This window comes from Apium graveolens, chromosome 3 (assembly GCF_009905375.1).
Source record: "Apium graveolens cultivar Ventura chromosome 3, ASM990537v1, whole genome shotgun sequence".
NCBI lineage: Eukaryota > Viridiplantae > Streptophyta > Magnoliopsida > Apiales > Apiaceae > Apium > Apium graveolens.
Window position 1 is genome coordinate 242,668,292 of NC_133649.1, and position 72,089 is coordinate 242,740,380.

Sequence of the window (72,089 nt, forward strand, 5' to 3'; positions counted from 1 at the left end):
TCGACAACGCCAACAATCTCATCTCATTGTTTAAGACAATGCAAAAATCCTTTGTTCTTAAAACAATGCAAAAGTCAAAACCATCTGCATCTCTAACCAGTAATCGTCGCAGATATATTTTGTACGGGTCCACAGTAAAAAATATTTATTTTATATAATTTTTGCTATTAATGTAAGGACAAATATACTTAAAGTAATCATTATCTTACAATTCATTTACATAAACAAGATAAAAAAATATTTAATTTTTGAAGTCAAAATATTTATCTATCTATATTATTATATTAAATACGAAACTTTACGGTCCTTACTTCAATTACATAATTGCCCTTTCTTAAAAAAATTAATATTTTACTCAATTGTCCTTACTTAATTAATATCTAACTAATTACCTTTATAAGTAAAATACGTTGCCTTTTTTATTTTCACCAACTAAGACAACTCTTTCTCTACAAATATTTTAGACAATTCTTTTTAATATATTTTTTTTTAAGTAAAACATGTTATCTTTTTTATTTTCTCCAAATAAAATATATCTTTCTCTAAAAATATTATGAACAATTCTTTTAAATATACGCTTATTATCTATCTATCAGCCTATCTATCTTATATACTATCTATACTATACTATAATAACCAGAATGAGTTATAATTTGGTTCAACGGTTATTTCTTAATTTTGGTTATTAAAGAAAATAAATCAATAGTGTTATATATGTGCTAAACTACTAATTTGTTAACTACTAGATATAGTCTACTTATCCTACTAAAATACGACCACAACGTATCCTATTATAAAAATAAATAAATAGTGTTATACATCCGCTAAAATACTAAATTGTTAACTTATTAGACGGAGTCTACTTATTCTACTAAAATTATCCTATTATTGTTATTATAAATTTAAAATTATTATATATTTACAAAAATATTAAAAAAATTAGAATATGTCAGGATAAATAAAATTTTTAAATATTAACAAGAATCTGTATATCACACGGGATTTAAGTTAGTCTTAAGATAATGTCATAGTAGCTTATATTGTCAATATCTAGCCAAATCTTCCTATTTACTAATTTTATTTCATTCTTAGATTTCCATTGATTATCCTTGATTGGCATTTCTCACTTATTTTTATCTATTAATTCTCTTTACTTATTTTTCATATTTTACCTATTTACAACATTGCACAATATATGTAAATTAATTTTAAATTTCCTTAATAAATAAATAAAATTTAAATTGCTCCTAATTTTTAGATATTTGTGTGAGATTAATTTAGCTACATAAGTTATTATAATTAAATTTTGTAAAATGAAGATATTTGAATAACCACTACAAGTATAATAATTAATTTAATTATATCTTGTAAGTATATAATATTATTTTGATAAATATTTTGAATAATTAAAAAATTAAATTAACATATTATTCCTTTTAAATAAATAAAAAACTAAATAATCGGGCATCAGCCCGAAAAATAATCTCGTTCATATATAATATTACAAAATGGTAATATTCCGCCCGAACCCCCACGTGTGTGAAGCCATCCTCCAAATTCGGTTTGTTTTCTGAGTAGGGCTAGAGGTACCAAATTAAATACCAAAATTTGATCATAAATGACATGACAAGGATGACTTGGCAATTTGGAAAGATTTGATTGGGAGAATTTATGCGCATGCGGGGGAGTCCAGTATCCACTGTTATTAATTAAGTTGTACTCAATCAAATCATAACAAGTGACATTTGAGAACCATTTTGAATACCAATTTCGTACTCCTAGAATTATTCTTGTTTTCTAATATATTTTTTAGTTCAATCTTTTGTTCCTTTTTTTAAAAAAATGTCGTAATATATTATTATTTTTTAAATTTTTTTGAAGAATAATATGTAAAAATGACTCTTTTTAACATATCAAAGCACGTAAACAAGTGGCGCACACGCCAAACTACTGACGGCTGTAAAGAATAAGAAAACGCGGTCAACACAAAGTGGTCCGTATAGTAACAGGTAGCAGGAGATACATGAAGCTAGATTTACTGGATGTTAACCAATGTGTTTCACTGTTCTATTACAACACCAACCGTGTAATAATGTAGTAATAATAATACTAGGAGCATTACATAAGACACACAGACAACGTCACAAGTACAAGTATTCCAAACCCCCCCCCCCCATTTGTTTCTTTTTGTACACATAATAATATTTTAATGTCTGCCAACCATACACAAACATAAGCAATCCTCTTTAAATTAATACCTTATTATCCCAGATTGCCGCATTCGGCATATTTATTTTATTGAATACCGGTGTTTAGAGAGCTATGGATTCGCCCAACAGGGTGGCTGTACGGTCATCTTTGATTGATTCATTCAAGGCTTGCACACTTGCAGGAGCTCAGATTCCGAAAGAACAACTCAGGAGGAGGATTAGTATGCCCGAGTATTTACGTTTAGCTATTCGTTACGCCTGTGACAAAGAAAATATAGATGCGGCTGTGTCTCTTTTTGACAACAACGCTGCTGTACAACAAGCGCCTCAATCTCCGCTTGTTGTGTTTATTAATTCCAACAGTGGGGGACGTTTAGGTCCTCAGCTTAAACACAGGCTTCAGGACTTGATCACTCAAGAACAGGTCTATTTTCCCTTTTTTTTGTGTCTAGTTTTTTTTTCTATATATATATATATATATATGAGTACTGTGATTAGTGGCGGAACCATGATTTCAAATGACTTGAGATTCAATTAGTACTAATATTTCAAATGGGGTTTGTTAGATTTATGCTGGAGTCTAAGCTATGATAGGTGGTTTATTTTGTTGAAATGTTTTCTTATGTTTGTTTTATGTGGGGGTTCCAAGTTTTAAAACAATAAAGAGAGAGAATGAATCATAGGAAATGTGATACATATTTTACTTATAGATCTAAACTTGCCAAAAAAATATTCCTAGCAATGTGTTATGAATCTGATATCGGAATCTACTGTTACCCAATGCTTTTGTCTTGCAACACAAATCATGTACTGGTTAGGAACCTACTGACAGGAACATTTTTACTGGCTTCCATTATAATCTGCTTAAAACTTGATTATATAATATGATGCCAATCAATACGATGAAAAATAACTTATGAACTTAGCATGTCCTAAAGTTAGGCCACATCATATTGAAAAGAGCTGCCAAGGGAGATGAGATGGAAGGGAAACTCCTTCGTTTAGCCCAATTTGCTTCGCTCCCTGTTTCCACAATCCTAACAGGCTGTAAATGTCTTCGTTTTCTTTTGGAATAATCAAGTACACCTCTTAAATACATTTTGTATTTAATCTGCATTTCAGTCTTCAGTTTATACTAATTGAACTTCATGGCATATAAGAGAGCATCCTTCAGCTTTTATATTTGTTTTATGTTATCATATCTTTCTTCTGCTAAAAAGAGGACGCCTTCTTACTGAACCTTGAAATAATTTTAACTAGATTTATGTGCTTATAAAATATCAAAGCTTTTCCAACATCTCAAATTTCTAGGCTGATGGTTTGATTGTTTCGAAACAAGTGTGATTTAAGATATATAATAGCAGGATACAGGGGTTAGAGAAGTTTTGTCAGTTTGATCTCAGAGTTGTGATGCTTATATAAGCTACAGAAGTTTGTTAATCATGGATGATTTTTTTGAAGAAATATATGTTTTATACTTGAATCATACTTAAAGAACTTGCCTAGTAACTATTCATTGCACAAGTAGCTGGATTTGCTGTTATGCGTTGCTGCCATGAAGTAAATGCAAATCCAGAAGTCGGTAGTTACCCAAAATACATATCTGCAGCATTCAGCTAGTCAGGTAAGAGCTACAACAGAAATAGGGCTTGCAGTAAATTCAAGTGATCAGTTACCCGGACTTTTTGAAGCATGTCCAATTCTAGTGCTAACAAACATATAGCTATTGCTATGTTATAAAATCAAGAAGTGAATTGTAATGTCATGATAGAACTTGTAGTCCCATGAGTAGTTCTAAAACGACACCAAATGGATCTAAATTTAGCTATGTTTCAACTATCTAACCTCTAACTGCACAGTTATTTTTTTTAGTATTGCTTTAATTTTACATTTTCCTCCAATTTTCCACTCGTGTGCCTATGTGACAATTATAGCAACATCTGTACTTGGTTCTTTATTTAACACCAATTATAGCATCTTGCTATTTTTCATCCATGTTTGCGTTGCTATTATCGGATTTTTGGTTATTTGAACTCCATATTGTGATGACAAGATATGAAGATAACTAATCTTTGTTTGATTTTTATTCACTAGTAAAGTTCCTGATATTATAATATTTTTTGGCTTCCAGGTTTTCGATATTTCTGATGTGAAGCCTGATAAATTTATACAGTATGGGTTGGGTTGCCTGGAGAAGTTTGCTAGTCTTGGGGATACTTGTGCAAAAGAGACTCGTGAAAAATTGAGAATTGTGGTATGTAAAGTATTGTTTTTAAAGTTCACCGGATAAGATCCTCATTTCAATAGTAAAAGTTCACGTATTGGGAACTTATTTTAAAGTTGATATAAGTTATACTGGCTAATTATTTCTAAAAAATTTCAATAATTCTAGCACCAAAATTAACTTGCTAACCATTGACAGGTTGCTGGGGGTGATGGTTCTGTGGGCTGGGTCCTGGGCTGTCTCGGGGAGCTTTACAAACAAGGGAGAGAACCAGTTCCACCAACAGGAATTATTCCTCTTGGTACAGGAAATGACTTGTCTAGGACTTTTGGTTGGGTAGGACTTTCACATCTCAACTTCGTCAGATTTCATGATTTTTACTGAGATATACTTCGACTTTATAGGGTGGTTCATTTCCCTATAACTGGAAGTCTGCCATTAAAAGAACTCTTGACAGGGCTACCAATGGTCAAATACGTCGGCTCGATAGGTTAGTAGTTCGTCATATATGACTCCCTTTGTCAAACCACCGTTTCAAATTTCTTCCTTGCATTGGTTGGACATATTAATGAATCAATATATTATTGCACCAGAAAATATTTGCTCCTTGAACTCATCTGATAGAAATCTACAGATGCAAGCTTTTGTTTGAATTATAATTTTTAATTAGTAGATGTAATCATTCGATTTACTGTAAAGTCTATTCTGGATTCTATTACAGATGTAGAACTTGTTTTCACAAAGAGGGATTTAGCTCACTTAAAAAAAACAGGGATTTAGCTTTCTCTAATCAATATAGATGAGTTAACACATCAGGAAAATGGTGTGACAAACTGGGATTCAGAGTTTTTTTTTCTGGATAACTTATTTAGATTTCCATGTGGACTAATTTAAAGATGCCCACATCAGGACCTATTTTTTATAGTTTAATACTTTCCAGAACATCTTTTATAATAAATAATATCTTTTTGTACACAACCGGTTCGGTAAGACATTTTTTAGATAATGGTAATTAATATTTAAATCTCAACACTAGAGATTCGGGAGAACAGTATGCTTCGCTGCCCCCTTTAGGAATGAACATAAGTATTAACAATTTTGCTTTCATGTATCAAATGGTTGCTAAGCTGTTTCTAGGCGAATCCAGAAACAATTGCATAAACTAATTTCATGCATTAAATAGTTTATTCAAAATTTGAACATAGAAAATTGATTAGGAAAATAAAATTGCTTATTATTTACTTATATAAGGCAAATTAGGAATAGCAAGGATGCACAGATGTTCAACCTTGTACTATATTATTTGTAATCTCATTAAAATGCCAATTCTTTTCAGGAATCTTCAGAAAACTCAGTAAAGTTGACCCCAACAGAAAACACAATATCTGGACTAACTACTAAGCATAAAGTTCTCTTATACCACTACAACATATTAGCTGTGACAAACGTACACACCCTCTATAGGCAGTGTTCCAAGAATTTCTGTTTTATCATCTTTTTTTATGCTGTTATACTTATTGGTTCCATTTAATATGTCTTGCTCATTGGATTCAATTATAGCTTGTTTAATGTATGTGCTTCAGTTATCTGAAATCAAAGCCTGTTGGTATCAGATGTCCAAATTGCATAAGAAATCGATAATATGTCATCATTCAACAATTATTTTGAAATATCACTTTTGTATATATGCAGTTGGAATATTCGAATATTGATGCCAGCTGGAGAGGAGCTGGATGTTTCCTACTGTTTGAAACGCCAGCAACTGGAAGAGTTTTCTCATGGTCAGGTTGTGATTGTAATTCGTATTTATTTGCGTGACTAGTTAATATTCAACTTTTCCTGACTTTTCATTACCTTAATTATCATGGCAATATTACCTTGCTCCTCAATGAATAAATGGTCACCATCCAAATATTTAGTGATATTACCTTTCTCCTCCATGAATAAATTGTCACCATCCAAATATCGGACATGCAGACATGCATTCTCATACTAACTACCCATTAAATTGTTACCATTTATATATTACACACAGGCACAAACTGAAGTCTGTTTCTTCAAGATCACTTAAATGAATATGTATTTTGCGATGAAAAAGTGACACTCTGGATACAGTATACACATAATTATATTTATATTAGCTATAATTAGACATTAAAAGTAAATTATATGACTAAACAAGCCTTATCAGTTATAAGTGCAGATATTGCTTCTTAGTTCATCAAATGAACACAACATCAATGTAATTCTGTTTATTTGGTAAAACATGTTACTGCTAAGTGCTGAAATGTGCTAAATATTTTGATTTTCTTGTCTGATAATGCAATTTCAAAGAACATGTCAGTTTGTAATTAATTTTTCAGATGCATTTGCATGACATGTATTATACTAAATTTGAATGAAGCACGACATCAAGTTCATCTGTATTTTAAATTTGTTCAAACACAATGGGGATCTTGCAGGAACTAGAAGTTGGGGAGGACTTGCCTCTGAAACGTTCATGCTACGAAGGAGTCTTTTATAACTATTTTAGCGTAGGTATGCACCATGCAATTTTTTATTTTTGCTTTAATTTAATCAAAACATACTATTAATAAACTGATGGAGATATATAAATAATTATATTATCAGTGTCCTAGTAATATTTTGAAGTTTTTACTGGATTTTGTTTTATCACTTTTGGCATCTTGAAGAATAATTATTTGTTGGAGATCAGATGATATAAATATTGAACTACCCATCCTTATAGTCAGGGATCTTGGTGAGTCCATAAAATTTTCTTGTAAGCTAGTCTTTTGGACCGAACATGCACAACAACTTTAGCTTGACTAATCCTATTGGTCTTGGATCCAGTGAAACTTGAATGTCGAATATCGTCAAACTGATAATTTACCTTAAATTGAAGATACTCCTTTCCATCTGACTCCTATAGTCCTATGTCATAAACTTGGCAAAAATGTAGGGAAGGAATTTCCATCCTTGCAATGCCCTACCTTTACCAGTTTTACCAGTTGTTGCATCCAGTGTCTCCAAATTCTCATACTTTTTTACTATTATTTTTACATGGTTAATATATGAAATATCTAGATGCATGTAGCTTAAATATAAACAGGTAAATCAATATGACTCAAATCCTCTAGATTCCAGTGTAAATACCTTATGAAGCTTGGCAGTTTTTCTACTCAAAAACTGTAGCTCCAGAAACAATCTTCCATGCAAATCAAAATACTGGAAATGGGAGGCAGAAAATCAATATTTGTCAGAGAAAGTAGTTGTTGGCTACAAGCTTGTTTAATTTATATATTCATCTGATCTCTGATGATTTCAAGTCCTTTGTGCTAAATCTTTCTTTTCTTTTTGTTAAACTACAGGAATGGATGCCCGAGTTGCTTATGGGTTCCATCATTTGCGCAATGAAAAACCTTACCTTGCACAGGGTCCAGTTTCAAATAAGGTTTTGACTCCTCTCTTGTCTAGTACAAATAGTTGATCACAGAAGTGGTTTATACATATAGCAACCTTTCATCCTTGCAGTTGATATACTCAGGATACAGTTGCACACAGGGGTGGTTTTTCACGCCTTGTACATCAGATCCTAGTCTAAGGTAATTATTCTCTTTCTCTGATGATTTTTATAGGTTTAGTTTCTGGTAGCCTCAGCTTTGTTATCAGCAATCTTTCTTTCCACAAAGACTTTTGTAGGTCGTTGAACAGTTATATCTTTGTATTATTAACAAAAGTTCGTAATTATGTGATACCAAAAATGGAACACACCCTTTTATAAAAACATCTGCCTAGTAAAATAAAATTTTGTTTGTGTGCACACAAGGATACCTGTGCTTCTTTGAAAGGGTGGTATAAGAGAAAAGTTGCGCAATGCATTGAGTTGGCTACGACGAGTATAATTTATCACTTATAAGAAGGAATGTATTTAGGATTTTTTTTGACTAGTTAGGGCAAAAAAACATGTAGAATCATTTATCTAAATAAAATATTTTCTACTGTAAATTATCAATATAAATTGAATATACTCATTTCTTTCATAATTGTTCATACTGTGCATCCGTCCTGGTTGCATCAACATCTTTAGGAATTGTTTCTTTTGCAGTAATTGACCTTTCTGTAATGATTAATGTGTCCATTACTGAATATTACACCAAAACGTGTTCCTTAACACGAGTAATTTTTTTTCTTCACTTCTTATTCTTTGCAGCAATAGCACTTAAAGCTTCTATTCGATATATTTTATTTTCAGTAGTAGCACAACACATGGTGATCCGTTAATTTGTTTCGTTTCTCTTAGATTTTGGCTGTTGTTTTTTACATTTTTGTTCTTCTACTAGGTTGTACTAGTAGAGTGGCAACTACAGTAATTTTGACTCAAGTATGGAGACAAAGGTTAAAATATTAAAGAGAATACTTATTAATTATTATTAAAATATATAAATTTCAGTGAAGTGCTTAGGTATTAAAAGGGGCAAGCCCTATAGATCGGTCCTGCCTATGAGATTCTACCATGTAACTATTAAAATTTTACCTAATCGCCATAATATGGCACTAACACTGTACATTGTGCTACACGCATTAATAAGCGGGTCCTTTGACTTGCCTAATGCTATAGATCATAGCTTTTGTTTCTCTTCATTATACTATACCCAAGTTAGCGTTGCATGGATATATTTCAGTTTGATTTTTAGATATTCTTTATGTGGGATGCACACACAGATGTTTTTTATTTTACTTCCTGCCCAACATGATTTCCATTGTTTGCTCCCCTTTATATATACATACACCTCAAAAACTCTATACCTGATTGTTGAATTAACAAATTTTATCTTCAATCTCTAAGCTTACCACAGATTCACTTTTACCGATCAAGCAACCTAATGATATTGTACTTTATGTGACTTCTATCTAATTAAATTTGGATGATGCCACTTTTTACCAAACCTAGAAGGTAGAGTTTCTTATATATGTACTCCAGAAAGTATCTATAACCTATTTTTAATGACAACTTTATGGATACAGGGGACTAAATAATATTTTAAGGATGCACATTAAACGGGCCAACTGCTCAGAATGGGAGCAGATTTCTATCCCTTCCAGGTTGATAAAAATTTCAGACTTATTTTTTTCCTTGAAAGTTACATACTGCTGCTATCCTCTGTTTCAGCACTTCTTCTTCTGCTTGTTCTTTTTTTATTTTTGAGAGCAAAGTACACTTTATGTACTTACTCTTAGGCTGTTAGACCATTTGGGATACTCACATTCAAAAACTGTCAATTGAAATACCCACCCTTCAAAAAACTTGCAAAGTACCCTTTTCCGTCAAATCCGTGTAACACCGTCACTGGAGTCAGGGGCATTTCAGTCTTTTCATGGGTAAAACTCATAACCCATGAAAAGACTGAAATGCCCCTGACTCCACTGACGGTGTTACACTGATTTGACGGAAAAGGATACTTTGCAAGTTTTTTGGAGGGTAGGTATTTCAAGTGACAATTTTTGAATGTGAGTATCTCAAGTGGTCTGACAGCCTTAGTGTAAGTACACAAAGTGTATTTTGCTCTATTTTTAAATAAGGTTAATCACAAGAAATTTAAATACTTGCACACACATTTGCCTCCACTATGGCTCTATCCCTCGACCTCCGGTAACTAAGGACGATGGATATCCACTATGCTAAGCATTGTAGATCTGTTTCAGCACTTGTATGTGCAATCTGTGTATTCATTGAAGTTCTATATTCTGTTTCATCTTCTCATATACAACAGGTATCTATAAAATCATATAGTTCTGCTGGAGTGATTCTAAATTTATTGGCTGGTTGTTCTTTTGCAGTGTTAGATCCGTGGTTGCTTTAAATCTACGTAATTATGCAGGGGGAAGACATCCCTGGGGTAATCTGAAGCCAGAGTATATGGAAAAGGTAGGCATAGTTATCATCTTTGAGTATATTTGAAAGTAGGTATTCTTTTCCCCGGCCAATACTGTCTGTGAACTCTTTCCACCATGTAACTTAAAAATTGAAGTTTCTCTTGGTTGTTTAAGAGTTGATAATATGAAAATTACCAGATGAAGTTTTGAACAAGTTATTGATGATAGACAAACATGTCCCTAGCCTGTCTAGCAAGCTTTACAGCAGCAATGAAATTGGTATTTGGTTATGAAGAAGTTTTTAGGAGTAACCCAGTAGTTAATTGGCAAGGGTTTACATGATGGATTCACTTGGAGCTCCTCCATTTATTGACGTGCTTTGTAAATTGTAATTTATTTTGACCCTATACTTCCCTTGCATCGACGCAGAAGGGAAATGGAAAGGAAGATGTACAAAAAGACGAATTATACCTTGACTTATTTTATTTTTTTCCTCGGATTTTTGAGAACTAACATCACTATATGGTTAAGTAGCTTTTCATAACCCATTTATCTATTGCTCGTAAAAGTCGTAAACACTTGTCCATCACTCATTTGTCACATTCATCTTTATTCAGGTGTTTTTTGTTGGGATGTGATCTTATTGCATAGAAACTTAATCATGCAGTCACTTAAATGGCTTTCAATGTTTATTTGTGATGTGTATATATATCTGTCTTATAAAATTCATTGTTATTTCAGAGAGGTTTTGTTGAGGCCTGTCCTGATGATGGTTTGCTAGAAATTTTTGGCCTCAAACAAGGATGGCATGCATCTTTTGTCTTGGTTGAAATCATTTCAGCCAAACACCTTGCACAGGTGATTTAGAGCATATTTCTTGTGATAAGAATTCACCAAGGATGTAGATCCAAAACATATTGAGAAATAAATCTTGCTTTATTCTTGAAGTTCATAACTTAAAATTGTTCTGTATTAACGTTTGCTAATATATTCCAATTACGACTGAGTTATCCCCAGGCTGCAGCAATTCGGTTTGAATTTAGAGGTGGAGAGTGGAAAGAAGGTTTTATGCAAATTGATGGGGAGCCGTGGAAACAACCTATAAGCAAGAATTCCACAACTGTAGTGGAGATTAAGCGAGTGCCATTACAATCAACTGTGATTGACGGGGAATAATTATCATTTATCCTATTAATTTAACAAAAGCTGATTGATTTATGTACAAAGAATTGCTTAATCAGAGAGACACTGGTAAATTAGCAGGCGTTAAGTGAAAGTGTTTTTTCTGAAATTCATTATTTATAACCTAAATTTCTAGAAGTAAGATTAATGTAGTAGGGTGATGCGTGTTTAGATTCTGTGATGTACATGAACATATTTATGTAACTTGATTTATTTGAGGGGATTTTTTATATATTGGAAATGTGTTTTTAGTGGTGGGAAGTTTTTGGTTTTACGTGTAACATCTTTGATTTGGATTTTGGTTCCGAAGTAAAAGTATGCAGATTACAGTTTGATTTAATGGAGCCCAAAATGGAGGGCGCAACATGTATGAGCTTCGCAGAGAAGATCCAAAATAAAACTATAATCGAAGTGAAGTGGCTATACATGAATATTAGGTTGTAAATAATTCAGACAACCCGGGTACCTAAATTTGGAGGCAAATGATGAACATAGCATGCATCTCATTTATGTATCCAATAAACAAGTACCCAACAGTTGCTTATGTAGATGTATCCGCGAATTTGATTATCCATAATCCCCAATTCACCAATGATCAGTATCGGTAATTTTGGTGGATTCGTCTATTTGGACGATCTCTATTCCAAATGTTCCTTCTTGCTGTTGATGGGAGAGGAGACCTGTTGAAAATGCTTCAAGATTTATAAATAAGAAGAATCTGAACAGCAATCAGTCATTTTTATGTACGTTATAGAAGGTCAATGCATGCATGAGATCAGGAAGATGTATGATAAACTGATGATGAAGAAGGGTACTTACCCAACACGAATCCAACGGTGTAGTAGATATAATTAGTTATTTTAAGCCTTGCCTTGATGATGTTGATCCAATCTGTGAGCATATGTTCCCTCAGAGCCGCCTCTGTCATTTACCAAAGGAAAAAAAATTCAGCTTCAACCTTGGATGATAATGAATTCAGAGCCATTTTTGCAAAATACAAGTAGCATTATATTTTCTTCTACTGCATTTAAAAATGTCATCAGATCTGTTTTATTGGGAACACCTACTCTTAGCTTCAGGTCCATTCCGGGTATGTCCCATCCCCTGGGCTTTTGTGTGGAATCTCCGGGCCAGATGATTGGTTTGAGAACATTCCTGTCATAATTTGGATAAACTACAGCTCCATGATCTTCTTCCTCAGCTGCACTAGATATTTTTCGGCTGAAGCCTCTTCTTGGTGTCCAGTATCCAACAGTTCTGTCACCGTTTCCAATTATGTTGATTATTTCAAAAGCTGGAGCCTCTAATTTCCCGTGCTTCAACTTAAATTCTCCGCTTAATCCTATAAACCTTGTTTTCAAGATTTCTTCAACAAGTCTTGTGCCTGTTTCTGAGATTCTGAACTGTGTGATAGCAGGGTTTGGTGTATTTAATTTTTCATTGCTCCTCTTCACTTGTTGGAACTGGATCTTCTCTGCTGCCGTGGCTAATGCCCAAACTATGTCGTATGCCCGCAAACATGTAATAAAGTCGCCATCAACTTTTTCACTATAATTTTGTTTATTTTTATCCCATCTGATTTTGAAGTTTTCCAGGTTTTTGGATTTGGGTATGTAAGGCCTCATGCCTAAAACACCTTCCATTGACTCAACAGTTGTAGCATCCAAGGAGCCTATTGAATTGGATAAAGCATCGGTGATGATCCATGCAGTTCCTTTGCTCATCATTCCTACCTCTTGTGCAAGAGAAAATAGGCGAGAAGTGAGGTCATGACAAGTCACGTGAACAAGAAATACCCGAGTTTGCATGCTCCTCAAGTGGCGCATCTCTTTCTTGATGTGTGATGCACTGGAAGAAATTGAGATTGCACTCACATATGAAATCTGAACACTTGCTTGCTTAAATGTATGGGTAAGAGAAGGGATGAAACCGTTGCCAAACTGTTCTTCCATGTCCTCTTCATAAATTACTACAAGGTCATGCCATCCAAGTTCCTTGACAAGGAAAGCGATGCCTTCTAGTTCAAAGGAATCCGGCACTGCAGTTGGAATGAAATAAGGAGTTGGTGAAGGCCAAAGGGATGAACTTGTCTCAGAAAATGAGATGATTGGCACGTGAGATTTCCCTCCAATTCCAGCGACCAATCTAGCTTGGTTGGAGGTTTGTGGCCCAATTATTGCATCCACTTGTTCCTCATAAACCAACTCCGAAGCTGCATTAATGAAAACAAGTGAGATAAACAATCAGAAAAATAACCAGCTAGCTACTTAAAAATTAATCAACGACTCGGATCACCTGATGAAGCTGCAGAAGGAACATCATTGGAATTTTTATGGTGTAAAGCCAACCTCGTAGAATAATGAGGATATGTAGTGTAGAAATCGGAGAATGCCATGGATATGCAAGAGTTGGCAATGATACCAGTAGATGAACCAAAATCAAGAATTAAACCAATATCAATGACAATTTGGTTATTCGAGTCTGCAGAAGTTATATCAGTTTGGGCTGAGACGAAGTCGAAGATAATAATACTATTGATCAGCAAAGAGCAGAGGTATAATCTGAAGAACCCCATCACAGTCAAATAATTTGGCGTAACAAAGAATATTGTGTTCCATTTTTTGGGAGGGGGTAGACATATAGTAGGCTAGAAGTGAATTGTAGTACAGGTTGCTGTCATGGTTGAAAGAGTCTCTGATATTTAACAAAACACTCCTCCAATTACAGCCATCCATTTCATCTGCAAACCTTGAATTACAAGAAACATATACTAAGTTATACTTGTCTATTGGAGGTATTGACTAGAACATTAAAATCTAGATTAAGAATTAAAGAATGAGAAACTTATAGCCACTGGTAACATTAAAATCTAGATCAAGAATTAAAGAATGAAAAACTTATAGCGACTTGTGTGATTTCCAGGAAGCTGCCAATGTATAGCACTCTGGAGAAAGTTAAGTTAGGTCCTCAAGTCTTGGAGCCTAACTTTTCTAATTACTTAAATGAAACCAGTTTCTTTATTCTAAAAAGTATAAATTATCTAAGAAAATAATTTATCAGCTTGAGTAAACTACACCCAACATCTAAAATTAAACTTAAGTACAGTAAACAGTTGTGAGAATTGTGATCATCACTACCATAATACATTCTAATATTCTATATTCAGTAGCAAATTTTATTTGCAAAATTATGATATTTCCAAAGTTATTTACGAAAATGCAGCTTTTCTGCCTGCAACTAGATGTAACTTTGGACGGTTTTGGGCAACTCCATCAACTAAACTAAATGTAATCTCTAATGGAAACAACATGAACCTCCAATATAATTAAAAAACTAGATACAACTAGTTGTATATCTGATTAATTTTAATTGTACCGTACTTTTGCAAATATCTTCAAAAGATAAAATCGTAAAAAAATTTGTAAAAAATAGTATTTTTTATAACAATTTATTATTTAGTTAGAGGAACATGTTTTATTATTTTGACGAATGGAATTTAGACTCTTTTCCTATAATTTCACATGGTGCTCCGTGCCTCCCATTAATTTTAAACAACATAGCTGTCGAATAATGAATATTTAAAAATAGAACAATAATCAATTTGTACTATTCAATTAGGCTAAAAAAATTATACAAATGATTCATGATAAATCAAAAATAAAATAAGAAAATATTTAGAACAGCTAAAATAAAATAATATGTACTTTAGTTCGGGTTAACATAAATTTTAACTATTGATACATAAAACTTTATCATTAATCAGTGTTTAAGTAAATTGATACATAAAATTTTGGGTTTTTTTCATAAATATTCAAGTTTTACAATTTTTTTGTAAAAATACTGTCATTTTTTTAAACCAATTACAAAAATACTACCTTTCAAAAAATATTTGCAAAAATACGGAGGTTGCATTTGCAACCATATCTGCAACTGATAGCAAACATATATGCAACCACAAATGCAAATTTGAAAAAATCTGTTGAAAAAATAAGTTGCAAGTGGTTGCAAATGAGTGCACCTACGGGGCCGATACTAATATCACAAATTCAAACATGAAATCAACAAGAAGGGTTTAATGTCATGAGTAACACAGTGTCTGGCTAGAAAAATTAGAAAATTCAGTGAATTAAAACAAACGCCTCCAAACAAAAAAACTGAACCCGAAAAAATCACAGAATGTCAAGAATCATCAGAACTATAGTGACAATTGTACACAATTAAAACATACAAAAAAGCAACAACATTACAACAACAACAACAACCATTACGCCACCCGTCGCGGCCCTGGCCGAAGAAAAGAGGTGGTGGATTGAGGGTGGAGGTGGTGGAGGAGGTGGATTCGAGGGCGAAGATGGTGAAGGTAACGGAGGTGGTGGATTGGGGGGTGTAGGTGGTGGATTCGGGGATGGAGGCGGCGGATGTGGTGATAAAGTATGAAGAGAAGAGAGAAAAATAAGATTTTATTATAATAAGACTTGTTATTGATTACAATAGAAGAGGGGCTTATATAGCCAACAACCCTACATAATAAAAGAAAATATCCTAACAAGGAAACTATTATAATAATGAAACTATCCAATAATATAATATAATTATATATGTTAACATCCCCCCTCAAACTCACGATGTTGAATCGGGAGTTTGCCAACCAAGAGACGGAGCCACGTAACCAAACAAATCCAAAACTGCAACACCAAATTTAAGAGAATCCAAACAAACCAAAAAACTTCCAAACAAATCCAAAGACGCAACAACAAAAGAGAATGCAACAAAAAAAGAGAAATCGTCCAAAGACGCAGCAACCCAAGAGAAAACAAAGCAATCAAATCACCAAAATAACAAATCTGCAACCATAAAAAATAATACCAAAACTGTATGCGAAACTGAATCCTAATAAAAAACCAAACTCCATAATCAGCCTAATACAAACTCCAAATAACTGAATCTAAGTCAACAAACTGTATCCAATCCTCAACCAAACTGTATCCAATCCTCAACCAAACTGTATCCCAATTCAAATTGAATCCAAATCGAATAAAATTCATGTGCCTAGAGCACCAAATAAACTAAACCAATCCCCGTGACGGGCCAATGTGCCTAGAGTACCAAATAAACTAAACAAGGGCCAATGTGCCTATAACACCAAATAAACTAAACAATCCATTGCAGGGCCAATGTGCCTAGAGCACCAAATATACTAAACCAATGTGCCTAGAGCACCAAATAACCTACACCAATGCCGCGAAGGGCCAATGTGCCTAGAGCACCAGATAAAATAAAATAAAAAAAGCGGAGAAGTATACAGATGTGCCTAGGGCTACCCCATCATCAACACGAGAAAAAGAAAGGAAGATGAGAGTGAAAGAAGAAAAAAATAATATTATCAAGGATCCAATATCATCAAAGCGAGACCGAGAGTGTGTATTAGAGTTCCAACCAAAATCAGCAGAAAAATTATACGAGAGTCTTAACCAAAACTAGCAGAAAAGTTGTATGACCCACGAGAAATCCAACCAAATCGAAGATGAAAAAAATAGTCATTATTAAAACTCAAAATCATCCAAGAAAAAAAGAAAATAACCGATTTGAATAAGAAGAAGATGAGAATAAATAATAATTAGAACACATGTTTTAAATCTAACATGCGAAACCCAACCTGATATAATTCATTATCAACCTATCCCGGATCGAATCATAACTCTTGATACCATGATAAAGTATATAGAAGAAAGAGAAGAGAGAAAATTAGGATTTTATTATAATATGACTTGTTCTTGATTAAAATAGAAGAGGGGCTTATATAGCCAACAACCATACATAATAAAGGAAAATATCCTAAAAAGAAAACTATTATAATAATGAAACTATCCAATAATATAATATAATTATATATGTTAACAGTAGAGGCGGTGGATTTGGGGGTGGAAGTGGCGGAGGAGGCGGCGGAGAAGGGGGGTTAGGGGGGTTTGGGGGTGGTGGTGGTGGAGGGAGGATGTGGTGGAGGAAGATGAGGTGAGATAGGATGAGGATGATAATAAGAGTAGAGGGATTGTATTTTTGCAATTTAATTGTGTGTATTTTAAAAATTTGCAAGACTTTTAATAAGGTAGTAGAGTTGCAAATAAATACATCAAAATTGGTATATTTGTCAATTTTCCTAAAATTTTACTATTGATCCGGGTTTAAACAAATTAAACAAACATAAATATGAATATAGTTAGCTGAACTTGATTGATTAATAGACTAAAGATAATTCATACACTGTTGATCTTAGTTAAAATTTATCCTTTAATTAAAAAAATGTAATTATCTTTTATAAAAATGCATATAAATATAAATAAAATTATAAATTTTAATCATTACATTATTTTTTAAAACTGAAATATCACTATCTTATACACCTATGTGTATTTATAATTATTATCAAATCATATTAATAAAATTTCAAAAAAAATAAATTTTAAACCTTGAAATTTTTACTTCAAATTAAATTCTAAAAATTATATAATATTAAAAAACAATCCGTGCATAGCACGAGTTTTAGGCCGGTATATATATAGTTCCAATCAATAGAGAACTTTTTATATGGAGAACTAGAGAGAACCATCATCTCTACCATTCATTTTTTAAACTTCCAGGATTAAACAAAAAACCCTGTGGCATTTTTGTAATTGAATAAAACTTTAAGCCTAATTTAGATTAAATCAAATTACATCCACCACATCTTGTAACTGTACAGACATTTACTCACAAACTACACACACAGCCATTGTAATATTAAGAGGAAGAAAGCGAGAGAAAGAAAAACACGAGTGATCGAAGAAAAATAGTAAGAAATCGACGATTTGAGCTTTATAATTGATGATTCGAGCTTCAAAAATGATGATTTTAGATTCTTAATTTATTTCTACTCTGTAATTTCTTTTTTCAGGTTGATTCAAAGAAAAAAATCATCTTAAATGAAGTTTAATCCAATATGCAGTTTTTTAAATGTTCTATACTATTTTTTAACTTTCTACAGTATAATGTAATTTGTTTGTAGCTTTTTATAGTTGTTGATTTGTGTTTGTGCTTGTTTTATTGCTTCCACAGATGAAAGTCAATTTTTGTCCTATTTTTCTACACGGAAATATTGATTCTACAAAGGAACAGATATTGTATTTGTATTTTTAATTTTGATTCTCCGTACAAGCATATTAATGTGTTTTTAGTGTTTTTAATTTTCTGTAATTTTATATATCTTCTACAATAGCATCAAATGACTATTTTACATATGTGAACTAGATCTGACTTATAATAATGTGTATATGTTGTTGTAAATATGGATTCTATTGTAGATTAAAAAAACCTAATTATACATAGTATGTATCTGTTGCTTGCTCCGTGATTTAGTCGATTGGAAATCCTGAGTTTAATACAATGGAACCATGTGATGCTAATAATTCTAGAGTATAAATTTGTGATTTTTTTAAAAATATATAGGAGAAGCATTATTCTTAAAACAAGATATATGTTTAGTCTTGTGGTTCTATATTAGAAGTATAGAAGTATATTTATGTGTTTTTGGATTTTGATTCAATTATAGTTTACAGAACTCAGTGATTCGTTTTAGAATATAAAACTAATTCTATCTACAATAGAAGCATTATTCCTAAAAAAGAAAGAATCATTTTTAGTGTTATGTGATGTGTAAAATTATAATACCGCAAGTGCACGGTGTCTGTTGTTAGCATATACAGGCAAGTATGGGTCGTATCCACAAGGAGACTGTTTCAAGGATTTTAATTCAACTACTACAAGTTGTTTCTGGATTGAATCGAGTGTTGTTAATTTCTAGCTAACTAAGTAATGCAAATTTAATGTGATTAAAATCAAATAAATAAAGTCCAGGGCAATATAGGTTCACCATGCTTACACCAAAACATTCACAAAAATATAATAATTTATTGGGTCGAGTAATAAAAGTAATGGTTAATCTCTCTCAAGCATTAACACCTTCAGAAATCCAATTATGCTCTCGCACTAATCCTCAGTTCTGCTAATCGTATGTGTGCCTCTAGTGAGTAAAATCTTTTGATCTATTACTCCTATTTGTATACAATTAATCTACGATATTGGCCAATTACATAGATTAAACAATAAAGCATATCAATTAGAATCACTCTTTACCCATTAAACTACTAACAAATCAAAGAATTATCATGGTGCAATCATGGCTTCCCTTAAGCCCTAGAATAAGACTACTCACTCATATTAGCAATAAAAACAACAAGAACAATGATGAAAGTCATAGGAGATATATGCTAATAAATAAGAAGAGATAAAAATACCTTAACTTTTTATAAAGGAGGAACAATCGATCCAAGTTAAATCCAAGTGCATACAATAGAAGAGATGAAGAAGCCAAAACCCTAGCTATGTGTAAAATGTATGTATCTATTTTTCTCTCCAAGCTGATGATAAAAACTAATAATAAAACTAAAAACCACCCCTGATAATAATATCTGATCCTCTTTCTAATATTAACAGTATTTTCAATGTTGCAATAATAATACAAAAAGAATTTTATAATAGGGTAGGAATTTAATATAAATTCGTAGCTGTTTTTGCTCCCCAATTTCTGGGCTCTTTCGGTAAGAATTTGCTTTTGGGCCCATCTTTGAATTAATGGAAATCTTGCAAGCTTCGCGTGGACCGTAAGATCATCAAAAATGGATTTATGGATCTGTAGATATAGCCTAAACAGTATTTGCAGTTCGTATAGCCAAATAATACGAATTTTCTTCTATTTTCACTCCAAAATAGGTATTTTTGCTCCAAATCCTTCCAAGTCAAGGATTCTTTATTTCCTACAATTAAACATTAAAATCTATTAAATAAATATCCAAATCAATGTAAAATATAATTAATATAGGAATAAAATCATCTAAAATATACATAAAAATATATTCTATCAAACATCCCCACACTAAGCATTTGCACGTCCTTGAGCAAATAAATAAAATAAAAACTAAGTCCTAACTAAATAACACCATTTTCGTAGATGACATGATTGCATTGGGCATATGCAACAAGCCGTTAAACCCCTAAGTAGCCTTAGTAGGACGAGTGTTGTCTCGTGAAGGTTTATAGTGAATTTACCTACAAAATTCATTTTTCTTTTCTGCCAAGTCTCAAGCATGCAACATATCATAGTACTTCCACACATGTAAAACACAATTACACAATTTTGACAGTCTTTCTAATTCGTACATCATTTGTACACAACAATCCAAGTACACACACATTGTCTAAATAAATAAAAATAACATGAAACAGTCATCAAAGTCGCCTTTAGTAAGTAACATGCTATGAATATGAAAGCTCACATAACTCTTAAGTCTCAAGCATGCAACATATCATAGTACTCCACACATGTAAAACACAATTACACAATTTTGACAGTCTTTCTAATTCGTACATCATTTGTACACAACAATCCAAGTACACACACATTGTCTAAATAAATAAAAATAACATGAAACAGTCATCAAAGTCGCCTTTAGTAAGTAACATGCTATGAATATGAAAGCTCGCATAACTCTTAAGTCACGCAAGGTTAAGTGTATTTGCTCAAGTTCAATCAATGAAGTTACGTGCTACCATAAGCTTGGTTGTCCACCAAATCTTCACTACTTCGAATATATGCATGCACAAATCAAAAGGTCTTTGTCAAATGTTGTAATGTGGCTAATGCGAAGGGAAGGATATCAAGAAAAAGGCTCACAAGTGGGTAACTTGACAAACTAATAGAGCATAATGATCATTTTTAATTAAGCACTCAATATGAAATCATATCATGCAAAAGCTGAGCGAACTCTTACAATCAATAAGTCTAAGCACATATAACCATGTACTTTCCCACTTCATATTGTACAAACCAATGAACACAAACTCTACTTTTTTTTATCTTCCCCCTTTTCATTTTTTTCAAAGTTAAGTAATTCTCCAGTAACCAAGGACAATGAAAAGTCACCAAGAAAAATAAGAGGTATTAAATTAATCCCTCATAATTTCTAGTACAATGTACTTAATACGAGCACATGCACATGGATCCTCCCTTTCATATGATATTACACTTGCCACCCAATGATCTCAAAGGAGTACTTAACTCTTTTTTTCTTCTTCTTTGTTTTTCTTATTTTTTTCAAGTTGATACCCACCAAATTATTCACACTTCAACAAAGAAATCTCCACACTATGTATCACTTACCCTCAAATGAATTAAAATGCTCTACTAGTAAATCAAGACACGAAAGATCAATTAGATTCAAGCATTTAGATAGGTGATATATCAAAAGAACGGATAAAAAGCTCAAACGGGTTAACTAAGGATATAATTTATGGATACTGTTTAGGTAAATAAGGTTCATCCTAGTGCCTTTATCATTTTCATGCATACACATATCATGTAGTCTCAACAAGGTTCAAAACAAGTTCTAGAGCACATACTCAATGATGAACAACACACAACAATAAAAATTTGATTGATATAAAATGTATTAATCACAAGTTCGGCTCAAGATCTCACAAGGTGAAAGCATGCTTCAGTACTTACTAAAATTGACAAAGACGCATCTCAAGTTTAGAATTTTCGCAAGCACATACAAATAATCATCATGCAACAAATGATTTTATAAAGATAAGACATATCAACTAATCATGCAAAAAAATCTCACAAGATGTGTACTTATCCTTGTTGACACACTACGAGACTAGGCAATATACAAGATTAATTTTTTTTGAATTTTTTGAATTTATATTTTTTGAACTTTTAACATTGAGAACTCATCCCCACACTTAAGTGGTTCATTGTCCTCAATGAACTAACTAACAAAGAACTAACTAACAAAATACAAAAAGAACAAAATAAAATTCTAGACTAAAAAGAAAGAAAACTCCCCTTGGATCAAGGTCTAGGACGCGAAAGCAGCAAGTCGGAACAAAAATCCGCGTGATTGTTGTGATGGAGCTGGAAAGATGCAAAGAATAGTCTGTAACGGCGGGTCATTAGGAAACTGGAGAGCCACACCCCCGCATGACACCCTCACTGTTAAAATATACAATATAATACATAATATAAACAATATAAAATAAATATTACAACAATATTAGTATATGTAAAGTATTATATATTTTACATAAATAAATAAGTAAAAAAATCAAATAATTAATTAATTAAAAAATTAAATTAAAAAAATATAGTAGTAGTAGTAGTAATACTACTACTACTACTACTAATAATAATAATAATATAATAATAATAATATAATAATAATATGTACATAAGTAGTAATTATAACAATATTTACAAATAAAAATAATATTATTACTATGTTATTAGTAATTATAACAATATATAAATATTAAATAAATTATATATAATAGAAATATTGTTAATAGAAAAATAATAAGAATAATAACAAAATAAGAATATTACAAAAATAAGATTACAAAATAACCAAATAAAAGAAAGAAAGAAAAAGAAAAAACACAATAAAAGGGAAGGGGGACGCGCGTGTGCGGGGGGGGGGGGGTTCAGGTTTGTTAACATGTTATTAAAGACGGGGTGGATCGCAGGCAGAGTAATGTGCACCGCGGGTTTATCCCCCGTTTTTTTTTTCTTTTCTTCCGCTATGTTTCCAAGGAGGTTGATGAACGCAGGTAGCTAAACAATACCGCGGGTTCAATAGTTTTTTTTTCTTTGACTTTCCAGAGAGGTTCATCACCCGCGGAGAGAATTTAACACACCACGGGTGTATTCAAGAAAAAAATTTGTTTCGTCCTAAAACACTTCACACAAAAATCATCAAGGCACCTTGCGGGAGTAAAAATAAGATAAAATATACAAAAATTCTACCTAAAATTCTAATTAATAAACTACTTCTATAAAATTTTGGGTTGCCTCCCAATAAAAGCTTTTTTAGAGTCATTAGCTTGACTTCTAACCTCGATTTAGACACTCGTGATGGGATCATTGAGACGAATCGTCTCCATTTTTCCAACAAATGCTCCATCCACATACAATTTAAGGCATTGACCGTTGACCTTAAATCTTGTTCCATCTTGCCCCATAATTTCAATAGTACGATGAAATTTTACTCCAGTCACAGTGAATGGTCCGGACCATCTAGATTTGAGTTTCCTCGGAAAAAGTTGAACTCTTTTATTAAATAATAAGACCTTATCGCCAACTTGAAAATCTCTACGCAAGATTGCTTTGTCGTACATCTTCTTCATTTTCTCTTTGTAAATCTGAGAATTATCATAAGCATCAAAACGTAGCTCGTCTAATTCATTCAATTGAAGAAGTCTTGCTTCACCCGCAGCCTTCAAATCCATGTTGAGCTCTTTGATAGCCCAAAAAGCACGATGTTCAAGCTCAACCGGCAAGTGACATGCCTTACCATAGACCAACCGGTAGGGAGTAGTGCCAATAGGGGTCTTATAAGTTGTTCGATAAGCCCATAATGCATCATCTGAATTCAAGTACCAATCTTTTCGAGACTTGGCCACCACCTTCTCTAGGATGCTTTTGATTTGACGATTTGAAACCTCAACTTGGCCACTTGTCCGAGGAATGATAAGCTAGACCAATCTTGTGAGTAACACCATGCTTTCTAAAAAAAGTTTCAAATTGTCGATGCCGAAAGTGAAAACCACCATCACTAATCACAGTCCTTGAAACTCCAAAACGTGGGAAGATAATATTTTTGAAGAGCTTCATGACAACTTTTGAATCATTGGTCGTGGATCCAATTGCTTCAACCCACTTAGACACATAATCAACTGCAACTAAGATGTATTTCATTCCACAAGAAGTTGGGAAAGGTCCCATAAAATCAACACCCCATACATCAAAAATCTCGACTTCTAGGATACCAGTTTGTGGCATCTTATGGCATTTTGAAATATTACCCGTTCTTTGGCATGCATCACAAGCCAGAAAAAATCACAAGCATCTTTAAATAAAGAAGGCCAAAAGAAACCGGATTGAAGCACCTTTGCATCGGTTTTAGAAGGACAGTGGTGCCCTCCACATGCTAGAGAATGACAATGTTTGAGAATGTCATTTACTTCAAACTCAGGAACACATTTACGAAAGATACCATCAGCGCACTTTCAATACAAGAAAGGGTCTTCCCAAAAATATTGCTTAGCATCGTGATAGAACCTCTTTCGTTATTGATAGTTCAAATCAGGAGAATGAGAGTCACTCACATAAAAGTTTGCAAAATCTGCATACCATGGAGTTTTAGTTGCAACTGCAAATAAGTGATCATCTGGAAAAGAGTCGTCAATCGGAGTGTCTGATGCAATATCTGATTTAAAACGTAGTCATGAGAGATGATCTGCAACCATGTTCTCAACACCTTTCTTATACTTGATTTCCAAGTCAAATTCTTAGAGTAACAGAATCCATCGAATAAGCCTCAGTTTTGCTTCTTTCTTTGCCAAGAGATATTTCAGTGCATAATGGTCCGTATGAATAATGACTTTTGAACCAATGAGATATGTTCGAAACTTGTCAAGAGCATAGACAACAGCTAGAAGATCCTTCTCTGTAGTAGCATAGTTCAACTGAGCTTCATCCAAAGTTTTAATTGCAAAGTAGATAGCGTACAATACCTTATCTTTTCTTTGACCAATAACTGCACCTACAGCGTAATCACTTGCATCACACATGATTTCGAAAGGAAGATTCCAGTATGGGGGTTGTATGATTGATGTAGCTACCAAAGCATTCTTTATCCTGTGAAAAGATTCTAGACAAGCATTAGTAAACTCAAAAGTGGCATCCTTAAGCAATAATTGAGTGAGGGGTTTTGCAATTTTTAAAAAATCTTTTATAAAATGTCAATAAAACCCCGCATGACCTAAAAAACTCCTCACTCCCTTGACATTAAAAGGAGGAGGAAGTTTCTCAATCACCTCAATTTTTGCTTTGTCAACTTGGATGCCACGTTAAAAAAATAAGATGACCAAGTACCACTCCTTCATTGACCATGAAGTGGCACTTTTCCCAGTTCAAAACCAAATTAACATCTTCACAACATTTAAGCACTTTAGAGAGATTATGCAAACACACATCAAAATTAGAACCATAAAGACATAAATCATCCATAAATACTTCCATAATAGACTCAATGAAATCAGAAAATATGGCTGTCATGCAACGCTGAAAAGTAGTAGGAGCATTACATAATCCGGACGGCACTCTTCGATATGCAAAGGTACCATATGGACATGTGAATGTAGTCTTTTCCTGGTCATCAGGGTGTATAGGGATCTAAAAGAACCCTGAATACCCATCCAAATAGCAAAAACATTTATGTTTAGCAAGTCTCTCAAGCATTTGATCAATGAATGAAAGAGGGTAGTGATCTTTTTTAGTGGCGGTGTTTAATCTACGATAATTAATACACACCGCCTATCAGTTGCAACTCTAGTGGGAATTAATCATCTTTATCATTCATAACCATTGTGGTTCCTCCTTTTTTAGGAACTATTTGAACCGGTCTTACCCATTTGGAGTCAGAAATTGGGTGAATGATGCCCGCATCAAGTAGTTTCAAGACTTCTTTTTTAACAACCTCTTGCATGTTATGGTTCAAGCGGCGTTGTCCCTGTATACAAGGCTTATGACCCTCATCTAGGTGAATTCTATGCCTGCAAAAGTCTGGGTTAATCCCTTTAAGATCATCAATACTATACCCAATTGCTTTTCTATGCATACGCAACATAGTAAGAAGCTTAGAAATTTGATCATCATCAAGATTAGAACTAACAATCACAGGACAAGACTCATTATCATTAAGATACTGTTAGGCACAAAGCATGTGCTAATAATTCACGAAAGTATACGCGTTCGCAAGTAATATAGAATGATTTCTAATTCGTTCCCACAAAGACTCTGATTAATTATATTTAATTAACACTTATTCACCAATGTATGATTACTTCTCAAAGTCAAGACAATAACACTTAAGGTTGATTAACTACGAGAATTAAACACTTAAATTAACACTTGAATTCACAATATTAAACACACATGAGATCATAACTTCATTACTACTTTATTCAATAGTTATTGTTATTATCCTTAGCATGTAACGGTGATGATATTAATCGAACAACACGAAACTGATAAAAGCCAACTTTCATTGCACAATTACCATTCTACCAAGCATCCACAATTAAGACAGAAGTTGAATAGGCATCAATTATGTTGAGACTCTATATGTCTACAGAATTTGACAACATGAACGATTTAAGCGCAAGTTATTCATTATGATTATACAGGGCAAGTAAAATGGTTAGAGTTACCCAATAATCATGCATACAATACATGAACCTATGCTAGCATGGCAAGTTCTAAATCTCAAGATTCACTGTCGCTTCACAAGAGATTAACAGGCTATCTTATATATTCGTGACGCACATAAGACGAATAGGCACAACCTATGCTAGATATCATACAATCATCACATACCAAGGTATTAAATAATTAACTAAAGAAATCCATAGTAAATCCGCTACGACCCCATGATCACGATTAGCCCATGATAGAACTCATCGTCACCATGGGTTCATATGAAAATATGATAATAACACAACAATATAAACTAATAAAAGTACTTAATAAAATCAGAGTACGTCACAAGAGTATTAAGGTTCAAAGTAAAGAAAACTAGCATCCACTGTTACAACGAATAAAAGAATCACAAGATAACGTATGCTTCCTCTTCTTCGTTGTGGTGTGCTAAAACGGTCTTCTTAATCTTCCCTCCTTGCTCCTTGCTTGTCACTTGTTGTGAAACTTCTCCCAAGATTGCTAATATAAGAGTCCACAAGAGACAGTGCCGTCAGAAGCCCAATAGAAGTCAAATTAGAAAATCAAGATTCTAAAATTATGACCCCAGGCGGCCGCCTCCATTCCCACGCGGGCGCCTGCTCTCCAGGCGGTCGCCTGCAAGCTCCAGGCGGTCGCCTGCAAGCTCCAGGCGGGCGCCTGCACAATTTCTGGAAAATTCCACTTCTTCTCTTCTGATTTTGCTGATTTCTTCGCACAACTCCCCGCAACTGATTCCAAGTACTTCCCTAGGCTTATTATGATGAAATCTCCCTAATTACGCAAGTTATACCCTGAAATGCAAAAACACTAGAAAAATGCATCAAATACACAAAAATACTTGATTTCAGGACATCAATTCAAGCCATTATAAGACGTTCTAAGTGGTATAAAATGCCACTTATCACACCCCCAAACTTAAATCGATGCTTGTCCTCAAGCGTCACAGACTCAAAAATAAAATAAAAACATGCATGAATGAAAACTACATGAAATGCAGTGATCGCCATCGCAATGACTAAACCAACCAACACATGAAATCTTAACAAATGCAATTAGGTGACTAAAGATCAATCAAATCACGCAAGCTAACATACAACTAGAAACGTGGTATGTGCGAATGCTTAACAGATATGCTTCGAAACTAGATCAATTATCATAACTTAATTATCCTCAAGGAAATCATATGATTACATGAAGAATATATTTTAGACACAAAATGACTTATAACACTTCAAGATCAATGGAGCTTATTACGGAATCATGCTTTTATTCAACACAATAAACAAATGCTTATTTGATCGTGCAAAGAGTGAGGTCCACAAAAGACTTATGCAATGGTACCCATTTAGCGAGCGTTAGGTTAGCGGATCCCAGACTATAAAAGCCTTAGGTCACTAGGCACAAAGTCCCCTAAGAACTTAATAACTCGAATACCAAAGAGCTCACTCGTGATCAATTATACATTAAACCATATTTTTTTTCTTTTTTTCCTTTTTTTTCTTTTTCTTTCAATTTCTGAGCAAGTGCGTTTCGCTCCATCTTGCTTAACCCTAGACTACTCGCATACAATACGAGCCGGCTACTAGCCATTTGATGCCTAGCCACAACTAGCAATGAATTCCAATTTTTACTCCAATTCTATCTTTTCATGCCTTTTATCATTAAGAGCCTATCATATATTCTAAGCATAAGCAATAGATTAACCTCAAAAACCATCAAACCATGACAACAATCTAGTCCTTAAGCATACTCTTAGACTTAGTGAAATTACAAGTGTTTTTAGCATGAATGTCAACCTAACAAGATTCAACATCACTCTAACGCTATCACTACACTCGCATCAATATCACATATCAATTGGTAAAGCAACACAAAGGGATCATGGTATATGCATGAGCTATATGACATGATAAATAAAGCTATAAAAAAACTATATAGCAAAAAATATGCAACTATATGAACTAAACTATCATGAATATGCAACTACATGACACACACACAAATATGTTCCTTAACTACCACCCCCAAACTTAAAATCTTCACTGTCCCTAGTGAAGGTAATAGAAAGGAACACAGGGTATACCTACTCAGAGAAATCATCATCATCATCATCATCACCCTCAGAGGGTGGAGTGTCAGAAGGCGGATAATCAGAGTCCTCACCAAAAACGGGCCACTGAATGTCAGCTCTAAGGCCTCTGAAAGCAGTCCCAAGTGCTAGGGTGAGCTCCTGTGCAAACCTACTCTGCGACTCATACATCGCATCCATCCTCCTGGAAAGCCTCCTGTACTGGACATCAGCCATCCCTGAACCATCACCTCCCTGGGCTCTAGAAGAACCTGCCTCACCATGAGCTTGACTGGGCCTAGCCATCATAGCACTAGCTGTTGGATGTCCTCCTTGGAGATGATATCCCAAACCATGCTCCTCGGGCTCTCCACCCGTCCACTCCTGCATCGCATTCAGCGTCGATGAATCAATATGAGCGGCTAGCATCTGCAGCTGCTCATAAGAAGGCCAGTGGACTCCAACTGCCTTGCACAGCTTCGTGACAATAGAGGCATAAGGGATGTTGTAATGCGTCCTCCCCCTCAAAAACTTCAAAATCCCTTGTAGATGAACTCACCAAGGTCCACATAATACTCCTCATTCAAAATCCCCCACAACAACCTGGCTCTCTCAACTGTAACCTCAGGTGCATGCGAAGAAGGCAAAATATTAGTACAAATAAAGGCATTCCATGCACGGGCATACCTGTTCATCGCAACAGCCGGAAAAGAACGATACTCATTAGATCCCGTCTTAAACTTCCACAACGTGCCCGGCTGACAGAGAGTAGCAATAATCAAATCCGAGTCAAAATCCTCAGGGGTCTTCTCATTTCAATTCTCCTCCCGGGGCTTCCTTTGTCGCTGCCCAATAACACGGCGAATCGCCTCGGGATGATAATCAACAGTAAGCCCACGAACAACAGAATACCCATTCTTGTCGGCCTTGGCGTTCGCATAGAACTCGCGAACAACACTCATCGGGACCGCCTCAGGTGACTCGTAAAAAGTATCCAACCCTTCTCTGCAATCATCGGCAATAACTCACCATCCCTCCCCGATGGCAAAAATCCCCTCTCCTTCAGAATCGGCTTAGTCAGAAGCCTAGCATACTCCTCCTCCTCAGCCCTATCCACCAATCGGGGCCTCGTAGCAGTACCCCTTGAATAATCAGCAGTCAGAATGGTGCTGCTGCTATCGACAGTTCGAGATCTCTTTGGGGCCATTGAAACTGATAATAAGAGTTGTAGAGTTGTGTTTTGTGCGTAGTAAAGGGTTTGTAAGTTGAAAGTATATGGGAGTGTATATGGAGAGGTTGTGTGTATATATAGGGTAAGATTAGGGTTAGAATTAGATTAGGAGTGGGATAATGGCTAACTTGTAGGGAGAATTCGTGGGTAATGGGGTTTGTTGTGCTGTGGTTTTGTGTTTTTGATTTTTCTGTTTTTTTAAGGCTGAAACGAATTTTTCAAAATTTTGGTCCGCAGGCGGTCGCCTGGAACCAGCAGGCGGGCGCCTGCCAGCAAGCGGCTGCCTGGAACCAGCAGGCGGACGCCTACAAGATTCCTGGAAAAAATATTTTTTCAGCCAGCTTTTTCTGATTTTTTGGGGTTTTTGGATAGAATATAAATTCTAAGGGTTCCTAAGGTCTCATATCTTGGGTTGCCTCCCAAGAAGCGCTTTTTTACATCATTAGCTTGATGTAGAGTAGTTCGATCAAGTTGGCAATAAAACGGCACTAACCACTTCCCGGTTTGCCGTATCCCCATAATAGTGCTTCAATCTTTGACCATTTACTTTGAATGCTTGGCTCGAATCGTTCTCAAAAATCTCCACCGCTCCATTTGGAAACAAGTTTTGACGATAAATGGTCCAGACCACCTTGATTTCAACTTTCCAGGAAAAAGTCAGAGACGAGAGTTGAATAAAAGAACTAGTTGCCCCGACACAAATGACTTAGGAGATAGCTTCCTGTCGTGCCACCTTTTTACTTTTTCCTTGTACATTTTGTTGTTCTCGTACGCTTGAAGCCGAAATTCATCAAGTTCATTTAACTGAAGCATTCACTTCTTCCCAGCTGCATCTAGATCAAGGTTTAACTTCTTCAATGCCCAATAAGTCTTATGCTCAAGCTCCGCAGGTAAATGACATCCCTTATCATAGACAAGTTGAAACAGGGAAATCCCAAGTGGAGTCTTGTATGATGTTCTATAAGCCCAAACAGCTTTATCAAGCTTCAAAGACCAATCTTTCCTTGACGTATAAACAACTTTCTCTAGAATGCGCTTGATCTCTCTATTAGACACTTCAGCTTGACCATTAGTTTGCGGATGATAGGCAGTAGCAATACGATAATTCACATTATAGCGCTGCATCATAGAAGTGAACTTACGATTGCAGAAATACGACCCCTCATCACTTATGATAACTCGTGGCGTTCCAAACCTTGTGAATATCTGCTTATGAAGAAAACTCAACACTACCTTTGCATCATTCGTCGGTAGAGCCTTGACTTCTACCCATTTTGAGACATAATCGACTGCCAGCAAGATGTACTGATTATTGCAGGACGAGATAAATGGTCCCATGAAATCGATTCCCCAAATATCGAAGACCTCAACTTCAAGCATCACATTTAAAGGCATCTCATCCTTTCTAGTAAGATTCCCAACTCTTTGGCAATGATCACACCTTAAAATGAACTGATGTGCATCCTTAAACAATGTAGGCCAGAAAAAACCTGCTTGAAGAATACGAGTTGCTATCTTTTCACCACCATAATATCCACCATAAACTGTGGAATGACAGTCTCGTAATATCCCCTCCATCTCACCGAATGTGATACATCTCCTGATGATCTGGTCAGCTCCTTGTCTAAACAAATATGATTCATCCCATATGTACCACTTTACCTCATACAAAAACTTCTTCTTTTGAACCGCATTCATATTATGAGGCATTATATTGCTGACAAGATAGTTCACAATATCTGCGAACCATGGCTCTTCCTCTTGAACTGCGAACAACTGCTCATCCGGAAAAGATTCGTTGATCAATATCTTTTCATGTGAAGTAGAATCGGAATTCTCCAATCTAGAGAGATGGTCAGCTACTTGATTTTCAGTACCTTTTCGATCCTTGATCTCTAACTCAAATTCCTGTAGCAAGAGCACCCAACGAATAAGTCTAGGCTTCAAATCCTTCTTTGAGACCGGATAGCGAATGGCAGTATGATCAGTGAATACTGTCACCTTTGTCCCAAGTAGATAAGATCGAAATTTTTCGAAACCAAAAACTATAGCCAAGAGCTCATTCTCAGTAGTGGTGTAGTTCATTTGAGCTCCATTTAGCGTCTTACTAGCATAGTAGACCACATGAAAGATATTATTCATGCGCTGCCCAAGAACTGCTCCCACTGCATAATCACTTGCATCACACATCATCTCAAAAGGTTCTGTCCAATCAGGTGCCGTAATAACTGGTTCAGTTATTAAACTCTTCTTGAGAGTCTCGAATGCTGCCAAGCATTCATCATCAAATTCGAAAGGCACATCTTTCTTCGAACAAGTTGCACAATGGCTTAGATAACTTAGAGAAGTCCTTGATGAAACGCCGATAAAAACCCGCATAACCAAGAAAACTACGAATTTCTTTAACAAAAATAGGTGGCGGAAGATTTTCAATGACCCCCACCTTGGCTTTATCCACCTCAAGGCCTTTGCTAGAGACTTTATGCCCAAGAATGATGCCTTGTTGCACCATGAAGTGACATTTTTCCCAATTGAGCACCAAATTAGTTTCCACACACCTTTTGAGCACCAAACGGAGATTATTCAAACATTCATCAAACGAATGTCCAAAGACGGAGAAGTCGTCCATGAACACTTCAACATTATTTCCAATTATATCAGAGAATATAGCCATCATGCATCTCTGAAAAGTGGCAGGTGCACCACATAAACCAAAAGAAACCCTGCGAAAAGAAAACGTGCCAAATGGACAAGTGAAAGTAGTCTTTTTTTGATCTTCTGGTGCAATGCAAATCTGATTGTAACCCGAATAGCCATCCAGAAGATAATAATACTCATGACCAGTCAACCTGTCAAGCATCTGATCAATAAATGGAAGAGGGAAGTGATCCTTCCTCGTGGTTTTATTCAACATTTTGTAATCCATGCATACCCTCCATCATGTGACTGTTCGAGTGGGGATGAGCTTGTTCTTCTCATTTCCTACCACATTAATACCTCATTTCTTAGGTACACATTGCACGGGGCTCACCCAAGAATTGTCAAAAATAGGATGTATGATTCCTGCATCCAGCCACTTTAGAATTTCCTTCTTCACCACTTCTTTCATGATAGGATTAAGTCTTCGTTGTTGCTCAACAGTCGGCTTGCTACCTTCCTCTAGCAAAATTTTATGCATGCAGTACGAAGGGCTGATCCCTTTTATATCTGCTATAGTCCATCCGATGGCGATTTGAATTCTCTCAAGATCCTCAAGAGCTTGTCCTCATCACTACCTGAAAGGTCAGATGCAATAATAGGTAAAGTAGATGCATCACCTAAAAAAGCATACCTCAAGTGTTCAGGCAATGGTTTAAGCTCCAAAGTAGGTGCTTCCTCAATAGATGGTTTGAGCTTTCCCTCAGCATTCTTGAGATCAGTATTACCAAGAGATTCAAATGGCATGTCTAGATTTCGCTTCCAAGGAGAAGCATTTAGATATTGTAGTTGCTCATTGCCTTCCTCATCTTCACTGTCAAATTCCCCCAATAAGGTTTTTTCTAAGGCATCAGACCTTAGCACATGATCAAGTTCTGAAGTTACTGTAGAATCAATCAAATCCACCTTGAAGCACTCCTCATCTTCTGTAGGGAATTTTATTGCATTGAATATATTGAATGTTACATCATGATCTTGCACCCGCATAGTAAGTTCAACTTTTTGCACATCTATCAAGGTACGACCCGTAGCCAAGAAAGGTCTTCCCAAGATTATGGAAATCTTCTTATATTCCTCGAAATCCAGAATGACAAAGTCTGCAGAAAAGATGAGCTTATCCACTTTTACTAACACGTCCTCCATGATGCCTCGTGGGTATGTAATAGAATGATTATCTAATTGTAGAGACATGTAGGTGGGCTTTAGATCAGACAAATTAATATTTTTGAAGATAGACAACGACATCAGATTGATGCTTGCTCCCAAATCACAAAGGCACTTGTCAAATGACAACTTGCTAATGGTGCAAGGAATTGTGAAGCTACCTGGATCCTTAAGCTTTTGAGGTAATTTTTGTTGCAGCATAACAATGCACTCTTCCGTTAGAGCAACGGTATCAAGATCATCCAGTTTCACCTTCCTTGAAAGAATACCTTTCATGAATTTCACATAACTAGGCATTTGCTCCAGAGCCTCAGCGAAAGGTATGTTGATGTGAAGTTTCTTGAACACCTCCAGAAACTTACCAAATTGCTTATCCAGCTTTTCTTTTTGTAATCTCTTAGGAAAAGGTGGTGGAGGATAGAGCTGTTTCTCCCCTGTATTACCCTCAGGCAGATTGTGTTCAACAGTAGTCTTCCTTTGTTCCCCCTCTTTCTCCTTTTGCTTTTCTTCTTCATCTACAACTTCAGCTTCTCCATCTTTTGCTTTTTCAGCTTCAGCAACTTTTCCAGACCTTAAGGTAACAACTTTGACTTGCTCCTTAGCTTCCTTCCTGCCTGGCACTTCAGTATCGCTGAGAAGTGTGCCAGTTGATGATTGAGCAAGGCATTGGCTATTTGACCGATTTGATTCTCCAAGGTCTTGATAGAAATAGCCTGACTTTTGCATAACAACTTTAGCTCCTCAAAATCAGCACTAGAAGGTGGATCAACACCTCCTTGTTGAGGATATAATTGCCTTTATGAGCATATTGTTGAGGTTGCTGGAATCCAGGTGGATTAAACTGTTTACTTACAACTTACTGATATGGTTGCTGAACAGCATTCTGATTATTGCTCTAGCTGAAATTGGGATGATTTTTGTTATTAGGATGATAAGTAGCTGGCATAGGCTGCTACAGTCGCTGATAATTGTTCACATACTGAACAGATTCATTAACAAGAGAACACTGATCTGTAGCATGAGAACCTGCACAAAGCTCACAGACAATAGCTATCTGATTGACTCCATAGTTGGCTAAAGAATCGACCTTCATAGACAGCGCTTGGAGCTGCGCTGCAATAGCTGTAGCTGCATCAACTTCCAGAATACCTGCTACCTTCCCAGGCATCATCCTTTGAGTTGGGTTTTGATACTCATTTGTAACCATAGTTTCAATGAGATTATAGGCCTCAATATAGCTTTTGGCCCACAAGGGGCCTCCAGAAGCTGCATCGAGCATGGGCCGAGATTGGGCCCCCAAACCATTGTAGAACCCAGTGATCACCATCCAGTCAGGCATACCATGATGTGGACACTTTCTCAACATCTCCTTATAGCGCTCCCAAGCTTCGCACATAGATTCTGTTGGTTGCTGCGCAAACTGAGTAAGAGCACCCTTCATAGCTGCAGTCTTGGCCATTGGATAGAACTTTACCAGAAAATTTTGTGCAAGATCTTCCCAAGTATTGATGGACCTAGCTGGTAAAGAATGTAACCAGTCCTTAGATTTATCCCTCAGAGAGAATGGGAAAAGTCTCAGCTTGATAGCCTCATCAGTAACACGATTATATTTGAAAGTACTGCAGATCTCGATAAAATTCCTGATATGCATGTTGGGATCTTCAGTCGCAGCACCTCCGAAAGAAACAGAATTCTACACCATCTGAATAGTGCCGGCTTGATTTCAAAATTATTGGCCTTAATAGCCGGATGAATGATGCTTGACTGAATGTCATCAATTTTAGGCCGAGAAAAGTCCATAAGAGCTGGATCTGCTGGAACTATACGATCACCCATGATTACCGGTTCTTTCTTTTCACTCTCTTTATCCGAATCTTCAAAATCTAACTTCTCCGGAATGTCAAGAAGTGAATATGTCTCCTCAGCTGTATCTAGAGTCCTCTTGCGAGTGTGAGAACGTGTTTGCATAAACGCTCGCTAGAGTACCTAAAATACAACCGGAAATAATAAGTAACAAGTCTTAATTAATGAGTCCTAATGACCACTGATGGCAAGTACATAAACTAAACAAATTAACATCGAGTCCCCGGCAGCGGTGCCAAAAACTTGTTAGGCACAAAGCATGCGCTAATAATTCATGCAAGTATACGCGTTCGTAAGTAATATAGAATGATTTCTAGTTCGTTCCCATATAGACTCTGATTAATTATATTTAATTAACACTTACTCACCAATGTATGATTACTTTTCAAAGTCAAGACAATAACACTTAAGGTTGATTAACTAATTATTAACTACGAGAATTAAAAACTTAAATTAACACTTGAATTCATAATATTAAACACACATCAGATCATAACTTCATTACTACTTCATTCAATAGTTATTGTTATTACCCTTAGCATGTAACGGTGATGATATTAATCGAACAACACGAAACTGATAAAAGCCAACTTTCGTTGCACAATTACCATTCTACCAAGCATCCACAATTAAGACAGAAGTTGAATAGGCATCAATTATGTTGAGACCCTATATGTCTACAGAATTTGACAACATAATGATTTAAGCGCAAGTTATTCATTATGATTACACAGGGCAAGTAAAATAGTTAGAGTTACCCACTAATCATGCATACAATACATGAACCTATGCTAGCATGGCAAGTTCTAAATCTCAAGATTCACTGTCGCTTCACAAGAGATTAACAGGCTATCTTATATATTCGTGACGCACATAAGACGAATAAGCACAACCTATGCTAGATATCATACAATCATCACATACCAAGGTATTAAATAATTAACTAAAAAAATCCATAGTAAATCCGCTACGACCCCATGATCACGATTAGCCCATGATAGAACTCATCGTCACCATGGGTTCATATGAAAACATGATAATAACATAACAATATAAACTAATAAAAATACTTAATAAAATCAGAGTACGTCACAAGAGTATTAAGGTTCAAAGTAAAGAAAACTAGCATCCACTGTTACAACAAATAAAAGAATCACAAGATAACGTATGCTTCCTCTTCTTCATTGTGGTGTGCTAAAACGGTCTTCTTAATCTTCTCTCATTGCTCCTTGCTTGTCACTTGTTGTGAAATGTCTCCCAAGATTGCTAATATAAGAGTCCACAAGAGACAACGCCGTCATAAGCCCAATAGAAGTCAAATTAGAAAATCCAGATTCTAAAATTATGACCCCAGGCGGCCGCCTCCATTCCCACGTGGGCGCCTGCTCTCCAGGTGGTCGCCTGCAAGCTCCAGGCGGGCGCCTACACAGTTTTTGGAAAATTCCACTTCTTCTCTTCTGATTTTGCTGATTTCTTCGCACAACTCCCCGCAACTAATTCCAAGTACTTCCCTAGGCTTATTATGATGAAATCTCCCTAATTACGCAAGTTATATCCTGAAATGGAAAAATACTAGAAAAACGTATCAAATACCCAAAAATACTTGATTTTAAGACATCAATTTAAGCCATTATAAGACGTTCTAAGTCGTATAAAATGCCACTTATCAGATACACATACTTAAGATTAGATGGCAAAGGCTTTAACTCTTATTTCTTCACCTAAGGTTTATCACAAGAAGTAGTAGTGTTTGTTACCTCACAAGTTTGGCTTGTATCAGCCTTACCATCCAACTCAAGAACGAATGAGTCAACTTCGGCATGTCCTTCTCCTTTTGAAACTTCAAGCATCAACACTGCTTCCAAGGAATCATTTAGTAAAATTTGAGGTAGCTCATCATGCACAATTTCATCAATGACATCAATTCTACAACAAGTATTCTCAAGCAAAAGGGACTTAAGAGTAGAGGTTAGAGTAAAAGTAATTTTATCATCACCAACACTCAAAGTTAAAGTCTCACTTTTAACATCAATAACAACACTTGCAGTACGGAGGAAAGGCCTACCCAAAATAATGGGGATTTGGCTATCTACTTCCATGTCCAACACTACAAAGTCTATAGTAATATAAATTTTTCTAACCCTGACAGGCACATCCTCTAAAATACCCAAAGGATATTTTATAGAACGGTCCGCCATTTGCAGTGTCATTTGTGTGCATTTCAACTCTCCGATGTTTAATTTTTTAAAAATTGAGAGAGGCATGACAGAGACGCTAGCGCCTAAGTCACATAAAGCTTTTTCAATAAATAATGCACCTAAATGACAAGTGTAATATCCGGGATATAGCGTGTAATTATTTTTATCAATAAATAATTATTATGTGATTTATGGTGAATTATCTGATGATTGGTGTTGATATGTGGGTTAAAATAGATTGCACCATTATGTAGATCATGTAAAAATGAACTGATTCGTATATTTCATGATGTTGTTTGACCCCTGCAATGACCTCGCTGGAAAGTTGACCACGACGGCGACTTCGATCAAGTTTTCCAGTCGAACCCCGTGTTGTTTGTCCGAATTAAGCCTGCAAATATAATTCTGGCATCTCAGAGAACATTCGTTGATATTTTGTAACGTCCGGGAAAATATTATGTAATTATTTTTATCAATAAATAATTATTAAGTGATTATTATGTGAATTTTGGTGAATTATTTGATGATTGATATTAATATTTGGATGTTTATATCTAATAAAATTAGGATATTTTAATTTTTAATTATCCAGAATAAAGTACAAATGATTTTGTTATTTTTCTGGGAATTTTTGGATTGTTATGTGATTTTATAAGTATTTATAGAATTAATAATGATTATTTTTGCGTAATTAGAAAATTACTTTTTAGAATTAGAAATCGTTCCACTTCAACCGTTTTTGCGTTACTACAACCCGAAACTTTTCCGAAAACTCCTTTCTAACCTAGTCTGATAATTCTGAACACTTTCTGTGTTTTGACTTTCTCGATCCGGGGTACAGTTTGACCTGTACGAGTCCCGACGTGAAATTTTCGATACGCTAATCATTTTATAGATCGATAAAAATCCGTATTCTCAAAAGGTGAGATATTATTACCTTATTGTCGTATAAAGTGTTTTATAAGAGGCTCTGTTTTAATAATTATCCAAATTTGGTATTAAATTCGTATCGTCTTTATAGTTACTTAGCTGCTAAGTAACCTTTTTTCGGATCCGATATGTAAAAGTAATTATCGAATTATTAAATAAATAAAACATGTGACGGGTCTGTTAGCTGTGTGTCACCTTATTGTTAATTATGGGTAATTGTTGGGGACGAACCTTATTTGTATAATTAATTATTGAACTGTATGACATTATTTTGTTTTTAAAATGATTTTATTGAATATTTATTCTTATAAATGCTAAAATCATCTCTAAAATTATTTTTGTTACTTTATTATTTTATTTATTATTTTTAGGAGTTTATAAAATTTAGAAATCAATATTTTATTGATTATATATCTTTAACTGATTTTCTGATTTCATTTAATTGTAAAATCAGTATTTAATTCCAGAATTTTACAAAAAAAATCATGAAATTCATATTTTCTTAAGTTTAGAATATTTCGAGAATTTTAAAATTATTTCGGAAATATTTCGGATTAAATTCACCTGCACATTTGTTCGTTAAATCATTAAATGCCGATGCAATGTGTATTCCAAAAATGATTCAAAAATCATAAAACTTTTATTTTGCTAACTTTTTAATATTCCGAGAATTATGAGATGTAATCTATAATTTGTCTACAAAATATCGCACGTAATTGCTTCATTAATTTACAAGAACGCGAGTAGGAATATCGGAAAAAATAAATAAATTTAGCAAACAGAAGATAAACACAATTTGTGTTTATCCCCTGTTCTCCACTTCACTGCCTCTCCTCTCTCTACTTGGTCCCTGTGTTTTTCCTCTCTGTGTAATTCTCTCAATCCCTCTTCTCCTTTCTCCCCTATTCCTCTCCCTCTTACTCTCTGATTCTCTTCTTTTTCCGGCATGGCCGACGTTTCCCCTCCTTCCGGCGAGTGGTCGCCGCTGTTCCTCGTTTCTGGTAAGTGCTGTCGGTTTTCTTCTTTTCCCGGCCATCTGCTCATAGTCGTTGATGCGATTCTGTTTGATTATTCAATCGTATGCTTGTGTATATGATTTCGTGTTCGGTGCTGCCGACCTTCCCCTCGATTTTTCCGGCGGGGTGGTGGTGGTGGCGGCCCCTTGATGTCCAGGCCGTGTCTCTGTTTTCCGTTTAGCGCGTTGTGCGCGTGTGTTTGTGTAGATGATATTTTTATTATTTTAATGCTATTTTCCGCAGGGAAAATCAATTGAGTAAAGTTCGTGAAATAAAATATTTCATGCGGAATTATGATAATTATCGATGAAATTCACGAAGGACGTTCGATATAATCGAAAACCCGTGAATTTTATTGCCGTCGACGATGAGCTGTGGCGAGTCAACGGTGGACAATGATGATTTTAATCTGAGTCCTAAATTATAAATTATAAATAAATAAAATTAGTTGTAACATTAATTTTGAAACGGAAAAAAAAGATATTATTATAAGTCGTATCGGTGGTTGGGATTCCGAATTTTGGTTGGTTGTTGTTGTGATTGGATTGTGGTTGTGATTTGATAAACAAAGGAAACGCTACCCGATTTTCGGGAAATTAATTCCAAAAATACGGGAACGTAACCCACAATTATTGGAGACGTCGAACGACAATATATATAATTATATCATATGAATCTAGTTATGTGTTGTGATAAAATATTTTATAATCAATTACCCTATTATTTTCAAATAACAAATATACGTACTTTCCGAAAATAAATACAGAACCAAGTTTCGAAGATGTGAACCATAATTGCTATGTGTATTTCAATAATACCTATAAATACGAGACGGGATGTGAAACCGTATGGGTAGAAGTGATAGCGATTTAATGTTAAGCTTAGGCGATTATCTGAATTAGGGTATTTCAACCCTGTAGGTCCTAGTCGGAAGACCCAAGGATTAATATCGGACTAAGAATGATCTAGTGGTTAGTTGTCGAGCTTTGAGAGGTTCCAATCAAAGGACCTGAGTGTTGATATCGTAGCCCGAATAGGGTAGTGGTTTGACGATAAATACAAATGTTCAAGATAATCCAAAAGCCAACCGATAATAGTGGTTAAAGCTTATCAAGGCAAGTATTCCTGAACTTTCTTTTAAAATACTGCAAATATCTCTTCATTCCTATTCTAAGTTCAGAATAGTTAACTGTTTTATATTTTGCTGCAATTACTCTTATTATGCAAGTTCCTTTCATTATTGTTCCTATATTATCGATTGCTCTCTTGAGCAAATACCTATTCTTTCGGGTTATTTGCGAACCCTGAATTGGGATGTTTTGAATTCAAAATGATTTGACATCAAAATACTCTACGGGCTGGATGGTTATTGTGAGGGCCAGCGATGAGCTGTACCCTATGGGCCGGGGTTGGACCGGACCCTTGGGCGATAGTTACTAGGTACCCGAATGGATCTATATGGTTGGGTATAGATCTACACTATATCCTGACTGATCAGCAGGGTATGAGTGTGAACTAATGTCCAGTCTAATTTATTGTTGATCACCATTAACGACATTCTCTCTCAAAAAGTTTATGATTCCAAAACTGAACAAAACCCTGATTAGGAGATGAATCTGGAAATCGCTTGTCAATTTTGGATTTACAATTAAAGGCTGGTAACAACCAACGTTTATTCGCTCAACTCCCTCAAATAAATAGAAATGTTTAAAATTGTTTAAAGCTTTTGTACGGAAATTTTCCTTTAATATTAATGCTTGAAACTCAATTATATACTTGCTGGGCATTTTTGGCTAACTCTTGCTTTGTAAATTCTTATTTCTTTCAGAAACAGATAAGGATAAAAGTGAATAGCTTCGATAGACAGCAGAGGTTAGAGAAATCCCCGCTGCGAGAGGACGAAGATGTTAGAAAAATAAGATAAGGGCATTAGTACAAAGGCATTTAAACCTATATTCTAGTTGTTGTGAGTTGTAGAAGGTTAGATTCTTTTGTTCATACCATAACCTGTAAACGATCCGCTTTTAAGGGGTTATTTATTTATTACTTTATTTTATGTAAAGATTGTTTAGTGACACCAAATCTTGACCCCGGATTTGGGCTGCTACATATTTTAGTAAATTTCTGGGCAACTTCTCAGTCGCCGGAAAAGCTTGGTGTCCGCCGTTAATGGCGGTCGGCCACCGGAGAAGACAAACGGGGTGAAAATTACAGTTTAGCCCCCGGTCTTTTTCCAAACTTTTAATTTTAGTATTTCAGTTTTTGCAAAACTTGGATTTATGTTTTAAAAACTTTCAAAAATCAGATTCCTGTTTTATTATTTTCAGAAATTATATTTTCTATTTTATAATATTTTCAGAAATTGATTTTTATTATTTTAAAAATTCCAAAATTCATTATTTTTTTGGAAATTATTTTTAAATTTTAAAAAAATCTTAATTAATTAATTTTACTTGATAATTAATTATTTAATTTGTCAATTAATTTAAATATTAATTGATTAATTAATTTAATTAATTATTAATTATTTTAATTATTTATTTGGATATAAAAATTCTGAAAAATAGTTTCGAGTTTTCAAATATTATTTAAAATTATTTTCAAACTCGATAATTATTATTAAATCATTTTAAAGTCAGATTCGGGTGTTCGAACCCTGTTATTTAATTATAAAATGATTCAGAGACCCGTTTTAATTCCGAAAAAAGTTTAAAAATTCGTATTAAATACTTGGAAAATCATTTTCACCCAGAATCTTCTTTGAATAATTATTTTAATTGAATATCTTACGTGCTACGTGTTATATGTGATCTGATTGATATTCAATATGATTGTATGTGCATTGTTTGACGGTTTTTATCATAACTTTCAATCCGTATGTCAGATTTGGGTGAAACGAAGGGTAGTTAGAAGCTTGTAATGAATAGAACGAAATGAGGATGAATATTGATAAATACATATGATGTATAACAGAGGAAGTGAGACATAGAAAGGGAAAGCAAGTGATTGGCGAGTGAGAACCAGTAGCAAGTACGAGTAAAGTAAAAGCAAATTGATAAGGCAAGTGTTTCTACTCTTTCTCGCAACGTATTGCAAATATCTTCGAACTCTTTTCATATATGTTACAAGTACTTCAGTTCATTCTTTTTATATTGCAATTACTTTGAAGGACTTAACCCTAAACCCTGATTCTTATTGATCTTGAGCCATAAGCCTTATTCTTTATAAACCATTGATTGTTGAATTCTCATATACGAACCATATATATACGACACTACTCCACAAATACATATATACCACCTACTGATTCTTGATATGGATTTGTTCAACATATGAACCTTATTGCCTTGTATAACAAAAGACTAATCCTTGTAACCCTTGAACCCTTGGTCTTCTACTTTCTGATTCTTTCCTTGCTTGAAATCCAATCTCTATGATTTCCTTGTTATACCTTCATGGTATTATGAGTCACCCTACGCTTCAAGATAAAGGTTGTTTATGATTCAACTTATTGATTTACATTATTTATCATATTGTTATTCTAAAATTGGATTGTTTATAAATATGGACCAGATTCGTGGTCATAATAGGCTAATGTGTGCCTTGGATCCTGTATATAGAGCAAAACTGGGAGCCTTACTCGGGGTTAGTGCATGACTGATCAGTAACCTAACCTTGGTTTTTAAAATAAAAGTGAATATCCAATTCTAATCACTGCTTATCAGGAAACTTGATTCCCTATATCATTTCAATTTATCATTATTTAATCTCAGTGTTGTCATTGTGACTTTTGAGCTAGTTAGCTCACTCTTGCAAATCTGCTTATATTCTTTTCCAGTGAAAAAGGAAATTGGTGGTAGCGAGGATCCCCAAACAAGCGTGCGAGCTAGGTATCCAAGTTGAAATGGGATAAGCTAGCAGAGGATGTTTGTACTAGTTTGTGTTGATAGTTTATAATAAAGTTTACTTCCGTTGTAAGATAAATAAACTGAAAATTGGTACGTTTGTAAAATAAATAAGGTTGCAGCTTGTGGACATACTTTAAACTACTTCGATCCGTGGAAAATGGTAAGTAGGGTCATTGCGTATATATTATTATATCCATAAACATGTTTATATATGGTGTGTGTGTGTGTTGTGGACTTCAAACTTCTGACCTGGGTTTGGAGGGAGTTACAACAAGGAATTAAAAAACTTCTAGGATCTTTACGTTTAGGTGGAAACTTATTTTGTAAAACAGCACTACACTCTTCAGTAAAAGCTACTGTCTCCACCTCACCAATAGATCTTTTCTTTGTTAAAATATCCTTTAAAAACTTTGCATATGATGAACTTGAGAAATTAAATCAGTGAAAGGAACTGTTACCTCGAGATTCTTGACAAGTGTCATGAACTTACCAAATTATTGATCTACCTTAGTTCTGTTCATCCTGCTAGGAAATGGCAACTTAGGCACAAATGGTGAAGGAGCATTTACAATCTTCTCGTTATCAGCTTCCTTGCTTCCTTCAGTTCCACCCTTATTTGTTTAATCAACATCATCCACTTTGTCATCTTTGCTGGTTTCCTTCTATTTCTCATCAGTCACATCAGCAGTAGGCTTTGAAAGACCATCATATGTAAGACCACTCCTAAGAGAAATAGCATTTATATTCACCTTTGGATTTGTTGGTTGTGATGGTAAAGAGCCGGACTGCCTTGCTGTTGAAGAACTAGCTAATTGTGCAATCCGAGTTTCCATCATCTTGTTATGGACTTTCATATCTTTAATCTCTTGTATCAATAATTTCATCATCTCATTTGTCTGATCAGGTTATGCAACTTGACTAGCTTGAGGAGCATAATTTTGAGGAGGCTTCTGAAATCCAGGTGGATTCATAGATCCTTGAGAAGGCCTATACTGTTGTTGTTGAGAACTCTAATAAGATTGCTGATACTGTTGCTGCTAATTAGGTATAGAAATATTTTGAGCATTGTTGTTCCTATATGAGAAATTTGGTTGATCTCTCCAACCAGGATTATAGGTGTTGGAGTAAGGATTATAATGCTACCTTTGCTGAAAAACATTATCTTGCTCCATCTGAAAATTTTGTGAATTATGAAAATTATAAGAGCATTCATTACCTAAGTGTCCTTGAACACCGCACACTTCACAAACAAGATTATTCATAGGAGCCATGGATGACAATACATTAATACTCATAGGAGGAGTAGATGATTGTGAAGTCTTCAAAGAATGAATCTCCCGAGTTAACGCAGCGAGCTGAGATGATAAGAGAGAATAAGCCTCCACTTCAAGTTTACCTCCCTTTTTAGGTGCTCTCGGGTTATTAAAATGATTTGCAGCCAAATTTGCAAGAAAAACATACGCATCATCAACTCCATTGTCTAGAAAAACACCACCTGCAGCATTATCAACATTACCTTTTGTTTCAGTGTCAAGACCATTCTAGAAGCATTTAATCAGAAACCACTTCTCAAGACCATGATGAGGGCATGCACGTTGAAGATCTTTGAATCTCTCCCAAAAATCTTTAAGAGACTCTCCATATTCTTGTTTGAAACCCATCATCTTGTCAATCAAGTCATCAGTTCTGTTAGGAGGGAAATACTCAGTTAAGAAAGCTTGAGAAATTTCATTTCACTCAGTCACATTGATATCATTCAACCATTTTTTAGCTTTATCGTGAAGAGAAAACTCGAATAACATGACTTTCAGTTGGTCTGCAGTGACACCCCGATGTCTGATGGTAGAGCAGAGTTATTGAAACCTTTGTAGATGAAGTGTAGGGTCTTCAGAGGGAAGACCGGAAAAATTGATTATGCTGGATCATAGTGAGCAGCGCCGGTTTGATCTCAAAATTTGTTGCTTCAATAGTGGCATAGTAAGGCCAGTAGGCACACCACTAGGAGAGGGTTGTGAATAGTTCTTCAAAGATTTAATAGGGAGTTCCGCCATTTTGATCTTTGAATCACCAAAATTTTGTTGCCTTTCTTTTCTTACTCGATCTATATATTGCTGACAAGTAATCCCAAAATCTGGACTAAGAGGAGTTATTTCTGCTTCTTTTTTGGACCTGGGCATCAACAACTAAGACAAGAAAAATAGTGAAATATGCCTCAATGGGAAGTAAACTCCAAGTAAGACAATGGAAAGAATCTAAAATAATTAAACTAAAATCTATAGAAACTAGGCGTCTCCCCGGCAGCGACGCCAAAAACTTGATATGTAAAATTATACTACCGCAAGTGCACGGTGTCTGTCTTGTCAATCTTGTACGATATAAACATTATTATATATATTTAATATATAACTAATTCATAAAATCATTGCTAATTATTAAATCACATAAACATATAAGAATTAACAATTAAATTAGGAGAAGGGTTTAAGAAAATAAACAGAGATTGGATTTACTCTCGAGTCCATAAAACTGTCTCCTTAAAGCAGTTTCGCCTCGCACCATCCGTGTTTAGCGACCTGCTTCCCAGGATAAAATGAGATACTAGTATAATCGATAAATCGAAAATACTCTCAGTGAACTTGAACTGAGCCCGAGAACTATCACCGGAATATTTGAAAAATTTAAGACTAAAGAGACCGAGAATTAAAGAGGCGACTCATATTTTCTCGACTTGATAAAAATGATGCCCTAAGACTCTATTTATAAAGAGAGGCTTGAAAGGACTTATTATTTCTTTTCGATGTGGTACATGGTATTTATTAGAAAAACTAAGGAATAGGTTTGTGCTACTCTCGATGTGGTACAAAACCATTTTTCATATTAAAAGGTAAAACTTTGAAACATCAGTTCTCATTCACCTTTTACTCATTTTGAGCGTGTAAATATGTGTTGGAATCCCCTCGAAGAGGAGAATACGTTCCAATAAATACACACCATTAACACATAACGTGTCTCACTCATATAGAGTCTCAAAATGATTCACAACTTAGTCTAAAATACTAAATTTGTCCAATAATCCCCCACAGATGAGATTGATGGTCCAGTAGCACGCACCACATAGACAGACAGACGCAGAACTTGACTTGGTGATAGTTCTGGCGGTTAGATATAGCATACGATATATAGAGAATGCTCTTTGAATCTTTGCTTTAATAAGTATATCGACTTTACTGGTAGATAGTATGATGCGATGTCCTTGAACTGTTCGACCGTTTGTGTAAACGATGATATACTCATCACTATATCTTTCCTGACTCATTCAGTTCTCATGATTATGTCCATTTTGGCCCTGGAACATCGTCCTGGTTCTGCAAGAGTTTCTAAAGAATTATGCCTCGCAATTCTCCTTTGAAGCGGCCATACTTCTCTCTTACATAGGTGATCTTTATCTTATAGAGTAACCCGCATTTACTCAGTCGAATATTATGTATTAAAACTTGAAATCCTTGTATTCGTCAAAGATCATTAAAAGCATAAAGCTTAACCTCGTACCTTACGGGTCTCACTGTTTCATTATCATAGAAATAGGTCAGGGGTTACCCCTGCAGTGATTTGGTCATCATGATTTAGTTGTCCCATTGAACTAAGTTCTTGGGATCTCTTATCAACAAGGTTGGGTGTCCACTATGACGCCATTAAGCAATAGGCAAGGCCCATTCCTCTCGATGATTTTACAACTATCTCTCGGTCTAACTAGATTCCCTTGGCTTAAACAGATTCACTCAGTTTAACCATCTAGTTAGTGGATCCAAACATTATCATTTGACTTTACATAGTCAATCATGATAATTTTCGTTGAGCATAGTTGTTTAATGGTAATGTGTCCTCATCATAGATGTGAGACATACCATTTCATACACAACAATATGATCTACCAATTTGTAGATTGATTACATAATATATGCATATTGAAGACATGTTTTCCATGTCATTTAGGAATATCCTTACAAAGTGGCTGTTCAGCCTTTTAACTGCGTTTATTTTATGCACCAGACTCATATTCCATCATGAATCGAGCTAAGTTTAGGATTTTCATGACACGACTGCTAAGTGTGAAACTCGAATGACTTTTAAGTTCTTAAAGTCAAATATCTAATTTACATACTATATTCACATAGTACAATTAGATATCTTTCGTATTGCAGTCCAAGCTCACGAGCACATATCATACACCTTAAATCTCATTGTAATCACTTCCAAGTGACCAATTTTCATTGTACTTGTGCATCTACCCAGTTTACCAACTGTGTAGCATATGTCTGATTTTGTACAATTTTAAAAGTACAACAGACTTACAATCCTTCTTGAGAGATCCTTGTTCGTCTACGCTTGGATAAATATAAATCCATTCTAGCCATGATAACTTTAGCTTCGTTGATCTCTTCAAGACTCACAACACCAACATGTGACATGTATCATCTAAGACTTTTAAAGTCACGAAGATTGTAATCTTCAAATCAAAACTTTTCAATCTCATCAAGATTTTCAGAGATGATCCTCTTGTCATTACTTCTCGTAATGATCAGATCACTCACATGCAACCAATTATGACTTGCATATCATGTGTAAATAACACATGCACACTTGTCAATTCTCTGATTTTGAATCAGTTTGACATCTCATATTGACATATTTCACATTTATGAAATTAACTTTACTAGTTATTACTCAAGGCTTCCACTTGTTATTGATGTTACCAGCTTTTAGCGTCCCACAAACCGGCAATTTCAATTTGCATCATTACCGCGTTTAATCGTCCTTAAACTGGCAATCCTTATTCACATAGCAACCAATTTTGAGCGTCCTCAAAATGGCAACCATGTTATTTATTTGAAGCCATTGCTTATCATAACAATATCAAATTTAATATGCCATTATTTCGTGTCTATGTTGTTTCACTCAACATGATCACAGAAAATACAGACTTTCTACTCTTGATTTATCTAGAGCAACCCTCAGGTTCACGTAAATAGATATTTCTCCAAATATCTATTTAGAAAGACTGTCTTAATGTTTATTGATGCACTTTTAAATTTCAGAATACGATCATTTTAGTATCATCTTAATGAACCTTATTCTCAAAACTCGAGAATATTTCATAAATTATATAAGGTCATCGCTTTTGACTGTAGTATTTTATTAGCAGTCTGACCTTTTACTTTCATTCAGATCCACATATATATTTTCAATTAGAAAATTCATTTGGGTCCTAATGCTTCCATCTCGTAAGAAGATCCTTATCATTTTTTTAACAAGCATATGTCAAACAGAACCACTCTCTCTATTTCTTAACATCCTTTCCCCCACAAAGGACATAGAGAGTACATACACAATCCATTTTCTAGTACACATGCAAGAAAATTTTGATTTATTGACTCTCAATAATAGTCAAATTTTCTATTGATATATTCACTTATCAAGGAATTATACGAGAAGCGCATTGCTTCTAATAAATTTACGGGTTCACCTTCAAGCAAATTATCAAGACATTCATGACTAACAATTATCCAAGTCTTTTGCTCTCTACAGGTTCATCCTCACATTCATCCAATAACTCGTAAGTTCATTTAGATGACTTTCAATTACAGATCTACTAGGAACTACTAGCTCCTCACATAAGCATTCCTAAACTCTGTAATAGTATTCTTATGAATCTCAAAATAGATTCATATAGGATATTATTAGACTCAACCATTGTCTATGTATCCATCCAAACTATCTCAATTGATTTTGGATCTCATGCTACCAACAGAGGTATTGGTATCAAGTTTCGAGATACCCCCACATTTCAATTATTTACAAGAATGTTTTGTGACGGCCTCAACCCCGGGGTCAGGAGTTGACGTCACCAAACACAATTACCAAAATATAAACAGCAAGATTAATATTAAAATATACTAACTTGACCCCAAACCAAGATCCGATCTAGGTTTAAGTGTGATTCAGGTTCACATTATTAAAAAAGATTTATTAAACATCTAACACACTCTAACTTTATTCAGCAACTCATCAGACCTCATGGTCTGATACAAACTACCTCAGAGGAGCCGGGTCCTGAAGGGGCAGGAACACGGGTATGTCTGACTGGTCTTCTAGGCATCTGCGAGATATACATAACAGTTTACAAGGGTGAGCATAATCGTTCAGCAGTACCAATATATGAATAACGGAATAAAACAGTAATGTAACAATAATAGGAACAGAGCTGTAATCATGTCATCAACATTATATAATGAAAATTGGAGATAACTGGATATCACTGACTAGCATGCTTTATCAAAACAACATAATAGTGTGCTGTGTAAGTACCAGAGTCCAATTTTAGCATGATATTCACATTTATAAAACCGATGTATCAACTACTTATACCCTTACGGGAATCAAAAATCCAAATCAGATACGTAACGAATATATGAAGACAGCTGATCAGGCAATCAACACCAGACGGCTCTAACTGCCATCCCATTTACCTGTTTCGGAACTCAGAGACTAGCTTTGTCTCTGACCTGGTGGACTAATCGGTTATATAATGCGCACAACCAAATTAGCCTCTTACACCACCTCAATAGGCCTACTCTGGCCCCTATGTATCTGATCGTTTTATCCAGTTTTCAAAACACTTGTACCTATCTCATTTCAAAATCATTCATTTTACCAGCACACATATAAAATCCAGTTCGCAAATCATTTCATTCGAAATAGGTACCTTTCGAAGTTACTTTTCCCCAAAATAATTTGAAAACAATAATTTATAACTACAGGGGATACGTAACTTAAAACATTTATGTTCCATTACGAGAATAAAACATTTAGCTATTTATACGTACTGAACCATAAAAGAATGGTCAGGGGTACTTGCCTTGCAATGCTTTACCAAACCCTAAATAGCTTTCACGCTGATTTCGATCCTGGGAAACTCGACTGGGATCTACAAATACAGAATAACCTATTCAGTTATACCAACATGCTTGATATCCTCAAATCCTAATAACCCAATCCAATAACCCGACTCGTATAGTTATTATACACATAATCATGTAATCACGTAATCCGAACATAAATAGGGTAACACGTATAATATAAGTACGTACATTTACAAATACATTTTTAGAAAATTTTGGCAGCAACTCCTTTGTTTATAAGACTACCCGTCGATCGCAATCGACGTCCAAATTTCACAACAATCCACAATCTCAATTCGCAACACCATTTCACAATCCCAAAATTATTTATACGAAACTAGTTATTCGAATTATTTTATTTATTTATAAAATTTAGGACTCAGAACAAAGTCATCACCGTCTACCATTGACTCACCGAAGTTCATCGTCAACGGCGGTATAATTTATTGGCGCCCGATATAATACGGGTTCCCAAATAAATTACGCCGATTAAAATAATTTTCTTGCGACAAAATTTTTTATATCACGAATATTATTAATTTATTTTCCTACAGAAAAGAAAACAAAATTAATTTTATAAAAATATTAAACCCATCTGCATAAACAGGCCCAACAGTAAGGCCCGAAACACCCGGCCCAAACGGCAACCCAAACCACAAAGATCCCAACAACATCACAGCCCAAAAACATAGCCACCAATGTCACCGCACACACGGCCTTACGGTCGGCGCACACACACACAACACGAACCACACACACATCACGGAACACACACACATATCACATAACACACACACACCACAAAATACACACACATATCACAATAGCACACACAGATATATACATACATGTATATATATATATGCAAGAAATTGAAACACAATAGAACTGAGGCAAGCCGAAAATATTACCGGAAGTAGAGCTACCGGAGATAACGCCGAAAATGAAAGGAAGAAACGAAGGAAGAAAGAAAAGAAACCGAGAAACGAGAGAAGAGAGAACAACAGGGAGAGACAAGGCGCGTGCCACAGGGAAGGGGGTGTGGTTTATTAATTTTTTTTTCTACTTCTCTGAAATTGCAACACCTGGAAGCCTGTTTATTGAGAAGTAAACACGTAGCAATTGCGATAAATATGAAGGTTTAAGGGCCCAGTTTGTCCCGATAATTTGATATTAACGAATTTAGGTGCACGAAAAATGATTTCAGAAAATTAGGAAAATAATATCAAAATGTCATAAATATCCCAAATTTTACAAAAACATAAATTTCGAAATTTCTAAAACAATTTTTAAGGTGCACTTTGTACCCGATTTTTAACCAATAACGAAACGACGTACGGGTGAAACGAATCCCGAAAATTTCCAAAATAATTTTAAAATTCTTAGAATAATACAAATCTTAATAAAATATAAGTTTCATGATTTTTGAAGATTTTCATAATTAAATATGGATTTTACAATTAAACACACTCAGAAAATCATTTAAAAATAAATAATTAATGAAATATTGATTTCTCAATTTTATAAAGTTCTAAAAATAATTATTGAAATCATAAAATTATAAAACCAATTTTAGAGATCATCCAAATATTTATGGAATTAAAACTGCAATAAAATCACTTTTACAAACGAAATAGAATCGTATAACTCAATAATAAAGCAAACAATTCAATCCTACATATCAACAGATCACAAATAACTAAATAACAATCAATAACTGCTGCCAAAATCAATACACATATTTATTTAATTATTTAAACCTTTATTACACTTTTAGTTATTAAAGTAAAAAGAAAAATACACGAGTCGTTATATGTTTCATTACATTCCACTATTCATAGAAAATTCATTAATTTTCTATTTTAGATACCACAATTTTAATATTTCACAGAATGTCAGAAAAGATTCCAAAACTAATAGAAAATTTAATTATTTCCTTCTGTGGTATCATGTTTAAGGAACGATTAGCCCTTTGTAACTAATATCCTCAAATTCAGTGATAGTCTGAGCTGATCACAATCGTTTTGCATCTCTCTCAGAGCGCAACTCAAGCCTGTATCTACTCCATTTATTTAATGCGAGTAAGGTGCAACGACCTCATGAATATTTACGTTGCAAACAGAATTTACCCGGTGACTATTCATCATTAAATTTATTCACTACCATCTTAATTATCTGTATTAAGTTGTTTTACCCTTGAGCTTATAGAGCACACATCTCTCTATTTAGCTTCAATATTGACTTGACTACGAGTACGAGTGACAAATATTTTACTATCAAACCAGAAAGTAAACACATTTCGTGTCACTACCTCTCATCTGAGCAGGTTTTACACCATTCATTAAAAAACCTATAAGGTTTTAATATCATGTTTAAAGAACTTTCCATAGTTCTTGTCATTGGAAATTCAATTACCAAATTTCTCTAAAAGTTTTACACGGTTCATACGAACCTGCATTTCTGGCTCACCAACTGGTACAACCAGAAGAGACCCAAGGAAGAACATAAATTTTCAATAAACACACATTCAGTGATCCTTGATCAACTGATGCGTTAAGGTTAACAACTTTCCGGATTTTCTCCGAAGTTCAGTATAAATAACTGATATCAATATTCGCCATATTAGGTATCACATAGATCACCGTAATAGGCTCGTGTGTCACTGCCACAGTAGACCGACACCAACACGAGAAATAATAATTTAACTGGAGAATAAAAGTCAACCAGACAATTTTAATCTCATGCCGACCCATAACCTGTAATTCAGGCCCATTAGGTTTTAAATGTTCCGAATGACCACAAAGAATTTAAGTTCAAAAGAACTTCCTACAATCAACAATATTTGGAAGTCGAATTAATTTAGTTCAAACAATCAAATTTAAACTAAACAAATATCTCACTCAATTTAAATATCGAACACATAATTTTCCAAATAATTAATCCTCACTCACAGGATTCATACCGGATATGTCTTAACTCGCAGGCTCTTTCGAATATTCTATGCAATAGACGTATCTGGATGAATAAATCCAAGAAACCCAAATACATATATATAGAAAATGTTTAGCTGATCAAGATCCGGGTCCCATAAATTGATTGTTTATTCATAACTAACAACAACAAATAATACTAGAAACCAAGTTATTAATATAAACCTATAGTTATGTTTACGTTAAACATTAACACGAGGTTAGACACTTGACATGAAATATATCATATATTCAGTGTCAATTAACAAGTAACTATTACTTGTCCGGAAAAGAAATGCTCAAATCAAAGCCATCAAAAGAAATTCCCAACTTTATCAAATTAAATCAGGGGCGTTAATACAACAACCATGACAACTAAATAACCAGCTGAGCATAAATAAGAGTGCACATATTGATCAAATCGGATTATGGCACATAAAATAGAAGTTATTTATTATACCAAAATCGTGGAAATATCCTCTTTGATTCTTCTTGGTGCACTTAAACGCTAGCACATGCACAAGCATAATAAGAAAAATATGGTTACCAATCACCAGTTTACCTACTTAATAATCCACTTTTTCCATCCAACAAGTGAGCGTTGGTTTATCAAATCATGTACAAACCAACATGACCACAACTAAAATGATTACGAGTACAACAGGTAAATTCAGAGTTGTACACGACAAATATACAAGCATATGGTGCACACGACATATAGAAAAACCACCAGAACATAATCTTAATTATACGAAGCATTTCAACCAAATCCTGAAAAATTCCTAATCGTTAGAAATAGGAAACTGCTTTAAGATTATTGTCAATCTTGTATGATATAGACATTATTATATATATTAAATGTATAACTAATTCATAAAATCATTGCTAATTCTTAAATCACATAAATATATAAGTATTAATAATTAAATTCGGAGAAAGGTTTAAGAAAATAAACAGAGATTGGATTTACTCTCGAGTCCAGAAAACTGTCTCCTTAAAGCAGTTTCGCCCCGCACCATCTGTGTTTAGCGACCTGCTTCCCAGGATAAAATGAAATAATAGTATAATCAATAAATTAAAAATACTCTCAGCGAACTTGAACTGAGCCCGAGAACTATCACCGGAATATTTGAAAAATTTAGGACTAAAGAGACCGAGAATTAAAGAGGCGACTCTTATTTTCTCAACTTGATAAAACTGGTGACCTAAGACTCTATTTATAAAGAGAGGCTTGAAAGGAATTATTATTTCTTTTCGATGTGGTACATGGTATTTATAAGAAAAACTAAGGAATAGGTTTGTGCTACTCTCGATGTGGTACAAAACCACTTTTCATATTAAAAGGTAAAACTTTGGAACATCAGTTCTCATTCACCTTTTACTCATTTTGGGCATGTAAATATACGTTGGAATCCCCTCGAATAGGAGAATACGTTCCAATAAATACACACCACTAACACATAATGCGTCTCACTCATATAGAGTCTCAAAATAATTCACAACTTAGTCTAAAATACTAAGTTTGTCCAACAGTCTGTTGTTAGCAGATGCAGGCAAGTACGGGTCATATCCACAAGGATATTGTTTCAAGGATTTTAATTCAACTACTACAAGTTGTTTCTGGATTGAATCTAGTGTTGTGAATTTCTAGCTAACTAAGTAATGCAAATTTAATCTGATTAAAATCAAATAAATAAAGCCTAGGGCAGTATAGGTTCACCATATTTACACCAAAATATTCACAGAAATATAATAATTTATTGGGTCGAGTAATTAAAGTAATGGTTAATCTCTCTCAAGCATTAATACCTTCAGAAATGCCAATTATGCTCTCGCACTAATCCTCATTTCTGCTAATCGTATATGTGCATCTAGTGAGTAATATATCTCGATCCATTACTCCTATTTGTATAGAATTAATCCGCGATATTGGCCAATAACATAGATTAAACAATAACGCATATCTTAGAATCACTCGTTACCCATTAAACTATTAACAAATCAAAGAATTGTCATGGTGCAAACATGGCTTCCCTTAAGCCCTAGAATAAGACTACTCACTCATATTAGCAATAAAAACAAGAACAATGATGCAATCCATAGAAGATATATGCTAATAAACAAGAAGAGATAAAAATACCTTAACTTTTTATAAAGGAGGAACAATCAATCCATGGTAAATCCAAGTGCATACAATAGAAGAGATGATGAAGCCAAAACCCTGCTTGTGTGTAAAAACGTATGTATCTATTCTTCTCTCCAAGCTAATGATAAAAACTAATAATAAAACTAAAACTCCCCCTGATAATAATATCTGATCCTCTTTCTAATATTAAAAGTATTTTCAATGTTTAAATAATAATACAAAAAGAATTCCATAATGGAGTAGGAATTTAATATAAAATTCGCAGCTATTTTTGCTCCTCGGTTTCTGGGCTCTTTCAGTCAGACTTTTCTTTTGAGCCCACTAAGGGAAATCTCGCAAGCTTCGCGTGGACTATAAGATCATCAAAAACGGATTTCTGGATCTCTAGATACGGCCCAAACAATATTTGTAGTATGTATTGCCAAATAATATGAATTTTCTTCTATTTTCACTCCAAAATAGGTCTTTTCGCTCCAAATCCTTCCAAGTCAAGGATTCTTTATTTCCTACAATAAAACATTAAAATAAATTAAATAAATATCCAAATCAATGCAAAATACAATTAATATGAGAATAAAATCATCTAAAATATACATAAAAATATATTCTATCATTATGTTTTATATAAGAAGTATAGATTTATGTTATGTGTTTTAAGTTTTTTATTCATCAATTAACTATAGAACTTTGTGATTCTGTTTAGAATATAATAATGCGGCCAACAATCTTCCTGATTTTGCTACTTCTCCAAGACCTGGTATGCCATCCATATAGCCATTTTCTCCGTCTGCTAACCTTGCTGTTAATATTCCTCGACCTCTGAATCCAGGGAAATATCCAACTTCGACAAATGCTGGGGTACTTGCTTCACCTCTACCACGACCACTACTTCAATTTCGGGCTCCACCTCCCCCAGTGCAAATGAACTATAAACAACAGCCTTTTATGGTTAATCGACCTCCTTTGCCCCATCCATATTTGTGAATCCCCCCAGTATTCATGTACCACCCATAGGAATTCCCCCTCCGCTTCCACCAGAGGAAGCTCCTCTTCCACTTCTTGAGCCTGAGCGAAAGAGGCAAAGACTCGATGATTCTTTGCTCATTACTAAAGATCAGTTCACAGCTCAATACCAGGTATGGAGTATCTTTTATTTTTCTTATTATACTATAAGTTTTACCCTCGATCTTGTATCCAAGTTGCATCTCCTTTCCCTAACTAAACTCTTTGTTATTAACCAACCCTCAGACTGGATAAGGCGCAAAAGTTAACTATTATTAATATTATGAATTTAAGGAAAAAATATGTGTTCTTACTTTTTCAAAATTTTCCATTCCACTATCATGGATTAAAAAAGATCTCTTAAAAATTGAGCTACAAACACCAATTTTGACCATCACGAGATGATTTCTATGTAATAAGAACATAATAAAAAAGATTGATTTTTAAGTGAGTGTTACTGTATTACTGAAACTCTAGTCTATGAACTTGGTTTCAATTTATATAGGAATCCAAAAGTTTGAAGATAGAAAAATGTGTTCAATAATGTACGGATTTGTTAGATTTTAAATTGGTGGCTCATTGGGGTGAATATTGAGAAATGAATCTGGATTTTTCTATAATCTACGAATTTGTTAGATTTTAAATAGGTGGCTAATTGGGTTTAATATTGAGGACTGTATTCGTATTTTCCTGATTGGTATATTGCTAATAATTTTGAGCTATGTGTAATTAAATATGGCTGTGATTTTTCTATTGAGCTACAAATCTAGAGTCTTTGTGTTTTAATTTATGGCCGGTATATTGATCATGTCATATATTGATTCCGTATGATCTGACTAATTGTCTGATTATGATTGATCTGGTGAGCAATCAAAGATTATATTTGGTCATCAATATTCACAATTCCTGTTGAGTACATATGGACATACCACCTAATTTTTTGATACTTTAACCTAAATTTGGGTGTTTTCTTTTTTGACCTCGGGGATTGTCAAGCATTAATGTGTATGTGCCAAATGTTGATGAAGGAAACCTGAAGCGTAGGTAACGGAGATTTGAGTACAATCATTGTCTGAGACGGTTAGCGATTTGAAAGAGAAAATTACGGGAGAGATTCAGCTTCCTTTAAACAAATAGAAACTGAGTGAAAAGGCTGGCTCTTAAAGATAATATTTCCCTTGCTTATTACAATGTTGCAGGAGGAGAAACATTTTCCCTTTTGTTTAGGGAGTGTGGTGGTAAAAAAATATAAGATTTGTTATTCGTAGATGTTATGAATTTTGACTATAATTTTTTTTATTAGCATTAGTAAAGATCTTAAGAGCTTTAACATTGTTAAATCATAGATTTACATTTAATCATTAATGTCAGCAACATATCGGATGTTAACATTTTGTTATGTACAACTCATTTGGATTTGAATTGTTATTCTTTCTTCTGTGATTGATATATGTGCTTTTTGTTTAAGATGTATTATATTTTTATGATGGTATAAAAAAACTAGTTGTCTGTTTTCTAACTAAAAGAACAATGTAACTATCTAATTCAAAGAAGTTGCATAATATCTCATTTAAAACTCCGCATTTGCCCACAAATTTCACAATGATCGTTTAACTTCACAATGATTGTACATTTAAAGAGTTCAAATAAATACCATAATTATTATGGGTCTGGCAAAGATCTTCCAACACAACATGTAGCAACACAAAAATTTACACCTTTAAGGTAAAATTAATTCAAACAATTATACAAACTTATGCTAAGCTCTCGAGCAAATATGTCTTCATCTGCACCCTTACAAGTACATCAAGTGACGACCATTCTGGATAAGCTCAATCTTTCTATACTGCTCATTGGCATCCAACATATTTTTAAGAATCAAGCATGCTAATTTGCTAATGTTATTCATCTCTAAGAAGATTTCTTGCTAGCAGAAATAGAAAATTACAAAGGTTTTGCTCTTGGAACTGCTCCAGATTCTTTTATGCCTGACTGTCCCAAACACTGATTGTGAATGAATTGAGAGATTATGAGCAGACTAATAATAAATTACTCTAGTAGACCATTTATGAATTGGGAGATGATATGGATGAAATGTTGTAATTAATTCTTGTATTTGATTTCAAGGCCTTTGAGCTTAGATTCATGTTCGTCTTCAACACTGGCTTCATCAACATCCTCATTATAATCTTCTCCTTCTTGATCATTATCATCTAACGAAGCAAGCATAGCAGAAGAAATTTTAAACATATCATTAATCTCATCTACCTCATTAGAAATATAATTAGCATTGAAGTTAACCAAGTTGGACCCAGATTTGGCTATAACAACCTGAGCCAAAACCCTGGCACCAGACTTTCTAATGTTTGTGCTCATATCAACTTCATTTAGCGGAACACAATCCTGCTCAAAGCCTTTGAAATTTGAATAACACCTGAATCCTTCAACTCATTTGCAGATGCCTTGAGAGCATTAGCAAGAGAAAAACACCCTTCCATCTGCACTAGTAATTGATTTTAATTCATTAAAACAAAAATCTTAAGAAAGTAAAAAACCCAAAAAAGATGGAAATGCATGTCAAGATCACTCTTGTTTGCACAAGTGAAAACTTCCCAAGTCTACAAGATATTATCAAGTGCATTATGACCAAGTGAGGACCGATGCACAAGGTTATAATCATTTACCAAACTTCAATTACTGCAAATCCAATTAAGACAACTTTAAAAAAGAGACACCGTACATAAGAGCGGAAGTTGTACCCAGATTGACATAGACATCATCGTCGACCTTCACATAAAGGTCAGCATTCATTTCGCAACAGTAGGGGAGAAATATATTTTTAATTTTGTAGGTAATTTGTGATATCCTTCAACATGCTCCTACAAGTTGCAATATCTCCTGTAAGATATACAATTTAAAACTAAAACAATTTAGAAGAACAAATCAAGTTATGCTTGCTTTATTACTATCCTGATAAAGTCCTTGTGCTGAGATTCTTCAGAATTAATAGGTCTATCTAAGATGTGATTTGACCTTGCACTAGAATAATGATAAATTTAGTTTCACCATCTCCTTCTTCCCCCGCCGCCGGCAGCCATGGCCGCCGCCACTGAGCTCGCCCGCGGTAACCTGCAACTACCCAGAAAGGGCCAAAAACACAGGGAAACACGAACCTTGACCCCAGGAACCCATTTATGAAATCAAATCGGCCAAAAACATCACGAAACGTCCGGGAAACTTCCCCGAAGTCCCTGACGCCGGCGAACGCCGCCTTGCCGGCGAGGACGTTCCCGGTACCGCCCGTTTACTATATATATACCAATCAACCCATTTTTAGACGATCTACAACATGGTATAATCAATTCCAACTTTTAATCTTAAACAAAGAAACGCCTAAATTCTAATTAAGAACATTCATATCAAATAAACCCTAGTTTTCGAATCAGAGAATCAAAGACTATTTTAAACATGTTATTGAACTCTATTTTTGAAGTATAATATATGAAATTGACCAGAAAAACATGCTCTATAACATGGAATCATCAAAACACTCAGATAATCACGTCTACAAAAAATCATATTTTATCACTAAATAATTCGAATTAAAATAATTAAATAAGAAAATCACCTTGATTTCTGGGTAAAGCTGATGATTGATTCAGAAAGAAGATTTCGAGAGCTTCGTTTCGATATGCTGCACACCCGAATCGGAGTTCGGTAACGCCTCCGTTCGTGCGTTTGATTCTCAGGAAACGTATCGGTTTTTAGGGTTTTTCTCTGTATTTACAGTATTTTTACTGGTTGCAAATGAATAAACGAAATAAATGAAATAAGAAATAGGCTATTTATATTTACGGAATATTGGTTCATTCTGGATCGTTTTGGATCGATAAATTAGTTGCTTAGCCGTTAAGTAACTGCAAAACGATCCAAAAATAGATTACTTAGCCGCTAAGTTACTATAAAAATGATACAATTTAATACCAGATTTGGATAATTATCAAAACCGAGCTTTTCATAAAACACCATATACAAAAATAATGTAAAAATGTCCCGTCTCTCGAGAATACGGGTTTTGTTGATTTATCGAAATGGTTATCGTATCGAAAATCTTTCGTCGGACCGCGCACGGGTCAGAAAATGTCCGAAATTACCAAATTAGGTTAGGTAGGAGTTTTCGGAAGAGTTTCAGGTTATAAAAACGTAAAAACTGTTGAAGTTGGACGATTCCCGGCTTTATAAAATAATTTTATAATTATTCAGAAAATCATTAATAATTCATAAATCATTATAAAATCATATAACAATCCAAAAATTACCAGAAAAATATCACAATTATCTATATTTTATTCTGGACATATAAAAATTAAAATACTCAAAAAATATCACATATAAACACCCAAACATCAATTCCACTTATTATATAATTCATTAAAATTCACATAAAATCATGTAAATAATTCTAAATAATTATAATAATAATATTCGAAAATATGGGATATTACAATCTACCCCCTTATAAGGATTCCGTCCTTGGAATCAGCAGAAGAAAGCACTAAGGGTATTTTAACCAATTTCCCAATCTTGCATATGTAACTATTCTCAGGATTTCCAATAACACTGCAATTCCTTATACCACACAGTTATCACGGGAACTTCACTCCGCACCATTGTTCCATCCACATCTTTTGACCAATTCCTCAATAGAATCACTTTACTGATTGCGAGAGAGAAAGATAGAGAGAAAGAAAAAGAAAAAGATTGAGAGATAGAGATAAATAGAGAGAGAAATAAAGAGACAGACTGACTTCGGTACATGCCACTGATATTATAACCGCATTGTAGTCCATTGTTGCTGGTAATTTCATCACATAACTCTGCTTTGACTTAACCAGGATAACTCAACTTAAATTGATTGGCATACCTTTGAATATTTGGAATAATAAATCATGAAATTTCAAAGAGAAGAGACAAAATCTGAATTGGTGAAAAAAAATTGTTGAAATAAGAGAATAACTGAGAGATCAATATGATCAAATGAACTTGGTATTGCGTGTCCAAATTAAGACACTAAAGGTTGTTAACCTTCATGTATTCACAATACACACAAGTGATGGCGTCCCATCCAACTCTTATCACACAGACAGGTATACCTTGTGTCCCCTATAGTTAGGGTTGTTCATCTCGGTCAGAATAAGAGAATACAAAAGAAATTCCAAAATCAAATGAATAAAACTGAAAAGATTTCAAAGCTGATATTTCTGGAAAAAAAATGAAATCCAGAAAACAATATTGTGGCACAAAATGATTAAACGAATGTTATGGAATATATCCTTTAACAGATACCTCTTTTGAGAGAGGTCAAAAGAAATTATAAAAAGAGAAGGTATTGCCAAGGTCTTAATATTTATCTTCTATTTGAACTCTTCGGTCGACTCGTCATCCGAAAGTAGACACTTCTTCACGTTCCAAAGATATCGATAATCTTCATCATCGTCGAATCGTAGTAGCCTCGAAAGATTCCACCATAGAAGTTTGCAGCTTCCCGGAGTCCCATCCAGCTCAGCACAACCATCTCAAATGAATGCGCCTATCTTAACTTACTCGTTGGTACTATATCCGATAGTCCAACAAGAACTCGATATGAGCTCAAACGTCCTCACATAGCTATACACACTCCTACACCCTCTCATTTCTAGTTGACTATAACCTCAGCTCTGATACCAACCTGTAACGCCCCCAAATCCGGGGTCAAGGGATTTGGTCATCACTATAAAACCTCAATCCAAATCAACCTGTTTAATCAATAATTAAATACCAGCGAAAGATATTTATCATAAATGACCCCAAACTAATCCAAGATCTTTTAAGGTTACAGTTCTAGAAACAAGAATTCCAAATTCCATCAATAAATTTTTCACTTTCTTTTAAAACTCTTTTCAATAAATTCCAACTCAAAACTAAACCCACTAGTATAACTTCGAAATGAAGTATACTAGGCCCAAATAAAATACACAACTATAATATAATATAATATAAATAACTTTACACAATAAAACTTACACTAGTTCGCAAACCCTGGACCAACCACCTTCCAAAAGCTTCTTCTTTGCTTCTTCGAATTACGCAGTTGAACAGCGCAAGCTAATCCTCACCGGAGGTTAAATTTGAAGACAGGCAAGTATGAGCGAAAGAAATGCTCAGCAAGATCATTATATCGAATATAGGGTCGTTTTGATATAGAACCGACATCTGCATCAGAGCGGAACATTTAAAATCATAATTGTTGAATCATAAAATTTTAGTTGAGGAACCCCAGAATTGATTCCTTAATTGTATTCAAAACCATTTTGATATTTTTGAGCGAAATGCTTCAGCAATACTTTAAATCTTGACGAGAATAAAACTCGTAAAACAGTGTTTACGGAAATATCGTAACCCACAATAACATGAAACAATGATTATGGATTGAATCATAAATTTTACTCAAAACCGAACTCTTGATATTAATACTTATTTTGTTGTCATATCAAATTAGATATCAATACGAACTTTGATGCTCACAACATCCCATACTGAAGTCAACATCAATCATCTATACTAATACCACCTTTGATATTTAACAACAACGTAAGTATCGGCATAAATCAGAATCTGAATCAAAACTACATTTTACCATTATTCCAAAACAGAAAAAGTTGATAAATCATTTATTCTATAAAATTATCAAAAGTAATATAATAATTTAGATTGGAATCCTCGGACGACGGTGTGTTGCCACCGGTGATCAGCCGCAAAGCAACACCGGTATGCCTAAGCATATCCAACTAAACAAATGGGGCACCCAAGGCACATATTGGCCTATTGGTATTATATCCTGTATAATACCTAACTCTCTGCTGGACTGCCGCCACGGCCTCTTACGCAACCATCCAATCTTAAAACGTTTTATTGAGAGGGGTCATAATACTCGACATCCTTAAAAACTTTTATTCGCCCATTCACTTGGTGTAAGTCATATGTCATAAGCCTATTTGTATATTCGAGGATTCAACTCAACTCAAATAAGAATGTAATAAGTAAATAGTGGATCTACCGTCAGAGAGATCTCGCAAAGTAATATATGTCAAAGGATTCAGAAACAAGGTTCATCTACAGACTTGAGGAATTAATTCACTGGAAGAAGTTCAAGAAATTGATCATGCCTCAGTGATATAAATCAAGATTGTGGATTTAATCAAGTGACAGAGATCTCGTCAGAGTATCAATTAATTACAAGGATTTAATCTGAAGAAAATCAAAGTATCAAAGTCAAGACATGAAGAAACGTCACGGAAGTTAGTCACTCATGAACCAGACAGTACATCGAGTGTCAACATTGAAGTGGTGGAATTGATTCATATATTTCAGTGATTTTCAGAAGATCTTCAGAAGAATGGTTGCTGCTCAAGATTAGTATTAATTCTCTATTAATTAATTAACACATATAATTTAATTAAGAAAATAAATTATATCTGCAAAGATTAATTTATTGATTAATTGAATTAATTGATTAATTAATTCTGAATTAATATTAATGATTTTCAGAATTTTAATTGGATTAAAATCTGCATTAAATCAGCAAGACAATTGAAAATGAACTAGCATGACAATCAGGATTGTCATACCGATTGTCATGCTAGGCCATTTTCAATAGTCTCACCGAAAGTTACACTAGGAGGAGGATTGTCTTGCTAGTTCATTCTGATTGTCATGCTAGTTCATTCAGATTGTCTTGCTAGTTCAATCCATTGTCCTACCGATTGTCTTGCTGAGCTCAGGATTGTCTTGCCAGTTCAATTCTATTCTGTTGATTAAAAAGAAGCAGACAAGCAGCAGTTCAATTATCAATCCAATACACATCAAACAGAAGTCAACACCCAAGAACAAAAGAAAAAGAAGCAGAACAATATTTCATTTTCTCTGCAATTTCAAGATCAATTTCTAGTTTGTAATGTTAAATCCAATCAACTAGAAATCATTCTCTTGTTCTTGTGTAACAATCTAGCGGATCAAAATCCCTAGAACTTAATCTCAAATTGCGTTTAGCATTTGAATCTTTTTATTACAAAAATAGAAAAAGTTCATGTCGAATTTATTCTAGATTTGTGATAATTAATTTGAGATTAATTCCTTGTAATCGATACAGTTGTTGTAACACCTTTCAAGTTTAATAATATTTTTATTTAACTTGAATTTTGTTTCACATTTTTTATTCCGCATTTAATTCGATTATTCGGTACTTTTTGTATTCAACCCCCCTTCTACAAACACATTGGGACCTAACAATTGGTATCAGAGCCTTCTGATTAACGAACAAATCAAGATCCTAGACTTTTGTGATTTTTCAACTCCTTGAATTTTTATTCATTCAAAAATTCATAATGACTTCACAAAAAGTTGGAACCGTTAAAATTCCACAATTTGATAAAGAGAATTATATTATGTGGAAGAAGAAGATGCTCTTATTTTTACAAGTGGCAAATCCCAAATATTCAAACTTGTTAAAGAAGGGGATAAAAACTCCGATGGTTATTGAACCAGAGGTGATAGTAGATGCTGTTGTGATTACCAAAGCTAGAACATATCCAAAAGAGCCTGAAGATTTTACTCCTGCTGAGAAGGAAGAAGCCTCCTTGGATGCCAGCCTTCAATTAATATTAATTGATTCCCTTGATCCCTTGATGAACAGACATGTGATGAACTGTAAAAATTCCAAATACATGTGGGAAACTATTGAGGTGATTAATGAAGGCACAGAGGAAGTTAGGGAGAACAAGTTGGAGATCCTAACCTCTGAGTATGAATATTTTAAATCAAATCCAGGAGAAGGAATTACTGAAGTGTTTGAGAGGTACAATGCGTTGATCAACAACCTGAACATAAATGGGAAATATTATTCAATCAGGGAGGTCAACAAAAAGTTCCTTTTAACACTGCCAACTCATCTTGAATATAGAATCACTGCCATTAGAGAAGCTAGAGATCTGAGTGAGATTTCTTTGGACAGGCTCTATGGAGTGTTAAAAACCTATGAGTTGGAGCAGATTCAACAGAAGGAAGTCTACGGGAAGGATAGAATGGTCAGCACATCTACTGCACTTGTAGCTGAAGGTCAACAACAACAGCAATCTCAACAATTGGAGAGAATGGTACAGTGTTCCAAGGCTGAGGAAAATCTGTTAGTAGCAGAATATGATCCTCCTACTACAAATCAATCAAGTGATAATTTTTATTCCTTGGAAGAGCTGGAGCAATTGGAAGACGAGTCAATGGCCCAAATTGTCAAGAGATTCTCCCATGTCAGATTCAAGAGGAATCCCAAGCTTAAGTACAAGTCCAACTACAACAAATTCCAGAAAGGTGGATCTTCATCCTCTAACACCAGCAGTGGTGGATACAAAATAGGGATGGTTTATCATCTAAGAGGTAACTTAGATTATGCACGTCGTGATAATGAAATGTTAAGTTTACAGATCACAGACCTTGAGAAAGAGGTCAATGAATTAAGACTTGTGCACATTAATCAAGACAAATTAAAAGAACAAGTATCTTTTCTAGAGAATAGAGTTGACTGTTATAGAAAACTCGAAACTATTCTCAAAGACAAGATCACCGGTCTTGAGACTAAGGTTAGAGCCTACTTCAATTCTTGTTCGAAGGCTAAAGAGTTCTACAGTAAGCAATCTGTTAATCAAACATCTGGAATAGGTTATGATTACAATGTTGCTATTGGAGAATTAGGCATAAACTCCCCTCCTCGTGTCTGTGCTAAAGGGAGGGAAGTACCACATGTGCTTAAGGGTGTTGATGAACCCCTCTATAAACCATCAATTGCTGAACCATTTGATGCGACCTCTTCTGTTATTCAGGAAGAAATACATGCTGAAGATCATGCTAATGAGAAGGTTGTTTCCAAGTCAAGTGTGTCGAAAGTTCCAGTCAAAGTTGTGAAAGCAACTGAGACTAACTCAGACACACATGAGTTGGATAACAAAAATGCCATGTCTACCATGCATAAATTGCCTGCTGTTAATCACTCTCATAAAGCATGTGGTGTTTCTAATTGTATGTCTTGTGCTTTTAATATGATGTATGCTTATTTTAATGGTAAGCATGTTTCTAATGATAAGACTACTCCTCGTCAGCATGTATGAATAACAAGAAGCATGATAGGTCTAAGACTGCCAGTCCTTCTAAGGCTAGAAAGGAGACATTTGTGCCTAAGCTTAAACAGAAATTTGTTAAGGCTGTTTACAAGGTCAAATGTTCAGTCATTGAGAAAGTTGAGACAATTAAAATTAAAAATGTTGTTTTGCCTGACAAAGGACAGTTCTACAAGTATGCCGGGCCCAACCAAGTTTGGGTTCCGAAGAAGGGTTAATCCATTTGTGTTGCAGGGCATTAAAACAGGTGAAACCGGAAGTGTGGATTCTTGACAGTGAATCATCAAGATATATGACCGGAGATAGAGCCCTGCTATCAAATGTGGATTGAGAAAGCTGGCCCCCTGGTTACCTTTGGAGATAACAGCAAAGGTTTATCTGAGGGATATGGCTGTTTGCAAGCTGGGAATGTTATCATTGTAATTTTGTATATTGTGCTAGGTTTTTATCAGGAAGCAGTATCTAACATATAGCACCAGTGACGAGACTTGAGAATATTCTGACATATCAAGCACCTGCTGCACATTACACTTGGAATTGTACTCTAGTAAGCTGTGTACAAGTGTACTCCTGGTTGGTGAGTCAAAAGAGGAAGTCAATGCACCACAGTTCATGGACTTTGCAGCTGCAGATCTATTGGACTATGCAATCTCTTCTTCACAATCTCACTTCAGGTTGGTATGAACTAGTATACTGCTCAAGCAATCGTCAAGGACATGGTATGGCACTCTAACTGCAGTTACAGTTTTATATGAATAAGTAGAGTCATCATATTTATAACTCTCTTATCACTAGGCACAAACATATTGTTTTATATGTGCAGTGGTATATTGTTAATGCAACATAACAATTAGTATCTAAAGTACTTGACAAGTATTGGTCAATGATATGTTGTTAACATTATGTTGCAGATATTTGTAAGCTTTTGACATGAATGAGAATTACTTATACTTTACCCTAAGTGATCAATGTTTTATCAAAAACTCATTCATATTAAAAAACAAAATCAAACTTCTTTCTACATTAGTGATTTCTTATTTCATGTAAAATCTTTTGGAATCACTATTGTAAATCATTTTCTCTCTATTACCATATGTTCTGTGTTACAGGTTCAGTCTCCAATGACTTTCTTTCATTGACAGTCATGAGGTTGAAAACCCACAACGTCTATCCCAGACTGTAAAGACAATCACAAAAATAGAACCAACCAACACTCTCTTACCACTAAATGTAGTATGAATGAGCGTGAGGGAGATAGTGCCTTAGTGCACCACATAAGGAAGGTTCTGTAGTCAACCCAGTAGCTCTGTCTCCTACATAGATGAGTAGTATTTAAACCGAGACAACTGCTAGCCCCCATACATCTTCTCAAAAAGATGTAATGGCTGAAAAGGCACAAAAACAGTTACTAGATTCATTCTCTCAACAGGGTGCGTCTATTGAATTTTGCCTGTCGGCCATGGTATCCGATGTAGTGTCACCACTTCAAACATAAACAATTCTTGATGCACAAGGAGAGGTTACACACACAAAGGATGAGTTGACGGAAACAAGAGTTTCGACCATTTTAAGGTCAGATTCGATTGTTCAAGGTTTGTTAGTGGACCAATTGCCTTTACAGGTGTTAGGAGAGGATACTGATCCAAAAGCCATATGTCAGTGGTCAGTGTCTACCTCCCCTGGCTTAAATCCCCTGGATGCATCTGCGGATAGTGGATCTGACATAGGTGCAGATCGGCAACTTGTTGACAATGATTCAGATATTACCTGATGAGTCACAAGGAAATGTCTTCACAGGCATTAGAAGGGAACTTTGATCTTTATGCTAAATTCGATGGATCATTGTTTACCTTCCCAGAATTCAAATCTGGAACCCTAAAAGGGAAACTAGCAACTTGTAAATTATGACTCAGACTCATCTGACGAGTTTAACAAGGATGGGGATTTGTGAACTCCCATTGCACCACCTGTGACCTCCTTAAGGATGGCTAAGGTGATTTTCCTTGCAGGTACAGCTGGAATATGGAGCTATGAGAGGAGTGATACACTTGTGAGAAAGAGTGTAAACAAGAGTGGAGAGAAGTGTGAAACACATGTGAGGTACACTAAACAGAATCACACACTCACAGTGAGGAAGAAAGAGAAACTACTTGTTATTTCTTTTCCAACCAAGTGAAATATGAGAACTCCTTCAGACGACGGCATACATTCCTTCTTTAAGGGGGAGATAAAAGCTTAAGTAATAGTTTGGAGGATTCCTCAACTAAGGGGGAGAAATAGCAGGGAGTAAGAAAAAGATCCTACATATGTACACTACACCACACCATTGTTGTTTGTAACTACGGATCCTATTGTACGGGAGAGGTGGTAAACACAAGGTGATTTTCTAGTAAGGGAAGAAGCTGTTTTCAAAAGGGGAGTACCATTGGTTTTTATCTGCGGATCCTATTATACGGGAGAGGTAGTAAACGAAGGTGATCTTCTTTAATCAGTTAATTCTCATAGGGGGAGAAGCAAGAGAGATATGCGCTTCTCAACAGGAAATGTGGTTGTACAAAAGAAGATGGAACTACTTGAAGATATGTTCAGTCTAGAGGAACATCTACTTGGAATCTGGAAAATGTTAAATCTAGTCCAGAACTTTTCTACTATTTACTTTGCATTTCTTTTTATATCTTTTTCTTATTTGTTAGTTGAGTTATCCTCTAGGTATTTGTGTGTTAGTGTCTAACAAACAAATAGGGGGAGATTGTAAGTCATATGTCATAGGCCTATTTGTATATTCGAGGATTCAACTCAACTCAAATAAGAATGTAATAAGTAAATAGTGGATCTACCGTCAGAGAGATCTCGCAAAGTAATATATGTCAAAGGATTCAGAAACAAGGTTCATCTACAGACTTGAGGAATTAATTCACTGGAAGAAGTTCAAGAAATTGATCATGCCTCAGTGATATAAATCAAGATCGTGGATTTAATCAAGTGACAGAGATCTCGTCAGAGTATCAATTAATTACAAGGATTTAATCTGAAGAAAATCAAAGTATCAAAGTCAAGACATGAAGAAACGTCACGGAAGTTAGTCACTCATGAACCAGACAGTACATCGAGTGTCAACACTGAAGTGGTGGAATTGATTCATATATTTCAGTGATTTTCAGAAGATCTTCAGAAGAATGGTTGCTGCTCAAGATTAGTATTAATTCTCTATTAATTAATTAACACATATAATTTAATTAAGAAAATAAATTATATCTGCAAAGATTAATTTATTGATTAATTGAATTAATTGATTAATTAATTCTGAATTAATATTAATGATTTTCAGAATTTTAATTGGATTAAAATCTGCATTAAATCAGCAAGACAATTGAAAATGAACTAGCATGACAATCAGGATTGTCATACCGATTGTCATGCTAGGCCATTTTCAATAGTCTCACTGAAAGTTACACTAGGAGGAGGATTGTCTTGCTAGTTCATTCTGATTGTCATGCTAGTTCATTCAGATTGTCTTGCTAGTTCAATCCATTGTCCTACCGATTGTCTTGCTGAGCTCAGGATTATCTTGCCAGTTCAATTCTATTCTGTTGATTAAAAAGAAGCAGACAAGCAGCAGTTCAATTATCAATCCAATACACATCAAACAGAAGTCAACACCAAAGAACAAAAGAAAAAGAAGCAGAACAATATTTCATTTTCTCTGCAACTTCAAGATCAATTTCTAGTTTGTAATGTTAAATCCAATCAACTAGAAATCATTCTCTTGTTCTTGTGTAACAATCTAGCGGATCAAAATCCCTAGAACTTAATCTCAAATTGCGTTTAGCATTTGAATCTTTTTATTACAAAAATAGAAAAAGTTCATGTCGAATTTATTCTAGATTTGTGATAATTAATTTGAGATTAATTCCTTGTAATCGATACAGTTGTTGTAACACCTTTCAAGTTTAATAATATTTTTATTTAACTTGAATTTTGTTTCACATTTTTTATTCCGCATTTAATTCGATTATTCGGTACTGTTTGTATTCAACCCCCCTTCTACAAACACATTGGGACCTAACACTTGGACAGGAATACTCGCAACAAAATAATCTTTCTCAAAATCCAAAACATTTATAAATCCAGTAATTTGATAAGTAAAATCACTTAGCTATTCTGAACATAGAATAGCAGAAGAATACTTGCATAAACAGAATTATTTAATTCAGCGATATGTAAAACATTTATCTATTATGAACTGAATAGGGAAAGCAATACTTGCATAATAAGCTTCAAAATAAATATCACTTGAACAATAAGTGATGATAGGGATACTTGTCCTTTGGGTTTTAGCAGTTATTCACAATCGCAAAGACGCATCTATTCTGACATTCGGTCTCAAAATATCACCGTCTTTATTTTACTAATCCTTTGGCCTGCTGCCCATGCTGTGCTGCAACCTCAATATTCCATACTATTTAACTCTAGCCTTTATCCACTTCATCTGGTCCTGATCGCTCGAACGATCCGTATCTATAATTAAAAGACATAGCTTTAATCGTCTAATCGATAATCACTCGACGAACTGCGCGTCAAAACCCTATTGTCTACCCATACGATAGCCCACACATAAAGAAAACATACAAACACAAGACCATTGACCCACTTACACACGTAACTCATATAACACTTAAACACATAATTCACGTATCACATATTACTCGGTTCATCAAAAGGTTCGACTCGGTATGTTTAAAACGGAAATCGGGTCAAAAATATAATTTATCGATCAAAAATCGACTCAGAATGATTCGTAAGACAAGCGACCTTCGAAACAAAAGGATTTGGCTCTCGAAAGTAT

At 34.6% G+C, this 72,089-nt stretch overlaps 3 protein-coding genes across 6 annotated transcripts; 1 reads left to right on the forward strand and 2 right to left on the reverse strand.

Moving 5' to 3' along the window:
* The first annotated feature begins 2,170 nt into the window (after positions 1-2,170).
* LOC141713218 (diacylglycerol kinase 7-like) lies at positions 2,171-11,666 on the forward strand. The gene is made up of 12 exons (XM_074516531.1): positions 2,171-2,634; positions 4,342-4,464; positions 4,633-4,770; positions 4,839-4,924; positions 6,127-6,220; positions 6,897-6,972; positions 7,806-7,888; positions 7,969-8,039; positions 9,463-9,540; positions 10,276-10,363; positions 11,053-11,169; positions 11,329-11,666. Exons 1-12 carry the CDS (start codon positions 2,323-2,325, stop codon positions 11,485-11,487), a joined length of 1,425 nt encoding a protein of 474 aa, XP_074372632.1. The 5' UTR covers positions 2,171-2,322; the 3' UTR covers positions 11,488-11,666.
* Positions 11,667-11,833: 167 nt separating this feature from the next.
* LOC141713217 (glutamate receptor 2.2-like) lies at positions 11,834-14,261 on the reverse strand. 4 transcript variants are annotated; one of them, XM_074516530.1, is made up of 4 exons: positions 13,789-14,261; positions 12,557-13,705; positions 12,313-12,414; positions 11,834-12,153 (listed from the first exon to the last, which is right to left on the reverse strand). In XM_074516530.1, exons 1-4 carry the CDS (start codon positions 14,066-14,068, stop codon positions 12,089-12,091), a joined length of 1,596 nt encoding a protein of 531 aa, XP_074372631.1. In that variant the 5' UTR covers positions 14,069-14,261; the 3' UTR covers positions 11,834-12,088. The 4 variants fall into 4 exon arrangements, 2 of the variants coding, with proteins under 2 accessions (XP_074372631.1, XP_074372630.1); XM_074516529.1 differs by having other exon boundaries at positions 11,845-12,173; positions 13,789-14,259; XR_012571893.1 differs by having other exon boundaries at positions 11,854-12,173; positions 12,561-13,705; positions 13,789-14,257.
* Positions 14,262-24,936: 10,675 nt separating this feature from the next.
* LOC141714918 (uncharacterized) lies at positions 24,937-38,108 on the reverse strand. The gene is made up of 4 exons (XM_074518414.1): positions 37,668-38,108; positions 26,058-26,354; positions 25,523-25,822; positions 24,937-25,332 (listed from the first exon to the last, which is right to left on the reverse strand). The coding sequence occupies exons 1-4, from the start codon at positions 38,106-38,108 to the stop codon at positions 24,937-24,939; spliced, it is 1,434 nt and encodes a 477-aa protein (XP_074374515.1).
* Positions 38,109-72,089: the final 33,981 nt, after the last annotated feature.

Excerpts from the sequence above, each read along its gene's own strand:
- LOC141713217 (XM_074516529.1), bottom strand. The coding sequence starts at position 14,068 with ATGGGGTTCTTCAGATTATACCTCTGCTCTTTGCTGATCAATAGTATT. Across the intron at positions 12,415-12,556 it reads GGACCTGAAGCTAAGAGTAG|AGGCGGCTCTGAGGGAACAT; the intron begins GTGTTCCCAATA and ends GGTAAATGACAG. Across the intron at positions 12,174-12,312 it reads CACCGTTGGATTCGTGTTGG|GTCTCCTCTCCCATCAACAG; the intron begins GTAAGTACCCTT and ends CATTTTCAACAG.
- LOC141714918 (XM_074518414.1), bottom strand. The coding sequence starts at position 38,108 with ATGGCGGACCGTTCTATAAAATATCCTTTGGGTATTTTAGAGGATGTG. Across the intron at positions 25,823-26,057 it reads CAATTTCTGACTCCAAATGG|ATCCCTATACACCCTGATGA; the intron begins GTAAGACCGGTT and ends GGGTTCTTTTAG. Across the intron at positions 25,333-25,522 it reads TCATGGTCAATGAAGGAGTG|GATGCCACTTTTGAGTTTAC; the intron begins GTACTTGGTCAT and ends TTATTGCTTAAG.
- LOC141713218 (XM_074516531.1), top strand. The coding sequence starts at position 2,323 with ATGGATTCGCCCAACAGGGTGGCTGTACGGTCATCTTTGATTGATTCA. Across the intron at positions 6,221-6,896 it reads AAGAGTTTTCTCATGGTCAG|GAACTAGAAGTTGGGGAGGA; the intron begins GTTGTGATTGTA and ends GGGATCTTGCAG. Across the intron at positions 8,040-9,462 it reads ACATCAGATCCTAGTCTAAG|GGGACTAAATAATATTTTAA; the intron begins GTAATTATTCTC and ends TTATGGATACAG.